Source organism: Humulus lupulus, chromosome 8 (genome assembly GCF_963169125.1).
Source record: "Humulus lupulus chromosome 8, drHumLupu1.1, whole genome shotgun sequence".
NCBI classification, from domain to species: Eukaryota; Viridiplantae; Streptophyta; class Magnoliopsida; order Rosales; family Cannabaceae; genus Humulus; species Humulus lupulus.
The window spans coordinates 27230171-27300815 of record NC_084800.1 but is presented as its reverse complement, the minus strand read 5'-3'; the positions used below and the strand labels follow the sequence as shown (position 1 = coordinate 27300815).

General features: G+C 37.6%; 5 protein-coding genes and 2 non-coding genes across 11 annotated transcripts; 4 read left to right on the top strand and 3 right to left on the bottom strand.

The window, feature by feature from the left end:
• Nucleotides 1-11780: 11780 nt before the first annotated feature.
• LOC133798861 (small nucleolar RNA R71) lies at nt 11781-11887 on the bottom strand. Its single transcript, XR_009876078.1, has one exon. It is a non-coding gene; the product is annotated as a small nucleolar RNA R71 (small nucleolar RNA).
• A 19062-nt stretch (nt 11888-30949) lies between these two features.
• On the top strand, nt 30950-33720 carry LOC133796512 (ATP-dependent Clp protease proteolytic subunit 2, mitochondrial). Its single transcript, XM_062234064.1, has 2 exons — nt 30950-31329; nt 32919-33720. The coding sequence occupies exons 1-2, from the start codon at nt 31029-31031 to the stop codon at nt 33362-33364; spliced, it is 747 nt and encodes a 248-aa protein (XP_062090048.1). The 5' UTR covers nt 30950-31028; the 3' UTR covers nt 33365-33720.
• An 864-nt stretch (nt 33721-34584) lies between these two features.
• LOC133796509 (ENHANCER OF AG-4 protein 2) lies at nt 34585-45175 on the top strand. Of its 3 annotated transcripts, none has more exons than XR_009875468.1 (13): nt 34585-35051; nt 35730-35806; nt 36441-38315; nt 38413-38923; nt 39473-39581; nt 39894-40006; nt 40076-40263; nt 40699-41374; nt 41452-41947; nt 42798-42893; nt 43027-43098; nt 43476-43678; nt 44871-45175. XR_009875468.1 is itself a non-coding variant. In XM_062234061.1 (12 exons), the coding sequence occupies exons 1-11, from the start codon at nt 34941-34943 to the stop codon at nt 43095-43097; spliced, it is 4323 nt and encodes a 1440-aa protein (XP_062090045.1). In that variant the 5' UTR covers nt 34585-34940; the 3' UTR covers nt 43098; nt 43476-43827. The 3 variants fall into 3 exon arrangements, 1 of the variants encoding a protein (XP_062090045.1); XR_009875467.1 differs by having other exon boundaries at nt 44817-45175; XM_062234061.1 differs by lacking the exon at nt 44871-45175 and having other exon boundaries at nt 43476-43827.
• Nucleotides 45176-46174: 999 nt separating this feature from the next.
• LOC133796510 (uncharacterized) lies at nt 46175-49564 on the bottom strand. 2 transcript variants are annotated; one of them, XM_062234062.1, is made up of 4 exons: nt 49199-49564; nt 48797-49096; nt 48247-48377; nt 46175-47375 (listed from the first exon to the last, which is right to left on the bottom strand). In XM_062234062.1, the coding sequence occupies exons 2-4, from the start codon at nt 49094-49096 to the stop codon at nt 46580-46582; spliced, it is 1227 nt and encodes a 408-aa protein (XP_062090046.1). In that variant the 5' UTR covers nt 49199-49564; the 3' UTR covers nt 46175-46579. The 2 variants fall into 2 exon arrangements, with proteins under 2 accessions (XP_062090046.1, XP_062090047.1); XM_062234063.1 differs by having other exon boundaries at nt 48797-49090; nt 49199-49563.
• Nucleotides 49565-51553: 1989 nt separating this feature from the next.
• On the bottom strand, nt 51554-55341 carry LOC133796508 (photosystem II stability/assembly factor HCF136, chloroplastic). 2 transcript variants are annotated; one of them, XM_062234060.1, is made up of 9 exons: nt 54939-55341; nt 54435-54670; nt 54049-54179; nt 53726-53858; nt 53158-53280; nt 52866-52940; nt 52646-52761; nt 51956-52040; nt 51554-51731 (listed from the first exon to the last, which is right to left on the bottom strand). In XM_062234060.1, exons 1-8 carry the CDS (start codon nt 55258-55260, stop codon nt 51974-51976), a joined length of 1203 nt encoding a protein of 400 aa, XP_062090044.1. In that variant the 5' UTR covers nt 55261-55341; the 3' UTR covers nt 51554-51731; nt 51956-51973. The 2 variants fall into 2 exon arrangements, with proteins under 2 accessions (XP_062090044.1, XP_062090043.1); XM_062234059.1 differs by having other exon boundaries at nt 51554-51720.
• A 94-nt stretch (nt 55342-55435) lies between these two features.
• Nucleotides 55436-55508, top strand: TRNAA-AGC (transfer RNA alanine (anticodon AGC)). The gene has a single exon. It is a non-coding gene; the product is annotated as a tRNA-Ala (tRNA).
• A 1220-nt stretch (nt 55509-56728) lies between these two features.
• Nucleotides 56729-59976, top strand: LOC133795185 (endoglucanase 13-like). The gene is made up of 5 exons (XM_062232642.1): nt 56729-56959; nt 57492-57914; nt 57999-58085; nt 58691-59128; nt 59658-59976. The coding sequence occupies exons 1-5, from the start codon at nt 56729-56731 to the stop codon at nt 59970-59972; spliced, it is 1494 nt and encodes a 497-aa protein (XP_062088626.1). The 3' UTR covers nt 59973-59976.
• The last annotated feature ends 10669 nt before the right edge of the window (nt 59977-70645 follow it).

Sequence of the window (70645 nt, the reverse complement as noted above, 5' to 3'; positions counted from 1 at the left end):
ATGACGGTTTTACCCTTGAAGGTCTTTAGAGGGATTTATTTGACCTAGGGGTATTTTAGTCTTTTCACCCCTAAGATAGTTATAAGCCATTAGAAGGCTGTGGAATTGTAAAAAACAGAGCATCATCATCCTTCTTTCTCTCCCTCACCCGTACACCATTTCTCCTCTTTCTTCCTTTGGATTTTTTGAAGCCAATTTGAGGTATTAAGCTAGGAAATCAAGGTTTGAGCTTAGGAATTTGATTCAGCCATTGAAGGGGATTTAAAATCAAGCTTGAGGTAAGGAATTCAGCCATGAAAGTCTTGTTATACCCTGTTTTTCTTTTGGTTTTCAGCCTATAGATTTTGATGTGTTAGTTGGGAATTAATGGGAGTTTTTGAGTAAGATTGATTGGCTTTTGAAGATGTTGTGATATGTATGAAGTATAGGGGTTGAATTAGATGTTTGGGTGATGTTTGGGATTGGTTTGGAGGGTTGGTTCCAAGGAATAACGCAGGGGAGGAACTTTGGTTTTGTTGAATCGTAGAAAAGAGCCGCGACACGGCTAGGGTGAGCTGCGGCCCACGTTGGGTGCTAGGGAGGAGCCGCCTCTGTCTAGGGGGCGAGCCGCGGCGCGGCTAGGGAGGGCCACGACCCTTAGTGGCATTTTGGCCAGAAATGAGATTTTGGCTTGGGGATTCAAGCCTTAGGCCTCGGGATCGATCCTACTACCCGGTTTAATAAGATTCGATGTCTCGGAGTCTAGGTTTTGGTTTGGAAACCTTTGTTTTCATTTTCATTGATGAATCCTATATTTTGATTATGACTAGGTGACTGTTAAAGGATCAAAGAATTGATCGTTCTCAAGGGTTGTTCTTTTACTAATTCTTGCTCGAATCCGAGGTAAGAAAACTGCACCCTGTTTGTATGTGACATGCATGGTCATTCTTGATGCATGTTGAATGTTTAAATGCAAGGTACGAGAAACATGTGATTAGGACATGCTTTGTATACTGAGTATGATATTTTTCAGAGCTTGAGCCTCTATGTTTATGCATGATCCTAGTTGTGCTAGTAATTATTGAGTAAGCATGCTGAATGCCCTGTATTCAGTTATTTGACATATGATATATGTTTGGTGGCATTGCTTACTTGTATATGGCACTGACTTATTAGTCAGAATCGGCAACGGTGTTAGATCCATCTGTGAAGCTGTGACTTACTAGTCAAGTTCACAACGGGTTGAACATTGGTCGCATTTCACTGACCTAAGAGTCAGAAATGGAATAGCATCTTGAACGCAGGGCCGATTGAAGATTAGATCTAATCGATATCAGCGCTGAATGACTCATTTGGGGTATTAATGTTGAACCGACCTGAAGGTTGATGAAAATTATAAGCGATTAGCTAGTCTAGGACTAGTTACTCAGAGCCAGGGCCTAAGGCCTAGGTGACTGCTTGTCACATGGCTAGGGAACAGTGTTCCATAGTTATGACTCTAGGGTCATGAGGAAGGTTATGTTGGTGACTAATCATCATGCACCTATCCTGCTTAAGCTAGTGAAATGATCACTTATTTATAAAGGGAGCAGAACCCACCTTAGTGACTTGCACCAGTGTTGTAATGCCCCAAATTTCCCAATGAGGTTTAGGACCTTGATTAGGAGGCCGGGAGGGCCATAATTGATTTATTATATTATTTAATGATTATATGCATGTTTCGGTGAATTATATTATTATATGATGGTGGATGCATGCATATGGGAGAATTTATTATTGTGAGGGTATTTTGGTAATTTGGCCACTGTGGGCGTGATTGTATATTTTGGGTGCATGATTGTGATTAATTAATATAGCCACATTATAAGGTGGATTGGTTCAAGCTATCGACATGAGACGATCATGAGATGTAAGTGTTCGGTCTAGTCATAACGAGTTTAAGTTCGGGCCTCGGGGTGAGTCTCAGGGTGAATTTTATGATTATAGCGTTACCGAGGATTTTAGGGTAACGAGATGTGATTTATTGGCATTTGAGAATGTTGAGAATAGCGGGAATTGGAGAGCGTTAATTATGATTAACGGTATAGGTTGAAAAGGACGATTTTACCCTTGGGAGTGCTTAGAAGCCTTTAAATGACCTAGGGGCATTTAGGTCATTTGGCTTGGATATACATGAGGTTTAGTAGGCTGTAGAAAACAGAGTTAAAACAGAGTCATCCTCATCCTCTCCTTCTCTCTCTCCCGTACAAAACTCTCCTCCATCTCTCTTCCAAATTTTGAGAGCCACTTTGGGGTTTTAAGCTAGGAAATCAAAGGTGGCAGCTAGGGGACTTGTTTCAACCATTAAAGGGGATTCAAAATAGGTTTCAAGGTGAGTTTTAGACTTTGGTTTCAGGTGTTGCTCTGTTTTCAAGTTTTGGTTTTCAACTTTTGATTCTTGTGAGAAGTTTGGATTCAAAGGGGTTTTGATGGATTATAAGATTGGGTTTTGATGAGGGGAGGTTATGGGTGTTGTCTAGGGGTTTAATTATATGCTAGGAAGAGGTTTTATGAAGGTTTGAAGGATTGGTTCTAACGGAAAACGCAGGGGCAAATTCTGAGTTCGCGTGCTGGTTTTTGCCTGGTCTGGGCTGGGCACCGCGGCGCAGCTGTGGTGCGCCGCGGCCCTTGGCGTCTGGCAGGGGGGGAGCCTTTCTGTTTGGAGGCACGCCGCGGCGCAGTAGGGGAGGGCCGCGGCCCTTAAGGCCATTTTGACCAAAAACATGTTTTTAAGCTTGGGGATTCAAGCCATAGGCCTCGGGGTTGTACCTAGTACCCGGTTAAGTGAGGATTGATCTCCCGGAGGCTAGATATTGATTTGGGAACTTATGTTGATCATTTTTATTGATTGTACCTTATATTTGGTTATGACTAGGTGACCGCTAAAGGACTAAAAGTTGATCGTTCTCAAGGGTCGCTCTTTTAAACGTCCTAGCTCGACTTTGAGGTAAGAAAACTGCACCCTGTGTATATGAGACATGCATGGCTATTATGATACATGTTGGTTGATTAATGGGTATGACATGCGTGGTTATTATTGATGCATGACGGCTAATTATTATGTCTGACATGCATGGCTACTCTTGATGCATGTTGGTTGACTATTAAATGTGACATGCATGGCGATTATTAGTGCATGTTGGATTGCTAGATATGTTGCATATGATGCATGAGAAACATGTGTTTGGGACATGCTTTATATACTGAGTATGATACTATTCGGAGCTTGAGCCTCTGTGTTTATGCATGGCCCTAATAGCACTACTACCTGTTTGGTAAGCATGCTAAATGCCTCGTTTATGGATAAGGAACATGTGATATATGATTGGTGGCATGTCTTACTTGTGAAAGACACTGACTAGTCAGGGACCGACTCTAGAGTCGAGAATTATGCATTGAATGGCTCTATGGCATTAATGCCAGACCGACCCTAAGGTCGAAGAATTTATAAGCGCTTGCCTGGTCTACGACCAGATGTTTAAGGCCAAGGTATATGACCCCGGTGACTGTTTGTCACACGGCCAAGGGACGTTGTCCATGGCACGACTCTAGGGTCGGGAGGAAGGTTATGTTGGTGACCATTCACCATGCACCTGTCCTAATCAACTTATGAAAGGATCACATATCAGTTAAGCCCTGGTGACCCTATCGTCACATGGCTAAAGGGAGCGATGCTCATTATTGTGACTTTTGGCTATTGTCACCTATCTGCCTGGACTGATAGTCCTGAATGGTTATTATGATCGTTGTTGATATTATATCATGTTTTATTGTGTTTTCTTGCTGGGCTTCGGCTCACGGGTGCTACGTGGTGCAGGTAAAGGCAAGAGGAAACTGGACCATCCTTGAGTTGGAGAGCTTAGGTGATGACGTGTACATATGCAGCTGCTCGTCCGCCACGGCCGAGGTTTAAAGTGGAACTAGGGTTGAACCCTGTTTTGCTACTTAGAATGGCCTGTTGTAAATATTTTTTGTAATAAACTCTGAAAATATATTTTTGGGATCCCAATGTATAAATTAAACGTTCTAGTGAAACGTTACATCTTAACCAAAATGTTTAAACCCTAAACCGCTAATCATACTTAGTTACACGTTTTGGCCAAATGACTTGATTAGCGAGTTTAGCACTGTTTACAAGGCACACCGTAACGGTCCCTGGAGTTTGGGGCGTTACAATTGTCACTCTTTTATTTAGGGCTATCAGCCCGGTATGGTTACAAGAACCACCATTATTAAATCACTTATCTGATTGAGATTAACTTGATAGTCATCCACTCAGGAGGGCAGGATTTCTTATCCTAGATACCCATCATTACGTGAATTTGTTTGCCTGCTTGACTAAGGCTATATCTGCTAAACGTGTGCCTTATGATTTGATGACATGTTATTACTGTTCATGAGCATATTGAGTTTTCTTGCTGGGCTTCGGCTCACGGGTGCTATGTGGTGCAGGTAAAGGAAAAAGAAAGTTGGACCATCCTTAAGTTGGAGAGCTTAGGTGACGATGTGTACATATGCAGCTGCTCGACCATCACGGCCGAGGTTTAAAGAGGAACTAGGGTTAGACCTTGTTTTGCCGCTTAGATCGGCTGGTTGTAAATATTTTCTTGTAATAGACCTTTAAAATTATGTTTTTGGGATCCCAATGTATATAATAGACGTTCTAATGAAACGTTATACCATAACCAAAAAATTTAATCCCTAAACTGCTAATCATACTTAGTTACACGATTTTGGCCAAATGACTCGATTAGCGAGTTTAGCACTGTTTACAAGGCACACCGTAACGGTCCCTGAAGTTTAGGGCGTTACATATAACTTGTTTAGATAACAAGTACCAATAATTTATTCCTTGGGCATATGATTGTTTAGATAACGAGCCATATAAATTTATATAACTTGTTTAGATAACTAAGCCCCATAAATTTATGGGCATATGATTGCTTAGCTAGCAAGCCCCAAGAAGTATGATGGCCATGATAATGCATGTTTTATAGTCATATGTTTTGTAGTCTTATGTTTATGTTTTATGATATATGTGCTAGTAGATTTTTCATTGCTGGGCATTAAGCTCATTCCTTTATTTTTATGTACGCAGGAAAATAGTTATGGCGGCGAAAGGATTCTTGGCAGCATGGTTTGTGTATTAAGGAGGAAGGGATTCGATGGACTGCATGAATGATTTGAGGATGACGTTATTTTTAGTCTCTTTAAATTATGTTTTATGTATTTTCCGCATTTAGCTTTGTAAACAATTTCCTTTAGTTTAAAGTTATGTTTTATTTTAAAACAATGAGATCTCATACCTCTCGCATTTATGTATTTCAATATTTACTTTGGAGTTTTAATAAAGTTGTGAATATTTCTTAGGTATGTTTTCTAAAAAATAGTAGCTAAGTCTAATAGTTTTAATGGTCCAAGGTCTTAGAATTAGTTGAGTCATTACAACTTTTCTTTCCCTTTATCTGCACCACATAGCACCCGTGAGCCAAGGCTCAGTGTGACGCCCCACGTCACTGTGGCTGCTTTCTGGAATGACGACTGGCCCTACAAACCAAGACAAGTCTTTCCAGCGTGCTTTGTCCTCACTCGCACACTTCCTGGGAAAACTTCCCAGGAGGTCACCCATCCCTAGATTACTCCAGGCCAAGCACACTTAACCATGGAGTTCTCAAGTGATGGGCTACCGAAAAGAAATGCACCTTCCTGATATAGGTAGTACCCATCAATCCATTTAAGCCCTCTTCAACTGTGTAGTCCCATACCTACACAGTCTTAGAATCTCTTCAACTGTGTAGTCCCATACCTACACAGTCTTAGAATCATTACACTTGACCTTCCCCAGGCGGTGTGGGATTGCACAGCTTACCTGGTCTTTCCCCTTACGGATCACGGGATTCTGTGTAACGACCCAAATTCACTAATAAGGCTTAAGGGCCTTGATTAGTGTGCCAGGAGGGCATGATGGGAATTATGTGTGATTATTATGACTTAAGCATGTTATATGATTACTTGAGTACTTGAGATGCATGACTATGTGTGTTAGTGTGCATATAGGCCCAGATTAGGTTAGAAGGGCATAATCGTAATTTTAGCCATTATGGGCATAACTGCTTTGATATATGTGATAATTGTTGAGACCACATTATTATGTGGATATATCTGTAATCTGTGACTCGAGACGATCCTAGTGAGCAAAGTAGCGTAAAAGTCATAGCGGGGATTTATACCCGGCTCGGGGTGAGCTCAGGGGTGTAAATGGGGATTTGGTGGATAAGCTGGAGATTATTATGATATTGAGGAAGGCTATTGGTGATTAGTAAGGTATTGGGAACTAAGCGGGAAATAATAGGGACACTCGAGGAAGTAGCGGGAATTGGGCAAAATGACTAAAATACCCTTAAGAGGACTAAAGGATTAGAGATAACTGTGAGGGCATAAAGGTCATTTGACTTTTAAGGAAGGGTATTACTGAGGTTTTAAGATAGTGGGATTTATAGAATATCAAAAGGGTCTGAAAAAGAAGGGAAAAGAAGGAGGGAAAACAGAGAGAGTTTCTTGAGTCGGTTTACACTTTCCTTCATCTATTTTTGGAGAATTTCTGGAGTAAAGCTTAGAGGAGAGCTGGGATAACTAAACCTCAAGGACTTTGATCTAAGGCTAAGGAATTGACAGAGGTTTAACAGGGTTTCACCAATACTTGAGGTAAGATTCTAGAGTTCATCCATTTCTGTTTCTGGTTTTTAAGTTGTGGTACTTGTGTTGAATTGAATGGAATTGAATGGAACTTTAGGGAATTCAGGCTTAGGGCTGAGGAGCAGCAAGCCAAGGGGAGCCTAGGGTTAGCTTGTGGGCGAAATTCTATCAAAGGTATGAATTCTAAACTCTAGTTCTGATGTTCAGCTGGTTTATGTTAGGTTCTGAAGTTTGGAGGTGGCTATGGTGAATTTTGAGTTTGTGATTGCATGTGCTTGGAGTTTGGAGGTTTAGGGTGCTTGGGATGAGTGGAGTGTGGTCATGAGGTTGTTTTTAGGTTTGGGTAAGAGTTGGAAGAGGTTTGGTTGAGTTTGGCTCGAGAAAATCGCACAAGGGAAATTTTGGTGTTGGGCTGCCTGTGACTAGCGCTACAGCGCTAGCCTTTGGGCGCTGTAGCGCTAGGCCCATATGCTGGAAGGGTTTTGGTTCTGTCTGTAGCGCTATAGCGCCCTCCCAAGAGCGCTGTAGCGCTACCCTGCCTTCTGAAGGGGATTTTGGGGTATTTAGCAAGGGTTTTTGACCTAAGGTTTGGGGTTTGGTTCCACCACCTTGTTTGGTGGAACTAGGACATCCCGGGGGCTCGGGATTAGCCCCGGGGCTAGGTTTTGAACTTGAGGATTGATGTTGACTTTGATCATGATTGTGTTTAGGTGAGCGCTAGGGCTCGAGTGGGATTGTGCTCAAGGTGTCGTGACATCGAAAACTAGTGAATTGAAAGGTAAGAACACTGCACCCGAATGTATGATTGTGATGGGACTAAGTGCTCCCGAGAATTGCTTTGTGTCATCGTTGGTATTATGCCAAGGGACACGTATAAGCGGTCTAAGAGTACCGTTCATGAATTTAGCGCATGGGACGCGATTTGGCCACTGGGAGCCAGAAATGAAAGGATAACAGAGGGAGCAGCTTGTGAGCGCTAGCCCTGGTTATCCTCTATGCATTGTGTTATATGAGCTGATATGCTTTGTAAATGAAATACTTGATTATTGATATGCTTTGTATATGAAATACTTGACTGTAGCTATGCTTGAAGTTTATGAGATGTCATAAGTGAGATTGACCTGACAGCTAAATGTGCTTGCTTTATTATTGATGTATGTTCTTGCTGGGCCTTGGCTCACGGGTGCTACGTGGTGCAGGTAAAGGCAAGGGCAAGTTGGACCAGGCCTGAGATGGAGAGCTCTGAGGTGAAATGTACATAGCCAGCCGTTCGATCACCATGATCGAGGAGTGTGTCAGGACAGAGATCACCTAACTGCTCATTTTTCCTTAGTATGGCTGTTAATGTATTTAGACTTTGTAACTTTTGTAAATGGCTTTTAAACTGTCATTTTTGGGATCCCATATACATAAACAATGTTTAGCAACGAAAATGTATCTTTTGAGACCAAAACATTTTTAACCCTAGTTCCTCTACTATTTCAATAACACGTTTTTACTTTAATGACTTGATTAGCGAGTCTGGCACTTTATAAACACACAGAGTAGCGGTCCTGGCTATCCAGGGCGTTACATTCTGACTGTCACAATAATTGATTTATTATGCTATTTAATGATAATATGCATGTTTAGGTGGATTAAATATGCATGTGAACCCATTTGTGATTAATTTGGTGATTTTCATATTTTGGCCATTTCGGGCATTTTTGGCATATATGTGAAATGGGTGTGGTGCTTTGTTATTATTTGGTTATGCCAGTGTTACCCAGCACAAGACGATCCTAGGAGGTAAGCTAGTGGGAAAGTCACAACGGGATTTAAGCTTGACTTGGTGTAAGTCAAGGGGTATTTAGAGCATTACCGGGTTATTGGGTAATGGGAATTAATATTTGGTGATAAATTGGGAGTTAGTAAGCTAGTAAGAAAACTGCACCCCATTTGTGACATGCATGGTTATGTTTGATGCATGTTGGATGTTGAAATGTAAACATTGATAGCATAATGAATGCTTGGCAATCTTGCCCATTTGCATATGATTATTATTGAGGCATGCTTGTTGGTTAAATGTGATGCATGTGATGCATGAGAAACATGTGATTAGGGCATGCCATGAATGATGAATATGAGATTGGTCAGAGCTTGAGTCTCTGTGTTTGTGCATGATTATAATTATGCTAGCAACTGTTTAGTAAGCATGCTGAGTGCCCTATTCTTGGATAATTGGCATATGATACATATTGATAGCATTGCTTACTTGTGCATGGCACTGACTTATTAGTCAGGTTTGGCAAAGGTGCTAGTATCAACTGTGAAGCTGTGACTTATTAGTCAGGTTCGGCAGTGGTACTGGGCACTGGCCACATTGTGTTGTCTCACTAGTCATGACAACCCTAGTGAGTAGTGCAAGCTATGTCGATTGGACCTAATCGACCCTCTGCATTGAATGACTCCAAAAGCATTAATGCAGGACCGACCTCAAGTTCGATGAATATAAACAAGCATTTATCTAGCCAAAGGCTAGTCATGTAGAGCTGATTAGTGCTCAAAAATATCATTTTATTAGTCTTAAAAGTGTAAAATTAATTAAGTTTTAATTAATATTTTCATGGATTTATTGTCATATATTTTATATTTGAAAATATTAATTTTAATTTGATTTGTGTTTAATTTTCAGAAAATAAAATGATTTTTGACACAAAGAAAAAGAAAGGAGAAAGAAAGAATTAAAATTGAAGAAATCAAGAAGAAAATGGCATTTTTGAAGATGATTTGGCCCAAAGCTAGGCCCAAAATGGAGCCAGCCGCCAGCCAACTGCCAAGCCGCCAGCCAGCCGCCAAGCCTCCAGCCAGCCGCCAAGCCGCCAGACAGCCGCCACTGCACGCTGACACGTTCTGACGCCGACAGCCTGCCACGCTGACATCTGTCCCCCTCTGCGTCAGCCATGTTTCCCACGCTCCCCCACGCGCCTGCCGCGTCTGACGCCACTGCCCCCTGACGCGTTCTGCCACTCGTCAGCTTCTGTCCCCACGTGGGCGACCACGACTGCCACGACCTGACCACGCCAGCCGCGCCATCCAATCTGAAGCTGCCAGCTGTCCCTTGCGTCAGTCCTTGTCCCCTACGGCTCAACACATTTTCCCCACTTTCACCAGTTTTTTTATGCCACTTTCCCACCATTTTTTACACGGTTTTGCACGTTTTTAGGTCCTATTTACACTATAAATAGAGTACCAAATGGGGTAAAAATATATCAAATTGTGCAAGGGAATAGTAGAGAGTATTGGAGAGAAAAACACTTACTTTTCCTATTTTTCTTTTACATTTTCTTGAGTGAAAACAATGCCTATTTTAGGCTAAATTTTCTTGTGGAAAGGCTAGAGTGGAGTTCATGTTTAATATTATATTTTTTTTAATATATTGATTCTTTATTTTGTTCTTCATTTCTATATATTTGTTACAATTAAATTTATTTTTTTCTAATTTTTGTTCTAAATTTATTATTATCTTTTACATAAGTCTAGTCATGCTCTTCTTATGTAATTTAGGTTTTTAATTTAATTTAGAATATTTGTTATATTATATGCTTTTTACTGCATTCTGCCATTGGTATTTTGTCGCTCTAAAGTATATAATATGATAGGTTTTAAAATTAGAAGTTAGTATAATTTAATTAAAGAACATATTTTAAGGTGAGCTTTAATATATATATTTTCCAACTATAATTAATGGTGTAGAATTATAGTTGAGTATAATGAATCAATTTTATTAAAATATATATATGTTTGCATGAATGAAACTTATGCCTTCCATACTTTCTTTCTGATTCTAATCCCTCGATTTTATTCATTTAATGTTTATATTCTTTTTCAAATTCACATTTTTCCAAAGTTTATTATTTTTAATTTACTAATCTTTCTTTTAATTTTGTACTTTACCTCTCTGTGGATACGACATAGCCCGATTACTACTGCGACCGCTTAGGAAATATTGGGCGATATCAATTTTTGGCGCCGTTGCCGGGGAGGTAATTCTACAATTAAAGGTTTGCCTAGTAAATTATTTTTTTTTCTTTCAATAAAAAAAAAAAAAAAAAAGTAGTGTAATTTTTAATTTCTCTTTTATTTTATTTTTCCTTAGTAGTTTTATTTATTTATTTATTTTATTTATTCATTTTTTTTTTTTGAATTTTAAGTTTAGAATTTTTATTTTAGATTTAGTTTTTTTCCGAAAAAAAAAAGAGCATAAAATTTAAAAAAAAAATCAAAAAAATCAAAAAAATCAAAAAATCAAACAAAGTATTGAGAACATTTGTGTAATCGTGGAAATTAGTAAAAACCAAACTTGTTCTGTCTTAGAAAAATTGGTTCTTAAATAAGGTCTGTGTTAGTGTTACCCTCCAATCTTTTCTAAGAACCTCGGGGAGTTCTAGAAAAGCTCTTGGGCCTAAAGTGGTACCTTGGCAGCCTTTCCAATTGGCCTGGGAACATTTTGGTGTATACTTATTACATTATTACACGTTTGCGCTTATAATACTTACAAAAAAATATTTATGCCACGAAACAGAGACGCACTAGGGAGATTTGTGAGACAACAAGTAGAAACTTTAGAAAACTCTCCTAGTTCGTCGTTTTCTTCCATTCGTTCAAACACTCCTGATTCACCGAGACTTCCTGAACCACCCACGATGGCTCATCAAGATGAAGTCCAACCAAGAACGCTACAGGAATATTTACATCCTACGCGTACAGCCACACCTTCGTGCATAATGTATCCCAACAATATGCCAAATTTCGATTTCAAACCCGGCATGATTAACCTCTTACCAACCTTCCATGGGTTGGAAAATGAGAGTCCGTACGTGCATATACGGGAATTCGAAGAGGTGGTGGCTACATTCAACAACCGAGCTGATGTCACCAACATTGTGAGATTGAAATTCTTTCCTTTCTCACTCAAAGACAAAGCAAAAAGCTGGTTGTATTCCTTAAGGCCTAGATCTATCGGAACATGGGACGAAATGACAAAAGCATTCTTTGCCAAATATTTCCCGCCCCATAAGACTAGTAGCCTTAAGAGACAAATCTCTACCTTCATCCAGAAAGACCATGAAACTTTCCATCAGGTCTGGGAAAGGTTTAGAGATTTGATAAATCAATGCCCACATCATGGATACGAAAGTTGGCATCTGATCAGCTATTTCTATGACGGTCTCACAACCGGACAAAGACAATTCGTACAAATGATGTGCAATGGCGAATTCCTTCAAAAAGATCCCGATGAAGCTTTCGAGTACCTCGACGATCTTGCTGAAAAGTCCTACACATGGAATGGACCGAGTCCTATGGACAAGCCACGATCAACTGGAATCTACCAATTGAAGGAAGAGGATAACGTCAAAAGCCAAATTGAATCATTGAGACAACAATTCGAGGCTTTCAAATCTCAAGAAGGTAGAGGAATCCACATGGCTGCAAAGGTAGAGACACGAGATCCATGCTTCATCTGTGGAGGAACGGAACATCAACCGCAAGAGTGCCCAACTCTTAGTGAGTTAAGAGGAGGAAAAGAGGAACAATGCAATGCCTTAGGGGATTACAAGAAACCTTATAACCCTTTCTCAAACACTTACAATCCTGGTTGGCGCAACCATCCAAATTTCAGCTGGAAGGATTCGAACCAAGCATCTGGGAGCCAATGGAGGCCTGAGCAGCAACAACCACCAAAATCATACAACGCTCCTCAAAATATCATGCAGTAAAGTAATTCTCTTGAGAGTACTTTGCAAATGCTTGCACAAACTCAAATAGCCTCAACTCAAGAGCTCAAAGCTTGTTTCACACAAATGGTAGAGGAAATGAAAGACATGAAAGTCCAAATGACAAAGCTAAACACTACTTTGGCTATTCAAGAGCATGGGAAACTTCCCGCTCAACCTCTAATCCATCAAAAAGGGCAACACATGGCACAAACCTCCTCCTCTGCAGATACAAATTTCAAAGAGGTTAATGCCATCACTACTCGAAGTGGTCAAAGTACGGTTTCACCGTTAACAAAGACAACGAGTACGTCAATGCCCGCTCCAGATAATGATGTGCCAATAAACATTCCAGTAAAGGCACCCTTTCCTCAAGCTTTGAAATCCACTGGAAAGGTACTGGAAAATCATGGTGAAATCCTAGACCTTTTAACACAAGTGAAGATCAACTTGCCATTGTTGCATGTGATCAAACAAGTGCCGGCTTATGCCAAGGTTATCAAGGATTTATGCACCGTTAAAAGAAAGCATCATGTCAAGAAAACTGCATTCTTGGCAGAACAAGCTAGCGCGGTAATTGACTGCAAAACACCGCCTAAGTACAAAGATCCTGGTTGTCCCACCATCTCATGTCAAATAGGGGAACAGGAATTTGGTCAAGCCCTTCTAGACTTAGGAGCAAGTGTAAATCTCATGCCATATTCAATATACTTGCAATTAGGTCTAGGAGAACTCAAGCCCACATCTGTGGTGTTACAACTGGCCGATCGATCAGTTAAGAAACCTTGGGGAATAGTAGAAGACGTTCTGATTCAAATTGAAAAATTCTATTACCCTGTTGACTTTCTCATCTTGGACACTCAATCTGAAGTAAGTATAGAGTCCAAAATTCCCATCATTCTCGGTAGACCTTTCCTCGCAACAGCAAATGCACTCATTAACTGTAGGAATGGTCTCATGAAAATCTCTTTCGGGAACATGACTCTAGAAGTGAATGTTTTCCACATCGGAAAACAACCACCTGACAACGATGAGTGTTTCCAATCCTATCTGATCGATACACTTATTTCGGAAGAGGTCGAATCGAAATACACGTCTAATCATTTTAATCACCTCTTCCAAATTTCAGAAAGTTCTGAGCCTGATGAGTTGACAATCAACCCTGAAATCGTCAAACACTCACAGGCTAAAAGAACCATGTTTTGGAATCCAATCTTTGAGGAACTCCCTCAAGATCGAGAAACACCAAAACCATCTATTGAACAAGCTCCTCAACCAAAGTTGGCCCAACTTCCTGAAGGTCTTAAGCATGTTTTCTTGGGAGCTGACAACACTTTTCCTGTCATAATATCCTCCAAGATCACTGCCACACAAGAGCTCCAACTCATCAATGTGTTGCAAGAACAAAGAGAAGCATTAGGATGGACGATAGCTGACATCAAAGGTATTAGTCCATTAATTTGCTCCCATCACATTCAATTGGAAGACGGGGCTATACCACGTCGTGACCCTCAAAGAAGATTGAACCCAACGATGAAGGAAGTAGTAAAGACTGAAGTCTTGAAACTTCTTGATTCTGGCATAATCTATCCTGTTGCTGATAGTAAATGGGTCAGCCCAACTCAGGTTGTTCCCAAGAAATCTGGGGTAACAGTGGTACCAAATGAAAAAGGGGAACTTGTTCCTACCAAGGTCACAACTGGGTGGCGCATGTGCATTGATTATAGAAAATTAAATGCAGCCACCCGCAAAGACCATTTTCCACTTCCATTCATCGATCAAATATTGGAACGTGTGGCAGGTCATCCTTTCTATAGCTTTCTCGATGGTTATTCAGGGTATTACCAAATCGAGATTGCCTTAGAAGATCAGGATAAGACCACATTCACTTGTCCTTTTGGTACTTTTGCCTTCCGGCGTATGCCATTTGGCCTGTGCAATGCTCCAGCCACTTTCCAGCGATGCATGATGAGCATATTTAGTGATATGATCGAGAAATGTATGGAAGTATTCATGGATGATTTGACAGTATTTGGAGATTCCTTTGAATCAAGCCTTCTCAATTTGGAGTCTGTGCTTAAACGTTGCAAAGAGAAAGGCTTTGTACTCAACTGGGAAAAGTGTCATTTCATGGTGCCATCAGGCATAGTCTTGGGGCATGTCGTGTCGGAACGAGGAATTGAGGTTGATCAATCAAAGATTGAACTCATATCAAAGTTGCCCACCCCCAAGACTGTTAAAGACATTTGGTCTTTTCTTGGGCATGCAGGATTCTATAGGAGGTTCATACAAAACTTTTCGACAATTGCTCGCCCTTTGTCAAACCTCCTAGCAAAAGATGTTGTGTTCAGTTGGACACCTGAGTGTGAGGAATCTTTCCGAACACTCGTTGCAAAACTCACTTCCGCCCCTATCATTCAGCCACCAGATTGGAACTTACCGTTCGAAATCATGTGTGATGCTAGCAATTATGCTATAGGGGCTGTCTTAGGTCAAAGAAGGGAAGGGAAGCCCTTCGTTGTCTATTACGCAAGTAGAACTCTTAACAGTGCTCAAATGAACTATTCTACCACTGAAAAAGAGTTACTTGCTGTAGTATTCGCACTTGACAAGTTTCGTTCCTACCTGATTGGTTCACCTATCACAGTCTTCACGGACCATTCCGCCTTAAAATACCTCCTTTCCAAAAAGGATGCTAAGGCGCGTTTAATTAGGTGGATCCTTCTGTTACAGGAATTTGATCTGACCATAAAAGACAAGAAAGGAGTTGAAAACGTGGTAGCGGACCACTTATCTCGTCTTGAATTTTCTGATTCCGCTGATGGCCCAGCCATTCAAGATGACTTCCCTGATGAACATCTCTTCGCAGTCACTAAGTTGCCATGGTACGCTCATATCGTCAATTACTTAGTGACTGGCGAACTTCCAACTGCATGGAGTACACAAGATAAACGTAAATTTTTGGTTGAGGTTCGTAACTTCTATTGGGACGACCCATATCTTTTCAAGTATTGCCCCGACCAAATTATGAGACGTTGCATTCCAGATGATGAAATTTTTAGTGTCCTGAACTTTTGTCATAATGAAGCTTGTGGTGGTCATTTTTCTATGAAAAAAACTGCCGCAAAAATCTTACAGTGTGGTCTTTATTGGCCCACTTTGTTCAAAGACACTAACAATTTCTGTCGATCATGTGAAAGGTGTCAGAAATTAGGTGCCCTGTCCCGACGACATATGATGCCATTAAACCCAATTCTTGTAATAGAAATATTCGATTGTTGGGGAATAGACTTTATGGGACCATTTCCACCTTCTTCTGGCTACCTTTACATTCTCCTCGCCATAGACTATGTCTCAAAATGGGTGGAAGCTGTGCCTTGTCGAAATAATGATAACACAACTGTTGTGAAATTCTTAAAAGAAAATGTGTTATCTAGGTTTGGCACACCACGCGCTATCATAAGTGATCAAGGCACCCATTTTTGCAACTATTCTTTTGAGACCTTAATGCAAAAATATGGTGTAATTCATAAGGTTGCATTGCCTTATCACCCACAGACAAATGGCCAAGCTGAGTTAGCCAATCGAGAAATTAAGCAAATTTTAGAAAAGACGGTTAATCCTGACCGCAAAGATTGGTCCTCACGACTTCTCGATGCTCTCTGGGCATACCGTACTGCTTACAAAACTCAACTTGGTATGTCTCCTTATAGGCTAGTCTATGGTAAAGCCTGCCACCTTCCTGTTGAGCTGGAACACAAAGCTTATTGGGCAGTTAAAAGCCTAAATTTTGATCTCAAGGCGGCAGGACTCAATCGTAAGCTTCAATTGTCAGAAATTGAAGAGTTAAGGAACGATGCTTATGACAACTCTAGGATCTACAAGGCTAAAATGAAAGCGGTTCATGACAAGCAGATCCTAAGAAAAGAATTTGAGCCAAACCAACGAGTGCATCTTTATGCTCTCGTCTGCATATCCACCCTGGCAAGCTGAGATCAAGGTGGACTGGCCCATATGTTGTAAAAACCGTCTTTCCCAACGGTGCTGTTGAGGTCATAGACCCAACTGATGGGAGAGAATTCAAAGTAAATGGCCAGCGACTGAAACACTACATAGAAAGGGTGACCCAGCCTGAAGAAGTCACTCTCGTGGAACCAGTTTACCAAGTCTGAGTAGTGTTCCAAATTGTTTGTAAATAGGTTTGTTTTCTGTTTATTTCCCTTTTGTCATTTTATTTTATTTGTTATCATTTTGTGTTTTCAGTTTTTCATGTTTTAGAGAATCAATATTCGCTCTACCACTCGACGCTCGCTATCCAGGTGTTCTCTTTCCCTGCTCTTTTACATTTATTATCTTTTGAGACATTGAGGACACTGTCAGATTTTGGTTGGGGGTGGTGAGCATATTCATGCACGTTCATGTTGATTTTTGTCATATTAATATTTTCACGGTCAAATTTTTAAAAAAATTACTTATTTATTTTTGCAAAATGTTACTTTTGAGTCAATTTTTGTTATCTATATTACTAAGAGTTTCTCTAGAGTTACCTAATGCACATGCCAATTGTTGTGGTAAGATGGTTGTTAGTACATATTTGCTTAGAAATTTGCCATGTTTAAGTAATTCATTCTTTTGTGTGAGAAGTGAGACTTGAGAAAACAACTTTTAAATTTTTATTGATTCTTAGAAATGGTTATAATTATTTGGACAAGGTATTGTGGTATGAATGGATGATGTTTTAGGGATAATATTTTCTATAGACAAATCTTATTAGAGAGCCTTTTATTATGTTGTTCATGAAAAAAAAAAAATAGAAAAAAAAAAGAAAAAAAGAAAAAGAAGAAAAAAAAATAAAAATAAAAATAAAAAAAAAGGAGAAAGACACAAGAACAATATTTCTATCATTTTCAATTATGTTGTCTCTTGTGTCCAAAAAAAAATAAAAATAAATAAAAATGTGTTTATTAATTTCATGGTTTATTTTATGGCTCTTAGAATAAATGTAAAGATTGTCTATTTAACTTAAAATCCCGAAAAAAACTGGTTTTGTGGTACTCTTTATGGTGGTTGTCCAAATAGTTTATATCCTATCTTCATTTCAATAATTATTTAAGAGTTTGTCCTAAATATATATCCATTTGATGAGTGCTTACTTCTTTTCCAACTCCATGAGTGAAACCCTTAAAACTTTAAATATTTTCAATTACATGAGAGGTTAATGGAGTTGAGACTTTTACTTGGCATAATTTCGAAGGCTTTATGTGCTATGATTTGCGGTAAGAAGGTTTAAGTTTGGTGCACACACTCACAACTCTAGATTTATTCGAAGTAATTTTGATAACTCTTGTTGACTTGTTACTAACATTTTGTGTTAATACTTAAGTTCTTTTTATAATTTTTGACCGGAAATATATCATGTTGACATTTCTTATTTTATTTCGCTTAAATTGCTAGAGACTAGCAATAAGCTGGTTGGGGGTTGTGATTAGTGCTCAAAAATATCATTTTATTAGTCTTAAAAGTGTAAAATTAATTAAGTTTTAATTAATATTTTCATGGATTTATTGTCATATATTTTATATTTGAAAATATTAATTTTAATTTGATTTGTGTTTAATTTTCAGAAAATAAAATGATTTTTGACACAAAGAAAAAGAAAGGAGAAAGAAAGAATTAAAATTGAAGAAATCAAGAAGAAAATGGCATTTTTGAAGATGATTTGGCCCAAAGCTAGGCCCAAAATGGAGCCAGCCGCCAGCCAACTGCCAAGCCGCCAGCCAGCCGCCAAGCCTCCAGCCAGCCGCCAAGCCGCCAGACAGCCGCCACTGCACGCTGACACGTTCTGACGCCGACAGCCTGCCACGCTGACATCTGTCCCCCTCTGCGTCAGCCATGTTTCCCATGCTCCCCCACGCGCCTGCCGCGTCTGACGCCACTGCCCCCTGACGCGTTCTGCCACTCGTCAGCTTCTGTCCCCACGTGGGCGACCACGACTGCCACGACCTGACCACGCCAGCCGCGCCATCCAATCTGAAGCTGCCAGCTGTCCCTTGCGTCAGTCCTTGTCCCCTACGGCTCAACACATTTTCCCCACTTTCACCAGTTTTTTTATGCCACTTTCCCACCATTTTTTACACGGTTTTGCACGTTTTTAGGTCCTATTTACACTATAAATAGAGTACCAAATGGGGTAAAAATATATCAGATTGTGCAAGGGAATAGTAGAGAGTATTGGAGAGAAAAACACTTACTTTTCCTATTTTTCTTTTACATTTTCTTGAGTGAAAACAATGCCTATTTTAGGCTAAATTTTCTTGTGGAAAGGCTAGAGTGGAGTTCATGTTTAATATTATATTTTTTTTAATATATTGATTCTTTATTTTGTTCTTCATTTCTATATATTTGTTACAATTAAATTTATTTTTTTCTAATTTTTGTTCTAAATTTATTATTATCTTTTACATAAGTCTAGTCATGCTCTTCTTATGTAATTTAGGTTTTTAATTTAATTTAGAATATTTGTTATATTATATGCTTTTTACTGCATTCTGCCATTGGTATTTTGTCGCTCTAAAGTATATAATATGATAGGTTTTAAAATTAGAAGTTAGTATAATTTAATTAAAGAACATATTTTAAGGTGAGCTTTAATATATATATTTTCCAACTATAATTAATGGTGTAGAATTATAGTTGAGTATAATGAATCAATTTTATTAAAATATATATATGTTTGCATGAATGAAACTTATGCCTTCCATACTTTCTTTCTGATTCTAATCCCTCGATTTTATTCATTTAATGTTTATATTCTTTTTCAAATTCACATTTTTCCAAAGTTTATTATTTTTAATTTGCTAATCTTTCTTTTAATTTTGTACTTTACCTCTCTGTGGATACGACATAGCCCGATTACTACTGCGACCGCTTAGGAAATATTGGGCGATATCAAGAGCCATTGCAGGAAATGGGCACTGGGCCCCTAGTGACTTGGTTGTCAGTCACTCAGTATGGTTTACCAGGACCTCAAAGTGATATTCACTCATCTGATCAGAGCTACGGGCTTTGCATGATCATTTTGATCATCATATGCATGGCTTGGGCACTGAGGCCCCAGTGACTTGCTTGTTGGTCACCCAGTATGGTTTACCAGGACCTGTTGAAGGTTAGAGGCTTACCCAACAGCCAGCCTTCCATTTGAATTAGTAACGTGCTTGTCAGTCACTCAGTATGGTTTACCAGAACCTATTGAAGGTTAGAGGCTTACCCAACAGCCACCCTTCCACTTGAGTTAGTGATTCGCTTGTCGGTCACTCAGCATGGTTTATCAGAACCTTTAGTGTTACGACACTCATCTGATTAGGATTGACTTGATAGTCCTCCAATTAGAAGGCCAGGTTTTCTTTTCCTGGATACCCCAGCATATGTTTGAATTCATTTGCATGCTGAATAGACCTATGATTGCTAAGCATGCCAGATATGATTTGAAATCATGATATAACTGTTTATGAGCATGTGAGTTTTCTTGCTGGGCTTCGGCTCACGGGTGCTTTGTGGTGCAGGTAAAGGAAAAAGGAAGCTGAACCATCCTTGAGTTGGAGAGCTTAGGTGATGACGTGTACATATGCAGCTGCTCAACCAATACTTGGGCGAGGTTTGAAAGTGGAACTAGGGTTGAACCCTGTTTTGCCGCTTAGAATGGCCTGTTGTAAATATTCTTTTGTAGTAGACTCTAAAATTATATTTTTGGGATCCCAATGTATACAGTAAACGTTCTAGTGAAACGTTACACCTCAATCGAAGTTTTTAATCCTTAAACCGCTAATCACACTTAGTTACACGTTTATGGCCAAATGGCTCGATTAGCGAGTTTAGCACTGTTTACAATGTGCACTGTAGCGGTCCTTGGAGTTGGGGCGTTACACTCAGCAAGAAAATTTATTATTGCATGTATACAAGTATTAGTAAATGATCATGAAATCATTCTAGGGCTCGCAGCTAGAGAAGGATCGGGTATGCATGCCAAGCGATCAAGGGATTAAGGTGAAGATTCTAGAAGAAGCGCACAATACCCCGTACTCAGTTCACTCAGGGTCGACCAAGATGGCACACGATATCAAGGCAATGTATTGGTGGCCAGGGATGAAGAAGGACATAGCAGAATTTGTGTCTAAGTGTCTAGTATGCCAGCAAGTGAAAGCAGAACATCAGCGCCCTGCAGGCTTATTGCAACCACTTAGCATTCCAAAATGGAAATGGGATGATATAGCCATAGATTTCGTGATGGGTTTACCATGAACAAGTAAGCAGCATGATTCAGCTTGGATAGTAATAGATAGATTAACCAAGTCAGTTCATTTCCTGTCAGTTAAGACTTCGTACACAGTAGATCAATACGGAGACATTTAAGTCCAAGAAATAGTACGACTGCATAGAGTCTCTAAGACAATAGTATTCGATAGAGGATCGGTGTTTACATCGAGATCTTGGAGTGAGTATTTGCCGCTGATAGAATTCTCCTACAACAATAGTTACCAGTCAACGATCAGGATGACACCTTATGAGTTACTTTATGGAAGAAGGTGTCGATCGCCGTTGCATTATGACGAGGTAGGAGAAAGGCAACTACTTGGAACTGAAGCTGTTAGAGGAGCTCAGGATGTAGTGGCCCTGATTATAAAGTGTATGCTCGCTGCTCAAAGCTGTTAGAAAAGTTATGCGGATGCCAAGCGACGTGATGTGGAATTCAAATTCGGAGATCAAATTTTCTTAAGAATATCTCCTATGAAAGGTGTGAAGCGATTTGGGAAGAAAGGCAAACTTAGTCCCTGATTTATAGGTCCTTTTGAGATATTGGAAAAAGTGGGAGCAGTTGCGTATAGAATAGCCCTACCGCCAGCCCTAGCAGATAGTCACAACGTGTTCCACATCTTAATGCTACGCAAGTATGTGTCAGACCCATCTCACGTCCTCAAGTACGATACGATAACACTCCAGAAAGACTTGAGTTACGAGGAACGACCAGTTAGCATCCTGGATAGAGGGATGAAGCAGTTACGGTCCAAGATTATTCCAATAGTCAAAGTCCTATGGAGTAATAGTTCTAAACATGAGGCAACGTGGGAGTTGGAGGAGGACATGCAAGCTCGGTATCCGGAATTATTTGGTAAGTAAATTTCGAGGCGAAATTCTGTTTAGTAAGGAAGAATTGTAGAGTCCAAGAACTTTACTTAGCTAGTTAGATAGTAGTAGTAATAGTAATAGCTAGTAGTAGTTATAGTATGTTTATTACTGTGGATTTTGGTTCAAGCCGGGAATTAGTTGGAAACTCCTAGCAATAGTTATGGATTTTATAAGTTTAACCTATAGTTTAAGAATATTAATTATAACATAAGGTTTTATTAATATTTCTGGTTATTAATATGATAATTATTATAACTTAAGGTTTAGATAGAGCTAATAAGAATATGACACTTGTCATGAGCATGGTTATTCCTAAGGTTTAGATAGAGCCAATAGGAATATGACACTTGTCATATGTATGATTATTAAGGAATTATTATTTTAATGATAAAATAAGGGAAATATAAGACTTAGTCTTCACCAGAATTTGTTAGGAGCATGACATTTGTCACAATTTTATTTATTTGTGATTTAGATAATTAAATAGATTTTTCGTAACTTTAGGGTACTGTAACTTCCAACCTATTTTTGACCTAGTTATGTTATGAATTTCGAAAAATAGTATTTCTAGAAAGTTGTAGATAATTTAATTAACTTTCTAACGGTATAAAGAGAGTCCAAATCAGAGTTTTACAACTCCAGATATATTGATTTTACTGCAGGGGAGTTTAGAGTTACGAGATTTAGGGAGTTAGAAGTTAGGATTCTATTTGTTTTTATTATTTTAAAAATCAAGCTTTGAATCCTTAAATCCCTCTGAAAAATTTGACCAATTCCTAAGCCTTTGGCTAAAGGATATTCAAATATTTTCAATTATATTTATTATTTTTATTCAAAGCCAAAAAGAAGATTTTTATTCCTAGAACTCTATAAATAGGACCCAGCACCAAGCCTTTTTATTCATTCTTCAAGCATTGATCAGAGCCTTCCATGTGCTAGTGAGACTATAGAGTGATAAACACTTGGATTGGGGTTATAAGTTTAATCATTATAAGCTTAATAAACACTTGGGAAGTAAGGTTATAGTGTATTTCAGTTTCGAGGTATAGTTCGGTCATAGAAGCATTCAAGGTATTCCTAATTCTAGTTCCTTTCTGTATTGATTCTTATAGTTCTTCTCTACTCAAATCCTAACTCAGTCTATTCTATTCTTGGTTAGGCATCTAAGTTCTTCGAACTTAAGGTTTTCCTTGGTAAGTATCGTTTCGATGGTGTAGTTTATTCTTTCCATCTCTTTTCTTTAGTATACTCACCTCTATATTATGGTTTTTAGGAGTGTTCCAAAATCCCGACTTTGTTCTCATCATCCCGGTATTTTGGTAAGGAAAATAGGATAGATCTTGTATGTTTGTATGATATGTTATGTTTATGTTATGATAAGTTGATGTTATTAGGGGTGTTCATAAAACCGCCCACACCGCACAAACCGCACCACACCGTACCGCAATTTGCGGTTTAGAATCCTTCGTGGTGCGGTTGCGGTTTGTATTTTTACCAAACAGCGCGGTGCGGTGCGGTTTGCGGTTTTAAATTTTATAAATGCGGTTCAAACCACACCGCACCGCATCATTATATATATTAACTTTTTTATATTTTTTTTTTTCAATTTTACTACATTTAAAGTTAATGCATAAATATTTATATAGTATAATATAATATACACAATATCTAGAAAGAAACATAATATTTTATAAGATGTTAACACATATTCCATTTCAATCTAAAGATATTCCTCCTTAATTAAAATAATATTTATTTTTATATTACATTTTTTATTTGTTATTAGTTTGTTATATTTTTATTGTTTTGCTTAAAGTTTATTAGACTGTTGTACATTTAATTATTTTGTTAAACACTTTATGGTTATGAGATTTATTATGAATATTTCTTAATTATAATATTTAATTGTTAAATTATTTGGCGATAGGTATAAACCGCCAAAACTGCACCGCACCACACCGCATTTTTGCAGTGCGGTTTATGCGATGCGGGTTGCGGTTTGGAAAATTGTTCAAACCGCATAAGCGGTGCGGTCCAAAAAATTAGAGAAAAACCGCACCAACCGCTCCACGAACACCCCTAGATGTTATGATATGTTTATGCTATAAGATGTATATGTATAATATGTTTTGTAGTCCTTAGGCATATGACTTGTTTAAATAACAAGCCCCAAGATTATGTTTTTAGTCGCTCGGGCATATGACTTGCTTAGATAGCAAGCCCCAAGATTAGTTTATCATTTTCATGGTTTAGAGTTATGGTTTACCCTACCTCAGATATTAGACAGGGGACCTAGATGGGTTATCATATACTACTATGTGATCTAACCTACCTCGGATATTAGACAGGGGACCTAGATGGTTTATCGCATGCCATGTTAATGAGTTAATGGCCATTAATATTGTAGTCCTATATGGTATATGTTTATGATGAAGTTTTATGCTTATGATATATGATGTATGTTTTTAGTAGGTTTTCCTTTCTGGGCATTAGGCTCATTCCTTTATTTTTAGAGTGATGCAGGAAAATGAATATGGAAGGCGGAAGGATTCTTGGTAGCTTGGCTTGCGTGCTGAGGATGGATGGAATGTGTGGACTGCGTGTCGATCGAGGATGAAGTTATTTATTTTTAGTCTTTTAAATCATGTTTTTTCCGCATTTAGTTTTGTAAATAATTTTCTTTAGTTTAAAATTATGTTTTATGTTTTAAACAATGGGTACCCATGCCATATTTTCTATTATTATGTATTTGATACAATATTTCAAGATTTAATAAAGTTAGTTATATTATTTCTTATGTATCTTTCCCAAAATAGTAGTTATGTATAGTAGATCTAATGGTCCAAGATCGTAGAAATAGTTGGGTCATTACATAAAATGAGTAATAAAAGATTCCTAGACCAAGTCCTAGTGTAATGCCCCAAATTTCCTAATAAGGTTTAGGACCTTGATTAGGAGGCCGGGAGGGCCATAATTGATATAATACGTTATAAAATGAATATATGCATGTTAATGTGAATTATATTATTATATGATGGTGAATGCATGCATATGGGCTTATATGTTAATGATAAGGGCATTTTGGTAATTTGGCCTGTTGAGGGCATATTTGTAAATTGGGTGCATATTGTAATATGTGAATGAGATCTCATTATTATGGAGATATATTCGAGCTATGCGGCATGAGACGGTCATATATAATGTGTTAGCAGTTTTATCATAACGGGGTCAATTTTGGGGTAATAGAAATGTTATTTGGTGATAGATTGGGAATATTTGAGATCAGGGTGAAATTCTGGAAGTTTTGACTATAGTGTCCCCGGGGGTGTTTTCGGGACCCCGAGCACAAGGTTTTAATTAAGGTTACTTAAGCTTGAAGTAGGTTGACAGATAAGAACATATGTTAGAAACTTCTCGTTCTCTCTTAAAACAGTCTGTTTTACCGTTTGAGCCTTTTTGAGGAAATATTGAGTTCTAGGAGTCGGAATCAATCGAGGGTCGAGGCATAGCGATCCTAGGAAAGATTAAAAGCTTCTTAACCGAAGGATTTGACGAGAAACAACCCAATCGAAGGTAATCTAAGTTTGAAGTTTTAAGTTTTTAAAGTTTTAAAGCTTAGAATTGGACTTTGTTAATTGTTGAGTTTTTGGTCGGTTTGAGCTTTGGGTTTTGAGGGTTTTGGAGTATTAGGAAGCTTGGGAACTTTGATTTGATGATTGGGGAATGTTTGGGTATGTTTTTGAAAGATTTGGAGTGTTTAAAACGCGTTTGGAAATGGCCCAGGGTTGGGGGCCGCGGCCCTGTTCTTGTGCGCCGCGGCCCTAGTTCGAAGAAGCAGGTGTCAGGAAGTGAGCCTTGCTGGGCGCCGTGGCCCTAGATGGAGGGCGCCGCGGCCCTTTCCTCAGAGAACCCTGGGGGCCGTGGCCCAAGGTGCTAGGGCCGCAGCCCTTGCCCTGTTTTCGCCCCGTTTGCTCGTTTTGACCCCAGGAACTTAGTTATGGGCCTCGGGAGTGTCCCTACTACTTGGATTAGTTTGGATTGATCTCTTGGGGGCTAGATATTGGTGTGGAACCTTTGATTATCATGTTATTAATGGTGTTCCATATATGGTTATGATTAGGTGACCGCTAAGGACTTAAAGGTTGATCGTTCTTATATTGGTACTAGCTCGAATCTGAGGTAAGAAAACTGCACCCTGTGTATATGTGACATGCATGGCTATTATGGATGCATGTTGATTGATTATTGAGCATGACATGCATGGCTATTATGATGCATGTTGATTGGCTATTGAGTATGACATGCATGGCTATGAATGATGCATGTTGGATGTTTAAATGTAAACATTGTTAGCATAATGAATGCTTGGCAAACCTTGCCATTTGCATATGACTGTTGTTGAGGCATGCTAGACAATTAAGTGTGATGCATGTAATGCACGTGAAACATGTGATAGGGTATGCCATGAACGATGAATATGAGATTGGTCAGAGCTTGAGTCTCTGAGTTTATGCATGATCATGACTGTGCTAGAAACTGTTTAGTAAGCATGCTGAATGCCCTATTCTTGGATAATTGGCATATGATACATATTGATAGCATTGCTTACTTGTGTATGGACTGAATACAAAATCGACAAAAGTGTTAGTATCAGCTGTGAGGCTGTGACTTATTTGTCAGGCTCGGCAGTGTTACTGGACACAGGTCAGGAAGCGCTGACTTACTTGTCAGAACGGCCTTAGCGTGAATCACGCAAGCCAACAGAGATTAGATCTAATCGATTACTAGCATTGAATGACTCAAGGAGCATTAATGCCTGACCGACCCTGAGGGTCGATGAATAAACAGAGCTTGAAGGCCAGTGGCTTACCTATCAGCCACTCTCTTGCTAGAAAACAGAGCCTGAAGGCCAGTGGCTTACCTATCAGCCACTCTCTTGCTAGAAAACAGAGCTTGGAGGCTAGTGGCTTACTTAACAGCCACTCTCCCGCTAAAAGACAGAGCTTGGAGGCTGGTGGCTTACTTAACAGTCACTCTCCCGCTACAAAACAGAGCTTGGAGGCTGGTGGCTTACTTAACAGCCACTCTCCCGCTAGAATCATGTGATGTGCACCCATTAGTTTGAAATCTTTATATTCAGTGTGATTATAATGATAATCATTTGATAATGTTTATGAAAAGTGTTATGTTTTCTTGCTGGGCTTCGGCTCACGGGTGCTATGTGGTGCAGGTAAAGGCAAGAGGAAGCTGGACCACCCTTGAGTTGGAGAGCTTAGGTGATGACGTGTACATATGCGGCTGCTCGACCGCCACGGTCGAAGTTTAAAGTGGAACTAGGGTTGAACCCTGTTTTGCCGCTTAGAACGGCCTGTTGTAAATATTTTCTGTAATAAACTCTGAATTGTATTTTCGGGATCCCAATGTATATATTAAACGTTCTAGTAAAACGTTATATCTTAACCAAAATGTTTAATCCCTAAACCGCTAATCATACTTAGATCACGATTTTGGCCAAATGTCTCGATTAGCGAGTTTAGCACTATTTACAAGGCACACCGTAACGATCCCAGGAGTTGGGGCATTACACCTAGCCCCCGGGACCTCGAACTCTACCAAACTGGGTTAAAGATTCGATCCCGAGCCTTAATGTTTGAAACTCGCTCTAAAAACCAACATTGGCTCAACAAAAACAGGCGGGCCGCGACCTGCCCCCAAGGGCCACGACACGCCTCCCAGACACACAACCCCCTATCTGGGTGGTAGGGGCGGGCCGCGACTTGCCCTTGAGTAGATAGAGCCCAAACAAGGCTTTAGGGTTCGCTCAGGTTGCGGCGCCCAATAACTCAGCCGCGACTTGACCCTGCGAACCCAACTCCCCTGCATTTTCCTCATTTCAAACTTAGCATAAAACACAACCAAACAATCCCAATATCAATACCAAAACCCAACACAACATAACCACCAATCTAGCAATAAAAGCCAAGATTTATAACACTTAAAACACCACCAAATACTAAATTCATGATCAAACTTCCCCCGATTTCTCGAGACGTTACTTAGGGAGTCGAGCTCGTCCTTGGAGATGAACTTTACATGTTAGAGCTTACCACAGATTCTTTAGGACCATTTTGCTCTGATACCATTTCAACCTGTTTTTTCATGTTCAAACTGATTCTTGGAGTCCCTTAAACTTGTTTGTCACCAACCACGCACACCATACACTCTTAAACACCTTTAAATCCGAAATTATCCAAGAATATGCATTTTCTTGGATAAAAATGGTGAATCACAATCCGGGACCTTATATTTGTTTTTCCCACACTCAAAAAGTTTATTTCCTGCCATAGAATGATTCTAGAATGTCCAAAACTGCCCAGATTTTCCCAAGTGCAATAACTCAAAAACTTCTTCTATTTAAAAAAAAAAACGATAGTTACTTTCTCTCTCTTCGACCCTTTGCTTCCATCTCTATTTCCACGATTTCTTTCCTTCATATTATCATGGTAAACACATTTTAAAAAGGTTTAGAAAATAGGTTAGCGTTTGAAGTGGTAAAATCCTATTTTCAAGGAATTCTTTATATTTTTTTTAAAAAATAATAAACCAAGGTTCCAAAACTGATATCATCAGTTAAATTTAAAAAATTTGACAAATTTTATGAATATTTAATCATGTTAAATTAGAAGAAATAAAGTCTCTAAAATGCCCCTTGAACCAATCCCAAACTTGAGGGAATTATGGTCTTTTCGCAAATTCAGTTAGTTAATATTATGGCAAACCAAAAATTACACATAATATGATAAAATAATTTCAAGCATATTATTATTGCTATTATGCTCATAATAATAATAATTTTTAATTAAATAAATAACAACTTAACCTGAGCTGTTATTTATTCACTTTACATTATTCTCATGTTGTGATTCCACAAAAACTCAAACATGAGAAACTATGGATTTTATTTCCATTGGAAATCATACATATCCAATATTCTATCAAAGGAAAATAAAAAAATGACAAAGATGCACACAGTGGAAAAATTATGAAATTGCCCTTTCGAGAAAACAAATATTACAATTCCTGGAAGGGCAATTTCGTAATTTTTCCATTGTGTGCATCTTTGCATTTTTTTCTTGAGAACTCCATATGCCAACAAGATGCATCTTATTTTCGGTAGCCCATCACTTGAGAATCCAAAGTTAAGTGTGCTTGACCTGGAGTAGTCTCATGATGGGTGACCTCTTGGGAAGTTTTCCTAGGAAGCGTGTGAGTGAGAAAAAAACATGCTGAAAAGACTGGTGTTGGTTTGTAGGGCTAGTTGTCATTCCAGGAAGCAATCATAGTGATGTGTGGCGTTACATAAATAACATTAAAAACATAGGAAAACTCAAAGTTCAAGCTTAGAACCCTAACCTCAAACACTGAAGTATCCCTAAGCTTCTCCCAAATAAGAACCTAACTCAGAAAAGTTCAATTCTCCTAAACCTCAAGCTTCAAAAATCAACCCAAGGTAGAGAGAGGAAGTGATCGAGAGAGAAGAAGAAGGTGCCTTGTTTCTATTTTGCTTGGTTCATTCTACAGCCTTCCTTGGCTTAGTCAAGTCTATCAATAACCTAAAATGACTAAAATGCCCCTAGGGCCAATCTAATCCCTCAAAGCCACCCAAGGGCAAATTTGTCATTACCACCTATCCCGTTAATCATAATTAATGTCTCACCATTCCCGTTACTCCCAATATCCTCAAATAATTATCAAATCATTTCCCATTACCCGCTCATTCCCGGTAATGTAATAAGCACCAATTTACCCCTAGGCTCACCCCGAGCCCAGTAATTAACCCCGTTATGACTAAATCACTAACTTACTTCATAGGATCATCTCACGCTGAATATCTCAAATATATCCACATAATAATGTGGTCTCACCCATATATCACATACATGCACATAAATATACAAATACGCCATCAACGAGTCAAAATTGTGAAAATGCCATTCTTATAAGAAATGGCCCACATATATGCAAATTCAATCATATGATAATACAACACACATAATCATGCATATAATCACATAATAATGCATTAAATCAATTATTGCCCTTATCGCCTCCTAATTCAGACACTAAGCCATATTAAAGAATTTGAAACATTACACCAAGCACGCATAAATTTCCAATTGCAACCTGCTTTGCTATTACAACCCTCACATTTCAACATCAAAATTTAGCTTAGATAATTTCACAATTATAGTTTCATTCTTTGTACAAATATTTATCCATGAAACTATTGTTTTCAACCCATTAGTTCTTAAAAACTAAAAAAATGATTAAACTGACTAAGATCATAAAACCATAAAAATTAGTTACAATAGTTAATAATAAATTAACATCACCCTCAATTTTTTCACATTTATAAGTTCAAAAATATAAAAAATAACTCTTTATTTAAGAGTTATCATATACTATATTTTTAATTTGTTGAACATTTTTTTTTAAAAAAAATTTAAAATTAGTTTGGGTAACTTTTTTTTTCTAGATTTTTGTAACTCAATTTTTATATAGAGTAAAATTGATTTGATCATTAAAATATGTTATGACCCGAATAAATCCCGTAACAACATTCCTAGTAGGAGTGAGCATCGGTCGGTTTGGGCGGTTTTTTCACAAAAAAAAATCAAGAATTCGGTTTTCAGTTCGGATTGGTGCAATCCGAAAACCGACCGAACCAAACCAGTTTAAAAAAAAAACCGACCGTTTTGGACCGCGGTTTGGTCGGTTAAACCGACCAAACCGAATTGATTATTTATTTTTTTTTAAAGTTTTAGTTAAAAAATTAAAAAATTTGGATTGTTAGATTCCATTTTTGTATGTTTTTAAAACATAAATATATAGAACATAATTACATTTATAAGTGCCTTAAGTTTTTTTTTTATTAAAAAATTTAATTTTTAATAATTAATAATTATATAATATTATATTATTTTTTTATTGTGTTCGGTCGGTTTCGATTTTTTTGGTCGGTTCACCCAAAATTTCCAAACCGACCGAACAGTGGCGGTTTGCACCGTCGGCGGTTTTTTCGGTTTTCGGTTTAAACGGTTTTGATTTTTTCAGTGTTCGGTAGATCGGTGTACACGGTTTTTTCAATTTTTCGGATTTTATGCTCAGCCCTAATTCCTAGTAAGAAATATGTAGTTAAACTCTGTCTCGAAAATAAAATATAAAAAATAGAAAGGCCTACCTTAGAGATTAGAGTTGCCCAATATATTTTATTAAATAATTTATTTTCATAAACCCTATAAATCCTCCGATTCTTTTGGTTGTAGTGGTTTTCTTTCCCTCTTCAAAATCGTCTTGGTATTCTTCGTCTTCGTAATGAGGAGCTTGATTTCGAGTGCTAAATTGGTGAGTGGTGGGCGGTCCGTGTGGTCTCGGCCATGTGGGAGCCGCCGCGGCTACAGTTTGATTCCAATGGTGATTGAGCACTCCTCTCGAGGCGAACGAGCCTACGACATCTTCTCCCGCCTTCTCAAGGAGCGCATTATCTGCATCAACGGGCCCATAACTGACGACACTTCCCATGTCGTCGTTGCCCAGCTCCTCTTTCTCGAGTCCGAGAATCCCTCCAAGCCAATCAACATGTACCTCAACTCCCCCGGTGGCCATGTTTCTGCAGGTTTTCTCCTTATTCTTTCTCTCTCTCTCTCTCTCTCTTTTCTTTTCATTTTCCTATTTTACCCAAATTGTCTAGATTTTCACTGTATGATCTATTATTATACCTAGGGTACTTGTTGATTGGGGGTAAATCTTTGACCAATTTTATTTATTGGGTACATGACCATTTCCTATCTGGACATGTTTACTAATTGGTATTGGAAGAGTTGTATATGGAAAATGGCAGGAGAGGAATGGGGTTTTCACTAATTATGTTATAGATTCACCGGAATTTGTCATAAATGTGCAAATAACTACATGACTAGAAGGGACACGCTTATATTATTTTCATGGTCTCTAAACTCTATGATGTTAATTCTTTAATTTTTAAGCAGTGTACAACTTTTTTATTCTTGTTTGTTGACGATGAGTGTGAGTAGTCTGGTTTATTGTGGCTAAACTCTTTACAATTCCTCAATTTAGAACCCGCTTTGATGTGAATATCATCTGGCTCTTGTTACTAGAAGTAGGGTGCTTACTTGATAATGATCTTAGTCCCTTGGATTATGTTTACCAACATTATCGAGTTCTTTTGCTTTATTTCTCCGCACAGGTCTTTTCAACCTTTGACTTTTTTTCTATGCATTTGCACTGAAATTTCATTTTTTGGGGGTTGAAATAATGAACTTGAATCCTAGTCTTACATAATTAACTCCTATTTTACAAAACGGATTTGAAAAGCTCAGCATTGTTGCTTACAACAGTTACGTTGGTTCTTGGGATGTTTAAGGGATTCAATAAATAAGGAGATCATTGGATCTTTTGAGTTTGTTCTTCGTCTTGCTCTATTTTGGGGTGGAAAGTTTCGGTCTTTAAGGAATAAAGTTTTGGCACTGTTTAATTCCACCAAAGGTTAAGATTTTCGACTGGCTTTTGATTTTGGGGAATCTAAATATCTATGATGTTTTGTGAAAGGTAAACCTTGTTTTAGATACTTCTCCAAACTAGTGCGTAATGTGTAGAATGAGGTTTGAATCTTTGTATCATTTTTTCCTGCATTGTTCTATAGAAGTACAGCATTGGTCCAGTTGTCTGAGTTTGACTTGCTTGGGTTTGGCCTTGTCAGTGCAAGATTTTGCTACAATTTGATGTTGGTTTGCATAATAGAAGAAGTTGAAAGAAAAGCCACTAGGTTTGGTCTAGTGGTGAGGGGGGTTGGGAATTGGGGTGAGATCCAGGTTTGAACCTGGGATCTGTTGGTATTGAGGCTCTTAGTCTCAATTAGGCACCAAGTGTGCCAATGATAAAAAAAAAAGAATAGAAGAAGTTGAAAGAAGAACTGTGGAATGTGGCAATCATGGGGATATGGTAGCCTTTGTGGTTGAAAAGGAATGGTAGTTTTTTAAGATTTAGAGGAGACTTTAGAGTCTTGATGCTAGAGTCAAGGAATGGGTTGCTCTATGGGTGTTTAATACTAGGACACCTTATAGTGTATCAGCTGTCACCTCAAGCTTGAAGAAAATCTGAACTAGTCTGATAACAAAAAATAAAAGTTTGGTTGAAGCACCATTATGGTATTATTACATTTCTTTGATTCATTTGTTGTTACAGGTCTTGCAATATATGATACAATGCAGTACATTCGGTCACCGATCAACACCATTTGTTTAGGTCAAGCTGCATCAATGGGTTCTCTTCTTTTAGCTGCTGGTGCCAAGGGTCAAAGGCGGTCCCTCCCTAATGCAACAATCATGGTTCATCAGCCTTCTGGTGGGTATAGTGGGCAGGCAAAAGATATGACGATTCATACGAAGCAGATTGTTCGGGTCTGGGATTCGCTCAACGAGTTGTATTCAAAACACACGGGCCAGCCAATTGATGTAATTCAAAAGAACATGGACAGAGATTACTTTATGACTCCAGAAGAGGCAAAGGAGTTTGGTATAATTGATGAAGTCATTGATCAAAGACCACTTGCTCTTGTATCTGATGCTGTTAACAATGAAGGACAAGATAAAGAAGATAAAGATAAAGATAAAGTCCCCAATAAGGATTAGAGGGTAAGATCTCAGTGTGGCACATCGCTTCTTTCAAGTTTTATATTGACACTGCTGGATTTTTACTCTATCTTCCTAAGTGATTTTTATTTATTTTTCTTACTACACAAGTTTTTAGCAATAGATTCTATCGTTCTTCACTATTATTATTTGATCTTGGTTTGAGTGAGTTCATTTTCATGGAACTCTCATGTTGCTCCTTTAACACCATTTCAACTCTCCTCGGACCAATATTTACAGCAAATTGAGGTTGTAAACTGGTTTATGGACTATGCTTTATATCTGTAACTGTATCTTTAGATGTCATTGATGAGTTAATGAAAGAAACTGAAAGCAATGGGCGATTAGATTAGAAATATGATCTTGATCAAGTATGAAAAGTAGTAGAATATGTCTAGCCATTTTTGTTTGTTTGTTTTGGTTTGGTAATGAGAAAAAGAATAAGGTATTTATGGAAGCAATCCATATGGTATATGGATGCCACTTGGAACAGACTCCAATCCTAGTACTCTCCCAATGAATGTACCTCTGTAATTAAGCTTGTTGAGCCATTAGGCATGATGTTTCCTCAATAATGGATCAAATAATTTGATTCTATTGTGTATATACATATATATATTTATAGAACATTACTATGAGGCAATAAATATAGATTGGTCTCATGATAATAAATTATTTTTATGTACAATTTTATTATTGTGGGGCCTATGGCCTCATGCTCTTTTAACAATAGTGTCATAATTGAAAACATTAGAGTAGCTATGATCACTTGACATCACTTTTGTTAAATAATTGGCTTGAATTATACCAAGGGAAACGTTAAAAAACAAAAATATATTGGTAAAGAATTAAGTTAAGATCCCAACTAAGTTGAAATTAATCAAAAATTGTTATTAATATAATTTTCTCTCAAGTAAATAGAATTGAGAATGAGTACTAAAAAAATTCACTTACATTTATCTAAGTTCGAAAATGCAATCATTTAATTTTTTTTTTTTATTATTTGAGTTTTTGGAAAGGGGGATTTTTTATTATTTTTTTGGATCATAGACGAATACCTTGTTAAGAAATTAAGAAAAAAAAGCGAAAACCAACGTTGCTAAAACGAAAAGTAAGAAAACTAAATAAATAAGCCAAAAATCCTAAAATTCCTAATATGTCCTCTTCTCATACTTGCCCAAGGCCAACCCTCCCTCCCTCTCTCTCTAAGCCCAATTTTGTTTTCTCACAAAATCTCCTCTCTCTCTCTCTCTCTCTCTTCGACCGCCTCATTCTCTCTCTCTCTCTCTCTCTCCTATTTCGCACACTGTATCGATTCCGTAATTGTGATTTGGGAATGCTGTTAACCGCGCCTTTTCTCTCTCATTCGCCGATGACCTAGCATCTCCGGTGCCGGACACCTTCGCCGGCCTTCCGCTGCCGGTTTAAGATTCATTTCTTAAAATTAAAAAAAAATCAAGACTCTGGGATTCAGGGATTTCTCTAGGGTTTTGTGGCTGCTTCTTTCGATTCGATTGAGGCCATAGAAGTTCGTCAAATTCTAGGGTATTGTTTCTTCGGTTGAGGCGTCGACGCCATGGCTCCGGGGCGTAGACGCGGACCGAACAAGGCCAAGGCTAAGGGCCAGTTGAGTCTCGGTGATCTTGTTCTCGCCAAGGTCAAGGGCTTTCCCTTCTGGCCTGCCAAGGTGTGCCTTTTTTTTATATATATAATTTCTCTACTATTTCTTTTATTTCTTACTTACATTTCATATGCTTCTGTGAATTTATAATTATATTTGATGGAAGTGATTGTTTTAGGGCATCATAGCCCATTCTTTCCTATGTTCAGTACTTTAGAGTTTATTTATTCAATTTTGTTTCTTAGAAAGAAAAAAAAAGATGGGTTTTCTTCAGTTTTATTTGGCTGCTTATGTCGCTCTCTTTTAATTTTTTTCATTGGATTAAATGGGGAGTATTAGGTATATGGTGTTGGAAATCTCATGTATTTGTGGCCTTAGGTTTCGGTGTTGAGTGTTATTGGGCACTCGCTGTTTACTAGTTCTGAATCTATGATATTTTTCGATTATCTTTATATCTATTTTGTTTGTTTGTTCATTTACTTTCTGTTGCAATTAGGGTTCTTTCCACCGTGGGTTGCTTTTCAAATATATATATTTTCTGTTAATAGAACCTTTTCGATTTGAAGGTGCATTAATGTTGAACTAATATTGGATGCTTTTTGATAATTTTTTTTTTGGGTAAAGTTTATTTTTGTATCTGATCCACCGTATTCTATCGGGCTGTGATGTTGAGTGGATCAATTCTGTTGAGTTCGTATTGCCTCATATCGTTTTGAGGTAGACATATTGGGTTTTGGATTTCAGATTAGCAGGCCTGAAGATTGGAAGAAACCTCCTGACCCCAAGAAATACTTTGTTCAATTTTTTGGAACGGAGGAAATGTAAGTGGTTTACCAGTTTTCATTTATTATCTCATTAGTTAATGTGTAATGAAACAATAACTGTGTTATCTATGTATCTAGTACACTTACTCTTAAACAGCTAGTAAAACAATATCTGTGGTAGTGGTATAGATGATAAGAAAAAGTAAATTTTGTGCTTAATTTATTCTTTGAAATTTGGCAATGTTTTTGTGTAAATGCTTTTATTTTATACTCAAGTTCTTTTTGTGTTCTGGGAATTCATATATGTTTGATTGTTTGTTTATTTATGGGCAGCAAGCTTCTTGTACTCCCATTCCTCTTGTACTACTTTTCATATTAATAATACAAGCACTGATGTTTTGATAAAAAAAAAACGAAATTTATGGGAGCAATTCTTCCTTCATATTATGGTGTAAATCTCTTGTTTCTTCCTTTTATTTTAAGGTTGGATTTAGTGCATGAGTTCTCTAACAATGATTTTTGTGCACATATTTTAGTTTTAGTACTAGTTCGTTCTTAGTTGGTTGAATTAATTAGTTACGTTGGATCCTTCCCCTTTTCTTGTGCTTTGTTGCCATTGCCTTTCATTCTTTTATCTGTTGCTTACTCAGAATGCCACAGTATCTTACTTTCGTACTTGTTTCCTCTTCAGAGCATTTGTTGCCCCTGCGGATATTCAAGCATTTACTAGCGAAGCAAAGAATAAGTTATCAGCTCGTTGCCAAGGTAAAGCAAAGCACTTTGCCCAAGCTGTGAAGGAAATATGTGAGGAATTTGATGAGTTGCAGAAAAAAAAATCAAGCAGTTCGAGGGATGATACTGAAAGAGTGGAACTTGGAAGCGAGGCTCGATCAGTCAATGGGGTTGATGATAATGACGTAGAGGGTGACTTAAAGGATGGGACTGGTATCACGGGTTCTGATGGAGAAGCAGTGAATGAGGAAGTAGATGATTCTTGCTCTAAGTTGGAGCGATGTTCACAGAGACGAGGTGAAAAGGACTGCGAGGATGTGCAGCCCTCTGCTGGTGGTAATACAAGTGATATCTTGTCACCAGTCAAATCTTCTGAGATAAAAGGTAAAATAATTGATGTTGTAGAGCCGAAGAAGGAGATAGTTTTGAAAGCTGATCCAGATAGTTCACCTCACCTGGAGGGAGCAGTTTCTGGTTCTGGACAGAAACCATTATCAAATGGTCACAAGTTGAAGAAAATGACATCTGGATCAAAGAGGAGTGAAAGTGGTGGTGTTGAAGTACATAAAAATAAAAATGCTTCTGGTGCCAGCAGAAAGGAACTTCCTTCTGAAGATAAAGCAGATTCTGATAACTGTGGTGGAAAAAAGGCAAAAGTATTCACTAAATCAAAAAGTCATTTGAAGGTTCCAAACAATGTGCGCCACCCTGGTGGGGACTCTGAGGAACAGTTAGAGGACAAACTTCATGGAAGAACTAAAAAGGGCCATCTTAGTGTGGGAACAAATGAAGTTTTGCATCCTGCTAAAAAGTCGAGGCATTTGGATTCAAGAGATGATTCATCAATAGGAACATTTTCTAAAACCAAAAAATCTTTTTCTCCTGGTCCCATTGTCATGGACAGTAAGACAGTTATAAAATCAGATTCAAAGAAATCAAATTCATTAGTGAAAGCAGAAAATCACGTTACATTGAAATCTCAAAATGTGCCTGGCGATGAAACTGTGTTGCCTCTGACAAAGCGTCGTCGCCGAGCATTGGAGGCTATGTCTGAATCTGATACTAAGATGGAAAAAGATGTTGCAGTTAAGAATGATATGTCAAGTTCTACTAATGTTAAAGCTGTGGTAACTCAGTCACAGAAAAAGAGGAGGGCTGTTTGCCTTTATGATGATGAAGAAGACGAGCCCAAAACTCCTGTTCACGGAGGATCTGCTGCAAATGTTAAAGCACCGGCAAATGTTTCAAATGATATCAAGAGTTCTGATGCAAATATTGAGAAATGTGAAAAAACTGTAGACCATGGTAAGGATTCTACTGAACATTTGGAAAGTCATACAAAAGAGTCCTCTAAATTGAATGGATCTTCGCCGCCTGAGAAATCTCAAGCTGATGTTAAGGAGCATGCTAGCCATCAAAGTAATGAAAATGGGTCTGAAGGCCATCCTCGTAGTGATGAAAAGGGGATTGAAAAAGAAGAGAAATCAGAATCTGAACAATTGTCATCCAAGGAGGTAAAACCAATTTTGATATCTCCTATAAAATCTCCACATGTGCCTTCTGCTATCAAATCAGGAGATGAACATATTAAAGCTACAAAACCCAAGGCTAAAGTCTCTAGTGCTGGAAGTGCGAAAAAGGTGTCTAGCAAGGGCCCTGTTTCAGTTAATAACATTTCTCAAAATCAAGTTACAATTCAAAGAAATAAGCCTGCTTCCTCGACAGAAAGGTCTAAACCTACTTCCTCTACAGAAAGGTCTAAACCTACTCAGAAACCACATTCTTGGATCAGTGATGTTGCTGTGAGAGAAAAATCGACAGAGCCTGGTGAAAGGTGTGCATGCTTGTACCTCTTTCATTTTCTGCATTTTTTTTCCTCTGGTTTTATTTTATTTTAATTTTTTTTCATTATTTTTTGGTGCCAATATCAGAGTGGAAGCTGGTAGAGAAGATCGAAGTAGTTTGATGATTGATTCTAGGACACCAGACTCAGAAATGTCTATGAAGCATCTTATTGCAGTTGCACAAGCAAAGAGGAAGCAAGCCCACTTGCAAAGCTTTTCTTTTAGCATTTCCACTTCTGCTTTTTCCACTGGTGATTTTCAGGGAAGGAGCCCAAGTCCTACTGCTGCTCAACATTTTTTGTCAGAAAGTGGCAATTCTACGATGGTTGATATCCAAGGATCTGCTACTTTAGGTTCTCCATCAACTAATGTTCACGAGTTTGCTTCGCAAAGTCAGCATGATGTTGAAGAACTTGAGGAGAGAAGAGCTAGTTCTGGAAATAGGGTTGCTGGAAACTCACTTAGTGGTGGCACTGAGGCAGCTGTTGCTCGTGACGCTTTTGAAGGAATGATAGAGACTTTGTCTAGGACGAAAGAAAGTATTGGACGCGCAACTCGTCTTGCCATTGATTGTGCGAAGTATGGTATTGCTAATGAGGTAGGCTTCATATCATATACTCTCTTTTGATCAGTTTGGCATCTTTGAATTGGATCATACAGAAACATTTTATAGATTTGGAATTATCATGTATGGAAATGGTTCTCTATATTCCATGTAGGTAATACAAGGGGGTGGATGGCGCTTTAGCCTGACTTTGATAAATATATATTTTGCATTTAGCTAATATCTTCTGTTTGTTTCCTTATATTCTCCTGTGCTTATTCGTATATATGTTTTAGCGGGATTTGTTGATACAAGTGATAACTTTTTAGGTTGTTGAGATGCTATAATCTGGGTTACAATTCACCAAATACATATTTCTTTTGATTACTTAGCAAAAGAAAAGGAAAGGAGATATTATCTTTGCCTTTGATAGGTTTTTGGCCTTTTTGAGTTCTGGTGTTTTGTATTGTCTTTGTTTTTGTAATTTGTATCAGAAATTTGGGTGAGATATTTGACGGAAAATCACGTGGAAGTGATTGTAATTTCTAACTCAAAATAATACTTTTAACTCTAATTAAGATGTTTTTTTCCGATTATTTGTAGGTTGTGGAACTACTTATTCGAAAATTGGAAACTGAGCCCAGTTATCATCGCAAAGTAGACTTGTTTTTCCTTGTGGATTCCATAACCCAATGCTCTCACAATCAAAAAGGTATATAATTACTATTTTATTTTATACGACAAACTACATTACTTCCTCGTGTACATTTGGAGGCTTGCACACTTTTTTTTGTCTTTTCTTGTTTCTTTGATTAGAGTGTTCTCCCGTGTGTTTGTCACAAGGTGATAGGGCTTGAATGTTTGGTTCTATAATATTGTGCTTGTGCTGCTTTGCACATATTTTTCATTTAATTTAAATTTTAAGAAATAGTGCACCTTTATATTTTTTCACTAGGCGATTCAGGCTTGAAGATATGTTTCTAAAACATCCTTTTAGTATTGCTAATTATTAAATATTGTTTAGGTATTGCTGGAGCTTCCTATATTCCCACAGTTCAAGCAGCATTGCCTCGTTTGCTAGGTGCTGCTGCTCCAGCTGGTACTGGTGCTCGTGAAAATCGTCGCCAGTGCCTTAAGGTAATTGTCCTTATATTTAAATCTTTGGTGGGCAGTTGTAAATATACATTAAGTAATTTTGTCAACCAGGTTTTACGGCTGTGGCTTGAGCGGAAAATTTTTTCTGAGTCACTTCTTCGGCGTTACATGGATGACATTGGAGTTCCAAATGAAGATACAACTGTTGGATTTACTCTAAGACGGCCATCTCGTGCCGAGCGTGCTGTTGATGATCCAATTAGAGAAATGGAAGGCATGCTTGTTGATGAGTATGGCAGGTCTGAAATTAATTTTTCTTATGGTTTTGTATTATTTTTATGTATGTTGATGTCTTTTGTCCTAGAAGGGTTACTGAAAAATTCTCTGTATAATGTTATTTCCCTTGATCTGTGTAGTTCATTTATTATTCCTTGATAATATATTGTTGACGTTAGGTTATGATAAGATACAAAGGTTAGAGTCGTGGTTTTATTTATGTGAAGAAAACTTATGTGGGCTATTTTTATTTAGCTAGTTTCCGAAAATTTCCTTGAAAAAGATAGGAGATTCATTTGTTCTATTGTAAATTAACAAGTAGCATTAAAAGTTATAATTCACTAATATCATTACTTTATTTTGAACATACTCTGTGTCATTATATTTTTAGGATGTTCATTGATGTAATTTGACACCCATTTATTTTTGACTCAGCTTTTATTTTGCATTTGTTTCAGTAATGCCACATTTCAGTTGCCTGGGTTTTTATCATGTCATGTATTTGAAGACGAAGAAGAGGAAGAGGATCATCCAGGTACTTATAAGGAAAATGGTCATCCATCACAGCAGGAACCCATCCGTGTTTCTGGAGAGATGGAAACATGTGCTGTTACTCCAAATGACAGGCGCCATTGCATATTGGAGGATGTTGATGGTGAACTTGAAATGGAAGATGTCTCTGGACCCCCAAAGGATGAAAAGCCATCACTGGTTTGTAGTTCTTTTGAAACAGATGCATTGCCGGTTTGTACTTCTTTTGAAGCAGACACGCAACAGCTTATGTTCGACAGAGTTGCAGAATCTGCTCCAAGCATTTCTGCTGAGTTGCCTCCTCTCCCAGAGGGTTCTCCACCACTTCCTCTTGATTCTCCTCCTTCACCTCCACCTCTGCCTCCATCACCACCACCACCTCCACCCCCATCATCTCCATCTCCACCGCCGCCACCACCACCACCTCTACCTTCAGAACCACCTCCTCCTCCTTTGCCACCTTCTTGTCCCCCACCATTAATGGTTTCTCAGCCTTCGCTAGGATTACCACAACAGATGCTGCCATCTCAATCGTCAGTACATTCTTCACCACAGGTGCCATTTCAACCTCCTGTGCCTCATGAATTCAGTAGTGCAACTAGTGTAAGGCTTCTGGTCCATTGTCTTTTCTTCTGTAATAGCATTTGGCTACTTCCATTGTGACAAAGCTTTTTATGCAGGGCAACCAACTTATTCCAAGGGCTGGCAACACTCCTCATGGTGGTCCTGTTGATGCTTCTGTTAAAGGTGAAATGTTCACACAGCAGCCACATTGCTATGTTCCTACAGGAGTCTGTGGTCCACGAGATCCGTCTGGATTTAATTCTTCAAGGCAACTGGAACATGGACATAATGACATGTATTTAAACCCACAAGTTTCTCAACCAAACCAACAATTTCCGCAAAGTAATACCCCTTACATACAAAGACCTTTGCATCCTGTGCCACCTCAAAATCCTTCGGGGCATTTTTCTTATTCAAAACCCACAATTCAGCAGCATCCTCAGCACCCCTACCACCATCCTTACCCTTTGCCATCCCATCCTGATGGTCGAAGGCAGTTTGTTGCTGATGAACAATGGAGGATGCCTTCTGGTGAGTTTAAGTCAGATAGTCAGCGTGGTGTATGGGTTAATGGAGGGATGACACATTCAGGACCACCCTTTGGCCAGGAAGGTATGGACTTCCAATCTTGTGGCAAGCTTGATATGTATATTAAAGAAATTCATTGATATTAGTTGAGAAAATTTATGTTTAGATGCCTGTCTATTTTCATTCATTACTTTGGCTGGTATTGGAAAAGTAGATATTAAATATGATGACACTTATTTTAATAACTGGATCACAATTGTGTTAAGTAAATGTGGATTGCGTATAATTTATACATGTATTACCTGGTGGTGCGAAGGCAATTGATATTCTTCTATTGGTATATAGTGCATGTTTGCGTGGGGAAAAGTTAGAAGTACGTAAACTTGCCTAGTGTATAACTTTTTTGAATTGAAACTAAACTTTTATTAATGACGGGAAAAACCAAAGTTACAAGAGTAATTAAAGAAAGAGGAAAATCCTTAAATTCAATTGCCATTGAAGCCCAATGAGAAGTTGGAATTTTTTTTTCGTCACAAAGATGTCACATCCAGCCTTCTCTTATAATATGAGTTTTTCTTTTCAACCAAATGGTCCATTAATTCTGCTTCATTCCTTGCTCCTTTCATGAAAAACCCAAGTAAACTCTGCTTCATTCAACATGTTACATCAGAAATAAATGATTTGTGCATGTACTTTTACCTTAATGAATAAAGTTGTGGTTTTGTTTCAAGGAATTAAAAGAAAAAAGAAATAAATGATTTATTAATTTTCGTTTTAGTGATGTGGTCTTATTTTTTTCTTTGTATTTTTGGTGCTTAATTTAATATATAAATTCTGTAATGGTGCCTACATTATTATGAAATCTGGACCTTCTTTATTATATTTTCAACACGTAGGTATTTGTACAAATGTTTTGACAGGTGTCACATTGCAGGTTATTATCGACCACCCTTTGAAAGGCCACCCACAAATAATTTGAGTTTTCAACATCCTGCTCCCAGTACTGTACAACCTGGTGCTCCAATTTCAGGTGACTTTGATGTTATGGTGTTGAATTAACTGCTATGTTTATGTTGATAGGGTGATCTAATTAAACTGCTATCACAGAGATAATGAAAATGAAGTTGTATATTAATTTCACATTTATGTTATTTGTTTTGCAGGTCACAGCGTCTCCCAGATGTTGCCTAGTAGACCAGATATGTCGGCTCTTAATTGTTGGAGGCCAGCTTAAGGTGGTGAACCTTTAACATTTTCTTGTAAATCCTTTTGTGAATATATTAGTCACTTGTACAAGTAAATAAGTGTTTGAACTTCAACAATCATGTGACATTTACACAACCTGAGATGGTTTCTTTTGTTTAATCATCTTTATTTGTTTAGACTTGGAAGTTTTCTAATGGGTCTAACTTTAGGTTTTAAGATAATTCTACTTTTTTGTTGATTCATACGACAAAATACTATTGACCAGACATTTACTGTCATGGCATGTAAATTCTTGTAGTTGTCTATTTAAAAGGGAGTTACACAGCACGCATTTAGTTAACCCATATGATGCTTTTCTCATATCTCTTTGGCGATAATTTTGGCATTTCTTCTCCAATTGTTTCAGTGCTGTTGATTAAAGAACAAAGGATAAAGCGGTTTTCACATTATGTTTGGCGTCGAGGTAACTTGTGTACAAAGTCCAACCACAATTTGAAGGCAGCATCGAGAAGTGGAGGCCCTTGGCAGGATTGTGTATATTGTAATTTTTCCTGACAAATGTATCCCGAGAACATTTGCTTCCAAGTGTAGGCTCATGTTTCTGACTTGGTTAGTACACCTGTTTCTTTATTAATGTAATTCCTACTTTCAAATTGAGTAGGAATTAATTTCAGGCAATTGATATGAGCTTTGTCAAATTTAGCTGCTATTTATCAAGTCTAATCAATAATTTTTCAAATGCATACTTGATTTCTTTATCTCTTGCGGTTATAGATTGAGAAATGAGTGTACTACTGAGCCTTTAACCTTTAATTAAACATATTGTTAGCCTACTCAGATGAGACTCCAAACTTAATTGGTTATAGATTGAGGAACTAATAGTAATTGGATGCAGGACAGAGATTTGTGTGTTCTTGTTTCTAAGGCCACTCACAAGTAATTTGTTTATGTTGGCTTGTATTAGCAAAAAATGGTTATTAGGTGGTGAGAGCTTGTCAATTTCTGCTGCCAAAACCTTTTCTTTAATCTTAATTTAACTTTATTTTAATCTAACATTTGATTGTAGCTATATCCACACGCACACACAAAAAGAAAGGAGTGATGATGTTGGAATGTTTTCTTGGTTAATTGATGTGGTCTGTTTTTAGTTTAACTTGGATAGTCCCATATTTAGATTAAGCTAACATTAATTTTCGGTATGAGCACTATAATTGACAGGTCATTTTATCTTTCTGAAAACATTCTTGATCACTGCAGATTATCTCAATTGAACTTACTTGTATGTAGATATATTCCTGTCAGACCAATTTGAACCAAGTTCCTGCAATAATAAACCTGTGTGAAAATTACAAAGTAGTTAGTTGCCAAAAATAATCAGAAGACTTTTCTTTAGCTCTATATAAGTTTGTTTCTATATAAGTTTGTTCAAATTAAAGGAACTTGAGATTCCGAGAGTTGTAGTGAACTCTCTTTTGCTTTTTAACCTAAGATTTGTATCCTTTGCTTTTGAATATTTTTGGTGGTGGGAGTTATTTCCTTGACCGCGAAAGTGTTGGAAATTTTGGTTGTTGATTCAAATTGTGGTGCTGATCTCTGCCAATGTGGCTGAGGTACCATTTGAAATTTGGCTGCAAGTGGCAATGGATTTTTGAACGAGATTTGATAGAATTTGTAGTTTAAAATGTGATGATTGCAATCTTACTTAGTAGTGGTACTTATACTTGTTGAACATGCTTTGTTTTTTTAGGCCGAAGGAGCGTTAGTTTCAGAAAATAAGAGAACTTCACTGGTGTTGTTGCAGGTTTTGGCATAAAGGATTTAACCAATTTTGATGTTATTGTTGTGGTACACTTACAAAGTTAGGGTTCTACTTAGCAGATAAGACTGCTTCATAAATTTGAGGTAAATATTTTAATTTTTACATGATCTCCATCGAGGACAAAGGTCATTATTTTTTGTTAGTCAGTTGAGTACAGTTTTAATGCAACTTTATATGTTTCCTTGTAAAGTTATGTCAAAATTTAGTTTTTAGTGGCTTTTCATCATCTATACAACATTATTATGTATTCATGATTTATAATGCATTCAGGATTTTCTCTCAAATAATTTGGGTTTGTTGAATCGGCTGTTCTGCGCTGAATCATATTTGACTAATTTTCTCTTTTTAGTATATTATCTCTAATGGACTAATTTTCTCTTCTTTTTTTTGTAAATTTCATGTTTGATGATTTGCATTAGCAGCAATTTACTTTTCTTTTTTCGTTCAAATAATTTAACAGGATTAATTTAAATGAGAATTGAATCCCAGTGTAAATTTCAGTTTTTTACCCCCCTTTTTACAGCCCAAAAGTGCTCCCACCCATGGCCAAAAATTAGAATAGAACCACCAAAAAGTCTTGCTTTTCTTGAATTTTTGTTTCACTTTTTTTCACTAACGCTTTGATTCCATTTTCTATCCTCTATTTTCCACTTACATATATTTATATATGAGTTGGAAGAACATGCAATCCCTCGTTTTGGAGACAAGTTAAAAAAAAGTGGGACCATGCAACTTCACCTCAAATCCTCAGCCAGGTTGATGATATGCAGTGTCCTCAGTCCACTATGCCATTTATGGTATTACTATATTATGATTGGTTTCGGTCTGTCACTAAAACGGGTAAAATCTCTTTTCAACTTCACCACAAAGAAATAAATCCACCTGCAAATTCATGTAAACAAACAAGTACTTTGTTGGCCCTCCTTTTTGAGGATACTTGAGACACCACTTTTCTTTTGTTGTTTTGTTTGAGTACTTCTAAATGTTCTTTTATGGAAAGTTCAATGTCATATTTACCACTTTTGGGTCTAGGCACTGAAATTGTTTTGATTTAATTTGACTAGTCATATTCTCCAAATTTTAGTTGGACCGTCTGGTTTTTGATTTGGACAATGCTAAACCACAAGAAAACAGAAGTACGAATCAGAACCATATAGTGACATTGTTAAGATGTTTGCATTTTCTTTTACACAAATTTTAAGCTGCCAAGCATTAAAATTAAGAAATTTATCAGATCATTACCCAAATGTTGGGGACGAATTGCCCAAATATCATGCTACAGCCTATTATACCAAGATAATTTAAATTATATTCATTGCGAAAATTGAGAATAGTGATCAGCTACATGTAAGAAAATAAATTATAGAATACATACATAATTTTTTCTGACACGAAAATCTATTGACATTCTTAAGTGTATCCAATCTTGTGGGAAAAATTTAGTTTGAAATGGATGCTGCCAACAAACTGTGATCAAACGCACAATGCTTTTGTACTTCACCTCTTCTTGGCTTGGCCTCTCTCTCTCTCTACTTTGTAAGTACAAGAAAAATCCAATCACAAATAATTTGAGAATGATTTATTTGATATATCCCTATTTTTTGGGGGGTGCCCACTTTCACTTCTTTTTCTATTTACTCATCTTGTTCTTGAAAAATCCTGAAAAAAAATGGTAAAACAAATTTATAAAATTAATCAAGTGCAGCTTTGCTTCTTCGACCGGTAATTGGCTTAGGCAACCCATCAAATATTGGTTTTGCAATGGACGCAGTTGAAAAGCCTTGAATATCAGATTTCAGGCTCCATTTCGACGTAGATGGTCGGACTGATGCAGACCCATTACTGTCTGGATCCTGCAAACTTGGTGTACTCGATGACTTCCTTACTCCGGTGAACCCGTCAGTCAAGAGGGAATCTCCCAGACCGACCGGTATAGGATTTACTCCACCAGTTTCATCTGTTGCCATTGTTCGACCAGCTGCTTTGGGTCTAAGTGCTAAATGCTTTCCTCTTGTTGCTGAAAATCCACCGACGCTGCCACTGTTATCTTCCAACATCATTTCAGGGGTGCGGGAGAAGTCAGCTTCGGATTTCTGACGCCTTCTAATGAGCTTGTCACAACTCCATCTCTCAGATTCACCTTCTTTAGTGTCTGAAACAGATGTACCATCAGCTGTTTCACCGTTATCATCTAAATATCCACTGACCAGGCTTTTTGACTTCCTATGGTGGTGGCTCAAAGATGGGTCTGACACTCTTGGAAACGGTTCATCCTCTAAATAATTTGAAACTCCTTTTCTATAGACTGCCATTTCAATGGAATCGGAGCTAGAGTTTCTATTTTTTTCTTTCAGCCCATAGTAACCTTGCAAAGAGCTCATGGCTGGTGAGACGTGCAGCTGAGGAGACATAAGTTTAAGGGATTGGAATGAATCAAACAAATCACGGTGCATCCGCTTTGGTGGGCTTCGGTCTGAATTGCTCTGTCTATGAAAGTATACAGTTCCTTAAGCAATGGCGAATAAAAAGTGGAAGACAAATCGTCCAACATGATTACTGAAGAAACTAAAATAATTACCAGTAATTGGAAAAACAAACTCAACTTTACCACAATTGTATGAGATATTATATCATTAACTAAAAGTAATACAGAACGTAGAATTATGTGTGAAGCGTGTTAATTTAAAATCAATACATCCCAAAATTGGAGTTTAACTAAAAAATATTCAAATTGCATGAACACTCCATCAGAAGAGGACATTGCATAACATGCAAGAAAAAAAAAATTATATATCAGCAAGTGTGGCAAGTTCAATACCTTAAGTTAATATTTTACTGCTATTGGATAGAATTGGAACTATGCAACAAAACAACATTTTGACTTACTGATTATGATCCCAGTACAGAATTTTAAAGGCAAAAGCATGCCTAATTGCATTGTGCTGCTCGACATTGGGATATCTATATCAAACTTAGTTCCCTCTATGCTCTAAAATAAAACCAGAAATAACCTAAAATTTAATGCAACTTCCTAACAACAGAAAAATAAACTTAGAGCCAGTGCAGCTTCCTAAATACGGAAAAATAAACTTAGAGCCAAGCATGGCAATAAAAATGGAACAACATATTACTGCTACCTCATCCTAGCATGATATCACTATACCACTTCAATTCAATATACATATTCGAGAGAATGACGTCGCAAGTCAGTCTGAAAAAGATGCATACATTTTACAGTTGCATGTAAATTAACACACAGATCATACAAGGATCCTAACTCCTGACCGTTCGAGAAAATGGTATTGTATTTTGTTTAGAGCAGATTTAGTCAAAAAGCAGAGTACAGAGGTATAGTTACCCTGGTGTGTTGGAACCGTTTGATAAACAAGGGGATGGAGGGTGCCTCCCAGGTAGTGGAATCTGAATAGATTTGAGAGCAAACATTTGAAGATCCGTCACGAGTCCGTTCATCTTTTTTATGTCCGAAACCTGTAAAAAAACACCAAAATGATATATAAGAAGGCCCTTGTTTCCATGTGAGGACACTAATGCATAGGAAGTAGAACAGAAAGGGGTATTGAGTATTGACAACCTTAACCATTTATACTCATTGCCCAAAACGTCTTTAATAACTCTGGGAATCAACATTGAATGAAAAAATATATTAAAAAACTCCAAACAAAATCCCTATAATCGACCAAGGCAATGAACCATTAAGCCAAAGCACACTATAAACGGAAAACCCAGAAATTAAATAGCCTGAAAAACCAAGAATTCATTTTTTCTATATATAAATGCACAATCGAATCAAATCACATCGTAACAATCGAGATCAAACGAATTCAAATCTATACATAGATACAATTTTATGTGAATAATAAAAACCAAAATCTGATATGAATATATACCTCAACGCCATATTTGATGGCAACACCAGCGAGAGTGTCCAATTTGGAAACTGGGTGTTCGATGTAGCCAAGAGGGGGTTGAGACGAAGAAGAGGAGGAAGAGGAAGGAGAAGGCGTTGAATTTGCCGTCGTCGTCGGATGATGATAACCATTGGTCTCAGGCGGCTGATTTAGGTGATGTTGATCGATATCGCAATAAAACTCACTACTGTAACTCCCAATCCCAAACCCATTCCCGTTCCCGTTCCCGTTCCCATTCCCATTCCCATTCCGATACCGCTTCTCCCTTTCCATCTGCATCTTCACCAATAAATAAACGTTCCCCAGTAAAAAAATCTATCAGAAAATTCAAAAAAAAAAAAATTCAAAAAATTAGGGGAATCGAGTGTGTGGGAAAAAAACCTAGATCTAGTAATATGAGGCCAAGATTCGATAACAGGTTTCACTACTTTCTCTCTATCTGAATCGACTTTCCCTCCAGATTTTCCGGGAAAGATTGATGAAACATGCCTCGCCTTGCTTTGCTTTCTCTCGCTCGGTCTCTCTCTCCTCTTTCTCTCTCTACAATGGACTTTGAAGCAAAATTATAATTATTTACAAAATTAATGAATAAATAAATAAATAAATATGTGGGAGTTTAGCCTTTTTTTCTGCACATAAAACGAAACTGAAAGATTCCTCAAATGACCATTTTACCCCCGAACTCAACTACTGTCGGTCGCACCCCAACATGGCTTTCCCACCAGTCACCACCATTTCAAGCTCCGCCCACCATTATTGTTGACGAGCTTCGAATCAGAGCTCGGAATCCATACATATCATTTCCAATTCTTGCAATCTTAAGAAATCGATGGGTTTTGGAATTAAAAAATATCCAAAATATTCTACAAGCAGACAAAATAGGGAACCAAAAATTCATGTAAAGGACAGAATGAGGGGTAAAATGGTCATTTTTTAACGTTTTCAAAATGATTAGGTCGATAAATCATAAAGAAGGTTTTATTATTATTATTTTCTCTTTTATTTAAGAATCAAGATTTTTATTTTATTTTCATTTAATGATAACCTTAGTTGATGCCATTTGCATATTTTTTTAATTCCTTTTAAAATACGTTTTGGCTAAGGAGATAATGATAAGAACCACCAATATATTTAGTTACTTTCATCAGAAAAAAGTGCCTGATAGATAAATTAGGCAAATTTTCATTTTTAAGCCCTTTATTATAATAAATTGTTTTTTTTATTAACATTTCAGTGTAGTATACACAGTATTCAAAAATAATTTTTAGAAAAGTATTGAAGAAAGATGAACCTTGAATTCAGCGATCATTTATGCAAACAGATTTGACCACTGTAGAGGTGTAGAATAATGGAATGTTATTATGGTATTAGAAAATATTCAATTTCGTTATCATCTACCTAATTTCTCTAATAATACATTGACTTTTGTGGGCTACAATATTGAAGAAGCTGTTTTACTTTTTCTAGTTTCACTGCCTCTATTTTTCCTACAATCGAACATTTTTAAAAGTAAAAATAAAATAGTTCCCTTATATTGGTTACTCAATTTGGGTTTAATTTGTTTGGCCAAATAGTATTATTTTTAGTTCTCATTTTGATATTTTTACAAAATAATTTTTCAAACACTTCTAACATCCATTGATACCTTGTCAAAAAATTTCGATACCCCTCTTAAGAGGATACTCAACATTCTATTAGGAAAATTATTTTGCAAAAAACTATTAAAAAAGAACAATTTTACAAAGTGATTTATCAAATTTTCGCCAATTTTTTTTAATCTTCTTAAATGGTAGTCATGCGGTTTGCTATAGCTCAATCCAAGTCCTACTAGCACAGTTAACTACTTAATTTGATGTTGAATTATTTCCCCTTTGAATTAATTTTTAATAAGTTATTTTCCACACTTCTTTACTCGAGACAGACTAGACTAGTAGTGTTTATACATAAAGTAATGCATTGAATGGTTATTCAATGTAAATGTATCACTTTTTTTTAGTTGAGAGGGAGCAATTATAACAGATGCGTCACATAACGGATGTGGAGACTTGTTGCATCAATTAAATTAATTTACATGAAATCAATTTAATTTTGAGAACTTTTATAATCTATATTATATATCTATATATATATATATTGTGATTTCAAACTTGAATGAGACCAGTTTAGATTAGGTTGTGTGTGACTGTGTGTACCATATTTCCTCAAACGGGTTGTCATCTAGTAATGGAGATAGAGATAGTTCGTGGCTCGCATACTCACACACGGTTTGCTTTCTCACTCACCAAGTTTGGTGGTCAAATTGACAGATCAAACAACTTTTTCAAATCAAATCAACTTTAATAAAATAATTGACATTTTTCTGTTCGGCTAAAAATCATTGAAGAATCTTTAACTACACTATTACAGTGTTTTTTTATTCAAATAAAATAAGAAGAGATAACAGAAACGGGTGAAGAACTATTTGACTCCCATTGTAATTTGCAAGAACACATGGGAAAAAAAGAGAGAGGCACAACAAGGGTCTGAATTCTTACTTAAAATAATACAAGTTAGTAGGAGTGGACCTAAAAAGTAGTGAAATAAAGGGGTGAATTAATTAAACCAGTTAAAGTCAATTATGTGACAATGGCATTTAGACATATCTGAGACCAAATTGAATAGTGGGTTTGGTAATTATCAGTCCCATATATATTATATTTTTAGTTGTAATACTACTAATAATCAATAAAGGGTAGCTATGAAGTGGCAAAAACAACACTTGTGGTGAAGTAGCAGTGATATTCTTTACAGTGAAATTACAATATTATTAAACGTTGAGATTTTGCCTCATATTTTGATACAACACATCACATATCATATTTGGTAAAATTCAACCATACAAAATTGCAAGCATTACTCCAAACCTGCACAGATTCTGTAAATGTTAATATTATAAATCAGTCTGCCTTTTCAACCAATCAATCTGGCATTTTAAGTTTTGGTATTTATTTCACTAACTGAAAAACACAATAAAGTGAAGACAGTACTGTTGGTTGTGCATAACTTATAGGCAGACAGCAAATGAACTCTATAATTTAAGGTGACACAACACTAGATATGATGAAAAAAGAGCCGAAAGGAGACTTAATAAATCATTACCGTGTGTTAATTACAACTCTATCCCAGATACCGTAGCAACACTCCATCATTACCCAGCACAAATCCTTTCTTTTCATCCAGAAACCTGTAAACGAAAAATCATGGACATTAATGACTTTCTTAATGGAAGTAGAGTAGACCATTCATAAACAAGTCCTAACTTTTTAGTGTCCAACCATAGTTGCTTCAAAATTTTATTTACCTTTTTTCACTTCGTTACTTGCTATAACTTCTAGGTTGGTGATTATTTTATTAGATTCTGAATCTTTCTTTTTTCCACATTCCTTCTATTGGCAGCTAAGCTAGTGTTTTTATATTAAAAAAGAGGAGCAGACTCCAAGAACGGTAAAAATTCTTTGTCGTTTTTATGATATATACAGTATATAAATGTGGAGGAGGTTCTTTACGCCAAGACCTTTGCGTACCAATCTGGCTGACATTTGATGAATTATTTGTTTATATAAAAACAATGCAACAACACCTTTCACACCTAGAATACGATACCCAACTTAAAAGGCAATAACCCAACACCGACACCTCAAAAGACAGTCCTTTTAGCGGTGTTGATGGGGAATTTAAGGTCTACCACACACGACGATGTCTATTAACTATGAAAACGTGGGTCAAATGTTTCCTCCTAAACTACACAAAAGAGAAAAAAACAAACAAAAGAAGGCTCCGTAAGCTTACTTTACTGAGTATAGATTCGCAGCAATGTTGTCAGCTGCTTTGTCGCGTATCCATGTCTTGCCACCATTGGTGGTTCTCAATAGTACCCCACTTCCCCCTGCTGCCCAAGCTTCCTCCTGTGTTGTATAATAATCAGTTTTCTTATCTTCTAATATTCCAGGGCAGGATATAATTATGTTTGGCAAATCATTCCAGGTGAGTTTGTGATAAAATTATTTACCTGTGAACGGTAGCCAACATCCAGAATGCCAAAACCACGGCTTTGCACAGGTACTTCTTCAAAATCCTCGGATAACTGCAAAGTTGAGTATCTCTTCCATCAATGAGAACATATTTTTATATTTTCCTCAAAAAAACCATTTCATTTTTCAAACATGAAACAGAAAACTTAAGATTCCATTTTTAAGTACTCATTTCCTCCAAAAATATTCGAGAATAAATTTATTAAACAGCTTTAAGTTACATATTGAAACCTATGAACCTTGGAAAATAGATATCTTTGCATTACTTACCCCTGTACCTTTGCTGAGAAATAGTCCACCACCACGAACAAGAAGCCAAAGACCACCATCAGCTCTCCAACCCATGTTTTGAATTCTTCTTGCAATTGATCTGTTATGTGGCTGCCAGAATGGCTGAAAGTAGTAATGCAATAAGGTCACAAACCCACACTTCATGACAAAGGAATTCCCACGTGAAAATCAAAATTACTAATCATGGTATTGGTCACTATACTATGACCAAGCTTATTCTAGTGCAAAGGTTGGACAAAATATAGTAATTTTTTTTGTTGTACTAGCTTAGATTAGAGAGTTCCTTCCAAGATCACGGTCTTCTTGGACTTATGCAACAAAATATAATTACTAAACCAGAAGATGATGTTTCAGTTGATTTCACAAAAAAAACAAATTATAATCTTGGTGTTTACAATGTAACAGAGTATTTACTATATGTATAAATAGAGAATAAAAGAACTACATATATGAACCTGATATGATATGATAGCACAGTATGACATAATAAAAGGAAAAAGAAAAAAGAAAAAAAACAAAGGACTACCATCAAGAAGAAAAATCTCACCTGCCCAGGTTCCCAAGTCAAGTAGAAGTTACCACGGCTTGACACAGCAACATACCTTCCGTCAGGTGAGCGGTTAACAGTGTTAAAAGTTCCTGTGTAATAACTTGCCCCACTAATGCCACTAGAAACTGTTCTGCAAGTGCAATAAGGCTAAAATGAGTATCTTACCTTTTGTAACAAACAATCTTTTGCTAAAGTCTAAGTGGGATCTTGACTCTAAGACTACGGAACAGTGAATTCCACCATTTAAGCTAACCAATCCAAATAACAGATTCCTCAAACAGCTTATGAACTTAGAGAGGGACATATTAGCACAAACACACCTATTTAAAGTAGCAGAAACTGTCTCCTGAACGGCAGCCTTCCAATTGTAGCCCTTATTTGATGTAACATATATTGCACCTTGGTCAGTCACCATCTCTGCACTATTTTCATCCGTTGCCTTTATGTACACCTGGAATGAACAAAACCATTACCAACTTTGTACAAATACAGATTTACACAAGAGTCCAAGTGTTCAGACTAAACAGAGTATTTTTTCACCATAACATAGATTTTGTTTGCTAAATATTAAGTCATTTCAAGCAATTAGAGAAGCACCATTCAGTTGCAAATAACATCCCAACCAGTGTCATAACTGAAAGGGAATTTTGGCAAAATCTGTACATCCATATAATCATATAGGCAAGAATCAATCACACAAGATTACCATATCTCCAGGTAATTGAGCGCTAAGTGGTATTCTTTCCCAGGTGTCTCCAGCATCAGAAGTATGCAACAGTATTGCAGGCTTCCCAACAATCCATCCCTCCTTCCCTTTAAAGCTAATACAATTAAATCTATAATTGAAATCTTCATCTTCAGCTGAGGCAATTGAGCGTGGAGCCCAAGTATTTCCACCATCTTTCGTCTCCAAAATCGTTTGCCTAGTCCCCAGAAGGAAACCTACCATGACAACGAACAAGAACAATTCAAATTAAGCATTACAACTGGACCAGCCCTAGCTAGTAGCTAGTAGAAGCATATATAGCTTGAATTTACCCAAATTTTTTAAAGACTATAGTTTCTGCGTTTTTGTTGAATATTCCGATGAAAATGTAGAATTACTACAAAGCGTAAAAAAAAAAAAAGAAGTCATCGGAGAGTAAAGTACGCTGCACTTTCCCAGAAACCAAACAGCAAGAAACAGAGTAAAAGTTTTGGGAGAACTGACCGTGGTTCATGTCATCGGGTACAAAAGCGATATCGAGAAGAACGACGCCGGGGTCAATTGGAAGGAAAACTCTTTCCCATTCGGAAAGCGATTCTTCAGCCTTAGCCGGTTGTACAGATCCAAGAAATGGCGCCGCCAAGGACAGAGAAACCGCAGCGGTCTCGGCGATGAATTGTCTGCGATACAGCGAAGCCGAAGAAGAAGACGAAGCTTTAGGAATAAAACTAGAAGGAGGTTGAGAAGATCGAAAATGGCGGGGAGTAATGGAGAAGAGAGAGGTTAAGGAAGGCTTGGAAGAGTGAGTGAGTTGCAGAGTGGCCATTGAAGCTCACTGAAATTGAAACTGAAACTAATGGTTTCTCTCTCTGCCTTATCTCTCTCTTATCCAAACAGATTACTTTCTCTCTCCTCCTAACGGCTTCGCGGGTGATTTTGAAGATTCTTATTCATTTGTTCAAATCTATAATAATATACAATAACTCCTATTACAACATCTTGGGGATGTAGCTCAGATGGTAGAGCGCTCGCTTAGCATGCGAGAGGTACGGGGATCGATACCCCGCATCTCCATTTTTTTTGCTTCTTTTTTTTATATTATTATTATTTCAAATTAAATATTTTTCATAATACTATTTCCATTTTATCAAAAAATGAGATAGAAGATTAAGAAAAACATATAAGTTTATCTTTTCTAGAAAGAGATTTCTTAGTTTTCATCTCCATTTTGCTTTATTTATTTTTTTCTTTTCAGGAAACAATTTAGACTTTGTTTGGATTTTGTATTTTATGAAGAAAAAAATTTGTGAGGAAAAAAAAATTGAGGAAAATATTTTTTTTAGAATATATTTATAATTATTCTAACTTTATAAAATTATATGTTATATTTTTACTGAAAAGAATTCTTAATTTTTTTGTTTAATAAAAAAAAACTTTTGAAGTTTGGTGTTTGAAGGCATAGTTATGTTTGGATTATGGAGAAGCATATTTATAATTATTCTAAATTTTATATACATTTAACTATCTTTTCTAATCCCTGAGAAAAAAAAAACAATCTTTTCTAATCCCTGAGAAAAAAAAACTATCTTATCTAAAGCGAGATTTCTTTATTTTTTTAAATTATATAAGATATTTTTTTAAGTAATTTTTTTTACCATATTTATAATTATTCTAAAAAATTTATAAAATTATACCTTTTATATTTTCTAAAAATTGATTTCTTAGTTTTTTTTTTTTGTGTAAATTTTTTTTTTTTGGTAATCTGTTAAGTTAAGGTCAGGAAAAAAAACAAGGAAAGTTATAATGTTGTGCACATGTGAAGCAAATTAGCAAGACTTTTTAGAGGAGGGTAGGTAGGTAGATAGAGTTGACGATTTATTAGTTAATTAAAAAAAAAGAACCAGATTTCACTCTCTAAATGAAGAGATTTCATCGTAATTAATGAGTGCATTTATTTTTTTATCTACAATTAGTCTTTTCTTCTTTAAACGTACGCTTATACACATTAATTATGAGAATAAACATAAAGAGAAAGTCAAATGTTTCTACATTGTGTAAATTAAGGAGTGATAATCCAAAGTTGAAAAGGAAACCAATCAATCAATGGATTCCACTTTATAAGAATTTATAGGAGTAAATAAATGACAACATTTTAATTAGATAGTGGTGAAAGTAAAACCAGAATTCTAGCTAGCTATATATATACTATGTAGTACTCACGCACCAACACAATCTCTCATATATATATATATATACACATAAAATTTGAGCATATATATTTGTAAGTGATGAAAATGATGATGATGTGTTTTAATAATAAGAATAGGAGTAGTGTGGTATTAATTGGGTTGGTGGTTATGGTGTTGAATAGCTTGGTTTTTGAAGGGATAGAGTGTTTGGACTATGGAGAAGCACTGACCAAGTCACTGTTGTTCTATGAAGGCCAACGCTCTGGAAGGCTTCCTCCCAACCAGAGAGTTCAATGGCGCGGTGATTCCGCTCTTCAAGATGGTTCTGCTAATCAAGTACGTAATCTATATATATTTACCAGTAATACTAGACACACTTTTTTTTATACACTCACAAAAACTTAGTTTAGACTACGTGAGTTTTTCGACAATTTTGTCTTAAAAAATATTTGTCAAAATCATCACTTATTTTGTTTTGAGAAATTTTTTTGTTATATTGGATTTAGTTTTGTGCATTACATTATTTAGATTTAATGAACTTTGGTTGGTTTTGTTTTTATATTTTTATAATAATTTCTAATAATTATTAACAAACGTCTAATCAATTCAATATTTGATGACCCTATATATTTTTTATAATATGATATATATATATAATGCATGGATACTATGTGAATTGTTTTGAATGCTTAACAAGCCTTACACATTGGTATGGACAATTGTTTGTAATTAAACATGCGTGAATCAATAATTTTGTTTGTTTGGGGAAAATGATGGTTATACATATATATATACATAAGTTTGTACGTAAAAATCCAAACAAAATTTATTAGAGCTGACTTTTGATTTGTAATATGTTTTCGATCAGAGCATACAAAACCTTGTTGGAGGTTACTACGACGCTGGAGACAATCTGAAACTAGGGTTTCCAATGGCGTTTACAATAACAATGCTGTCATGGAGCACAATAGAGTACTCAAAGCAGCTCAAGGCAAAGAATGAGTTTAACAACGCAGTGAACGCCATCAAATGGGGGACCGATTACTTGATGAAAGCTCATCCAACGGCTGACGTTCTTTATGGAGAAGTGGGTGAGTCTGATTCGGACCATCAGTGCTGGCAGAGACCCGAAGACATGACCACTCTAAGGACCATTTACATGATCGACGACCACCATCCTGGCTCTGATCTTGCTGCCGAAACTGCCGCTGCTTTCGCTGCGGCTTCCATTGTTTTTAGGTCTATTCACATGATCGGATATTCTTTCCAACTTCTAAACCATGCAAAACAGGTACATTTACATACATACATACATTCATACTTATAATTATATTGTTAATATATGCTTTAATTAATTTGATTTCTTTTTCACCAGCTCTTCGCGTTTGGTCAAAAGTCTCCTGGTATTTATCAAACCAGTATACCTGACGCAGGAAAAGTCTATGCCAGTAGTGGATATCAGGTAATAATAATATACATCATATGATCGCCATTAAAATGTTGGTATAAAAATATTTACTGCTGAGGAAGCTCTCAAATTTATCAAAAAAAAAAACAATAAAAATATCAATTTCGAATAGTATTTTGTAAAAACATTTAACATGTGTAAATTTATAAGAATTTTAATGGTTTTTTTTTTTTATATAAAAAATAATAAGTTACTTTGAATAAAAAATATGATATTTTGCAAACAATTATATATATAAAAATTTATTCATGTAGGGTATTATATTTGATCTTACTTGTAGGGGCATTTATAAGAATTTTGAGGGTTTTTTTTTTACAATAAAAAATAATTGTAACGTATCAATTTTTTAGAAATTAAGAATAATTGAGTGCCAAAATTATGGTTCTAACGCTTAAATTGTTAATTGTGTTTTTTTAGGTGGTATCAGATTGTTTAAATGTTTGATACCTACACAGTGACAGTGATATAAAAAATTAGGTTATTTTAATTTCTCAAGCTCGAAAAACAGAATCAGCGCAAAAATAATGACAAGCTCCCTAGCTATATATATATATACATTAATATAATTATATTCTGTTTAATTTGTGTGAGTACTTTAGGATGAGATGTTATGGGCAGCTGCATGGCTTTATCGAGCTACGTCGAAGCAAGAATACCTTGACTACCTTTCAAGCTCATCAGACAGCGGTGGCGTTAGAACCACCTTCTCCTGGGACGACAAATACGTGGGCGCACAGGTTCTGGTTGCAAAGCTTCTAATGGACGGCAAAGCGGGCTCAGCCGCCGCCGCACTGGGGCGGTACAAGCAACAGGCGGAGGAGTTCATATGCTCCTGCGTTGGCAAAGGAAGCAACAACTTCAAGAGGACTCCCGGTGGTTTTCTTTGGTTTCTGCCATGGAATAACGCTCAGTACGTAGCCACTGCAACTTTCGTCACCTCTGTTTACTCCAACTATCTCACTGCCACCGGCGCCACCCTTCAGTGCTCCGGTGGCTCCGTTACCCCCTCCGATCTCACCAGCACTGTCCAATCACAGGTAATTCATTTTATAATGTATATTAATGTTCTCTTGTCTTTTTCCTATTAATTGAATTTTCTTTATCAACACACTTTATATCTTTTTATGGGATTTTCCAAATATAACTAAAATTTGAAAAATATAACTTTGTTTTTTTTTACATTTAATGTTTTTTTCTTTCTTTCCAAGTTTAGAATATATGTCATTAATGTCATATACTTATAGGAATAACAATATTAACTTTTTGGTATTCCGATAGATTTATCTTCTTTTTTTCCCTAAAAAAATGTACTTTAAATGTGCTCATGTGATTATTTAGTTTTTTAATTTTGTTTTGTAAATTTAATGATTCGTTAATATTATATTGTTTATATACACTATAATACCTAATCTAGTGAAAGAATACCTTTTAATAAAATTATACAAAATAATTAAGTTAACAAACAGTAATTTAATATGACTTAGTATACTATTATATTGTAAAATTATTACTTGACACCAAATGATAATAATAATATTGTTTCATTTGTTTTTTATATATATATAGGTGGATTATTTATTGGGTTCAAACCCATTAAAAATGAGTTACATGGTTGGATTTGGGTCAAACTATCCACAGCAAATTCACCACAGAGCAGCATCTATAGTATCAATCAAGAAGGATCAGACACCAGTGAGCTGCAAAGGTGGGTTCGACGAGTGGTTCAATAAAAACGCACCAAACCCAAATGTGTTGGACGGTGCAATAGTCAGCCCTGACGAGAACGATGCCTATTCCGACTCCCGCTCTAACTTCCAACATGCAGAGCCAACAACAGTCACTAATGCGCCTCTCGTTGGAGTTTTTGCTCACTTAGCTTAACTAATTAATTACTTTGACACTAATTAATAATGTTTCATACATCTGATCAGTGTCTGTGTGTTTAGTTTTCGAGTGTGATGAGTGCATTTGTGTGTTTTGGAAGTGGAATTTCGTGAACAATGAATTCCTCTGTATTAGACCAAAATGTTATTCTGATCACTTTGTACTTTTCGAGTACTAGCTACTCATTTGTTTTCTTTCTCTTTGATTAATAAAGATAATTTCTGGCTGATATATACATCATGATGAGGACAATCCAAGTGACTATAATAAGGTGTTTGGTGAATAAAATGAGGGAAATACTTAATTTGTTTCTCACAAGGTATATATAGACGGGCAATTATTATAATCACTACCAAAGGGAAATTTCATATTTTATACATGCTAATATGTACAATTACAAAAAAATTTTAGCATTATTAACTTTTTCAAATTGATGCTAAACTTTTCCCTCATACCCAAAATACCCTGCTTATTTTTCCACACCCAAAAAATTCAACCTCAGCCTTCTCTCTCTATCCACTCGGTTTCTCTCTCCCAGTCTCACAAAAATCCCCCAAAAACCATCGAACCCTCCGTCGAGCCGTCGAGCCCCCATCTCCGTCGAGCCGTCGAGCCCACATCTCTGTCGAGTTTTCGAGCCCCCACCTTCTCCGTTGAACCCCCACCTTCTCCCATTTCTCCATTCGATCTCGAGACCCACAGCAAACTCCCATTTTTCTGTCAAACCCGAGACTCATGGAGCATATTTCCTTCAAAGTTTCAAAAACAAAGGTAAAATCTTGAACCCAAGTCCATATTTGCTTTATATTGTTGTTGAATCTGTGATTTGTGGAATGGGTTGTCCGATTTTGTGGGAATTTTTTTCTAGGTTTGAACCAGTGGCTCGATAGGTTCGATTATGGTTCGATGGTAGGCTCGATAGGGTAGTTGAACAGTCAATGGTGGATCGATAGGAGCTCGATTGATCTATGACAATAAATGAAAGTAACTCGATAGGCTCGATTATGGTTCGATAGTAGGCTCGATAGGGCAGTTTGAACGGTTCAATGCTGGATTGATAGGAGCTCGATGGATATGTGGTATTATATTACAAGGGCTCGATAGGTTCGATAATAGACCAGACTGTAGCTCGATGGTTATTTATGTAGACAGATTTTGCTTAGCTCGATAGGCTCGACACTGGCTCGATAGGCTCGATAGATTTAGGTTGTTGAAATTGCTCGATGGAACTCGATAGTTTCTCGATAGGGTATGTTGCAGCTCAATTATAGCTTGATAGAGCTCGATGACAACTTATTTCAATGTTTTTTATGAAATTTTTTTTATTCTGTTTTCTTACCAATTTTTTGTCATGTGTTGTTACAGATGCCTAAGTTGCTTGTTCCGTTCAGTGATCACTTTTCTGGTCGAGTGACTTATCGGGGTAGTAGTACTTTAAATCACATTAAGACCAGGTTTTTGGAGCTCGGGCTGCTTGAAAGGGCTAAGGAATCCCCTTTCAAGCAGTTCTTTTTGGCTTCGGAGTTTAATTTCTCCGGAGTCTTGGTGCATCAACTGTTGCTGAGGAAAATCGCCAGCAACAACGAAGATGAGGTGCATTTTTTCTTGGGGTCGAAGTCTTATAGATTCGGCATGGGAGAGTTTGCCCTGGTGACGGGGTTGGATTTTAGTACCTTCCCGTCACCAGAAGAGTTGGAAGGGCATAATCTCAACGACCGGTTGATAAAGGAGTATTTCAACGATGCTGAGAAAGTAAAGCTGTCACAGGTGGACCATGCTTTCAAGACTTGTACGGTTGTGGAAAATGTGTACAAGCTTGGTCTATGTCTGTTTGTTGAGGGGGTTCTGAATGCCATTGAGGGCAAGTTGCACATTTGGCGAGATATCCTAAAAATTGTTGAGAATGTAGAGTACTTCTTCAGCTATCCATGGGGGAAGTACTCTTATAGGAGGCTATTGCATTTTTGTAAGAAGGACATGGTGAAGCAAAAGGCCAACTATGATGCCAAGAAGGATGCCAAGGTGCAGCAAGAGTCCAAGTACAGTATGTATGGTTATGCCCCGGCCTTAGAGTACTGGGCATATGAGGCTATCCAACAGCTTGCGGTGGAGCTTGTTGTGAGCTCGGGAAACATGTTCCCAAGGATGCTTAGTTGGTCGCATCGGAGGAACAAGGATTTCACCAAGTCCGTCATCGCACCGATATTATTGAAGAAGAATGTGTAAGTTATGTTTTTTTTTTTATCTATATGCTTATCTTTTATCATTATTTGAGTTAGCCAAATGTTTTATGTTGTTTGCAGTTAATTTTTCTTCCGATGTTGAAGCCTCGACCAGCAGAAAAAGACTAGTACTTGTCTTTGACTGAGGGAGATCTTCTCCTTTATCCTGGGCTTGGCCAGGATCCCTCGGAGACTGATGAGGATGAGGATGCGACTTTTGAGAAAATCGCAGAGATAGTTTCTCAGGCAGCCGAGGCAGCCAAGATATTTGTTGATGCTGCCCCGGGGGAGGAGGTTGCAGGTCCCACCCCTCCTATTGCCCCAGCCTTAGCCCCAGCCTCAACCTTTGCCCCAACATTAGCCCCAGCCTCAGCGTCAGCCCCAACACCAACCCCAACACCAGCTCAGCCTCAGCCTCAGCCCCTGAGCTCGCCGACTTGATTGAGCGGTTGGACAGAGTCGAGGGTCGACAGGAGACCCTCCTGAAGAACCAGTCAGTGATCTTGGATGTAGTCAATCAGATCCTAACTTTTATTAAGGAGAAACCGAGGGGCTCCAATGAAGATTCAGACTCAGAGTCATTGGATATTCCGCTAGACTATGTTGATGATCCAACGACGCCTCCTACTATCATTGTGACACCTGATGCTGAGACTCCGGGAGTCGTTATTGTCAACCCTGAGGTGTTGCTGGGGTTCAGTTTCAGAGGGCTAGACGCCATAAACGCAAGCCAGATTGGTTTGAGGACTATACCGATCCCACGAGGAAAAGACCTCGCACTGATGCAGCTGCACCAGCAGAGGAGGCTACACATGTGCTGGACCCTCTCAAGAAGCCAGATCTCAAACAGTATAGGACAATGTGCAAGTGGCTACTTGGAGACATGCCCAACAAGACCCCGCGGGATGTAAAGACTAGGAGTCACGGTCCATCGTGGTTTCTGACGTTGAAGACACCCCAGTCGTGGCTCAATGATAGGGTAAGCCATTTATACCTAATTATGGAATGTTTTCAATTTTACATGTTTTGTTTTTACTGACTCGATATGAGCTCGATGATAGCTCGATATGAGTTCGATAGGAGTTTACAGGATCGATGTGAGCTCGATGGAGTTCGATATAAGTTCGATAGGGATGTTAAAATAGGGTTGTTCTTTACTGTTTCAGACTGGCTCGATGTGAGCTCGATAGTAGTTCGATAGGGATGTAGGGGTTGTTCTTTACTGTTTCAGATTGGCTCGATGTGAGCTCGATGGAGCTCGATAGGGATGTTAAAAAGGGTTGTTCTTTACTGTTTCAGACTGGCTCGATGTGAGCTCGATGGAGCTCGATAGTAGTTCGATAGGGATGTAGGGGTTGTTCTTTACTGTTTCAGATTGGCTCGATGTGAGCTCTATGGAGCTCGATAGGAGTTCGATAGGGATGTTAAAAAGGGTTGTTCTTTACTGTTTCAGATTGGCTCGATGTGAGCTCTATGGAGCTCGATAGTTGTTCGATAAGGATGTACGGGTTGTTCTTTACTATTTCATATTGGCTCGATGTGAGCTCGATGGAGCTCGATAGAAGTTCGATAGGGATGTTAAAAAGGGTTGTTCTTTACTGTTTCAGACTGGCTCGATGTGAGCTCGATAGTAGTTCAATAGGGACGTAGGGGTTGTTCTTTACTGTTTCAGATTGGCTCGATGTGAGCTCGATGGAGCTCGATAGTAGTTTGATAGGGATGTAGGGGTTGTTCTTTACTGTTTCAGATTGGCTCGATGTGAGCTTGATGGAGCTCGATAGGAGTTCGATAGAGATGTTAAAATAGGGTTGTTCTTTACTGTTTCAGATTGGCTCGATGTGAGCTCGATAGTAGCTCGATATGAGCTCGATGGAGCTCGACAGCAGCAATTTATGATGGTCTTTGCTAATTTTTTTATCGTACTCTCTTTGCAGCATATTGATGCGGCAAAACACATGCTTCGTATGCGTCGCAAGTATTTTCCCAATATATATCGACAGAATGCAGTTGTGATGAACAGTTATTTCTCACAAGTGATACCTGCCCGATATGATCAGTACAATAAAACAGCCGACAAAACAAAGTATTCTTGGGATGATGACATTATGTCCATGTTGACCGGCATCGAGCAGTAGTTTCTGGCATCTTGGGGAGGAGTTGAGGATGTATATTGGTGCCAGAACTATGGACAACAACATTGGTTTGCCATTGAGGCTTCCATTTCTAGTTGGACTCTGACTGTTTACGATTCAGACAACTCGGTGATTAGTGACGCAAAGCTTGAGGATATTATGAGTCCATGGTGCTTTATGATTCCTTCTCTGTTAATGCAGAGTAAGCTGTTTACTAATAGCTTGATGTTGAAGATTCCATCAGCAGGAAAGAGGCCGCATCAGTTCACATGGCGTCGCAAACAGAAACATGAGCTCCCTCAGTCAAAGAGAAGGTAACAAACATCATCTTCATACTAATTTTGTTTCTAACTAAATTTATAGTAATGTGCACATAATATTTACTTTTTTTTTTACAGTGGGGATTGTGGTGTGTATGCTGTCAAGTATATTGAGCATCTAATGGTCGGTCTTCCATTGGAAACTATATGCGATGAAAATATGGAGGTGTTCAGGAACAAGTGGACCACAGACTTGTGGTATCAAAATTTGTTACCTTGATGATTATATATATACAGGGTCTTTACATGTACAGTTTCTTGTTCACATTTTTTTATAACTTTCATGGGCTGTTATCGAGCTAATATCAATGTAATGCCCCAAATTCTCCGTTGTGTTTAACGGCGTGAACAGTAGGCCGGGAGGGCCATACTTGCTTAATTATGCTATTAATTGATTAAATGCATGTATATGATGTGAAATGCATGCATGTGAGTCCATATTTTTATCCACAGGGGTGTGATGGTAATTTGGCCCGATGAGGGTAAATTGATTATTTGTTCGCATGTTGGTGATATAATTTGAGACCACATTATAATGTGGGTTTGTTCGAGCTATTTGGCATGAGACGATCAAGGAATGTTAAATATCGGTTTGGTCATAACGGGCTTAAGCTCGGGGCTCGGGGTGAGTCTCGGGGTGCTTTTAATGATTAGAGTGTTACCGGGGATTAAAGGGTAACGGGATGTGAAATACTGGTGTTTGAGAATATTGAGATTAGCGGGAATTGGGAAGCGTTAATTATCATTAACGGTGTAGGTGGAAAATGTCAAATTTACCCTTGAGTTGGCTTTAGAAACTTTTAAAGACCTAGGGGTATAATGGTCTTTTGGTTTGGATATATATGAAGCTTATATGACTGTAAAAATAGAACCCAAAACAGAGTTCCCTTCTTCTCCTTCCCGTACCTTCTCTTTCCTTCATTTTCCTTGTTTCTTCTTTGGAGTTTTTGAGCTCAAGGTGTGGAATCAAGCTAGGGAATTTGGAGGTTGAGGTTGTAGACATAGCTCAGCCATTGAAGAGGGTTGGTTTCGAATTTGAGGTGAGTTTTATCCATTGTTTTACTGGTTTTGCTCTGTTTTCGTTTTAGGATTTCAGTTCTTGATTTTGGTGTGGAAAGTTGGAATCAAGGGGAGTTCTTGTGGTGTTTTACTTGGGTTATGATGGGGGAGAGTTATGGGTGATGTTTGGAGGTTTAAATGGGTGTTTGGAAGAGGTTTGGGTGGTGTTTAAATTGGGTTTGAAGGGTTGGTTCCAAGAGAAATCGTAGGGGAAGAAAAACAAGGGTTTTGGCTGAACTGGGTGTTGCGCCGCGGCATGGTCAGGGTGAGCCGCGACCCTTGGGGGCTGCTGGGTTTAGGCGCCTCTATTTGAGGGGCGGGCCGCGGCATGGCCAAGGAGGGCCGCAGCCCTTAAGGCATTTTTTGGCCAGAATTAGCTTTTTAGCATGGGGATTCAAGCCTAAGGCCTCGGGAATGAACCTACTACCCAGTTGAGTAGTGTTTGAGGTCCCGGAGGTTAGGTTTTGGTTTGGGAACCTTTTATTATTCATTTTATTGATGGAATTCCATAATTTGGTTATGACCAGGTAACCGCTAAGGGACCAAAAGGTCGATCGTTCTCAGGGTCACTCTTTTATTTGTTCTTGCTCGAACCGGAGGTAAGAAAACTGCACCCCAAGTGTGACATGCATGGATATTTGTAAGGCATGTTGATTGTGTAATATGGACATGGATTGAACATGGAATGCTTAGCATACGTTGTTCGCTTGTGCATAGCACTGACTAATTAGTCAGGTTTGGCAAATATGCTAGTATCAACTGTGAAGCTGTGACTGATTAGTCAGATTCGGCAGTGGTACTGGGCACTGGTCACGTTGCACTGACTTGTCAGTCAGAATTGGCGAAGGTGTTAGTGTCAGCTGTGAAGCTGTGACTTATTAGTCAAGTTCGGCGGTGATACTGGACACTGGTCACTTAGCGCTGACTTATTAGTCAAGGATGGACTTAGCGTGGTTCACGCAAGCCAACAGAGATTAGATCTAATCGACTATTAGCATTGAATGACTCAAGGAGCATTAATGCCTGACCGACCCTGAGGGTCGATGAACAAACAGAGCTTGGAGGCTGGTGGCTTACCTAGCAGCCACTCTCCCGCTAGAGAAGAGAGCCTGGAGGCTAGTGGCTTACCTAGCAGCCACTCTCCCGCTAAAATCATGTGATGTTCATTTGCTTGTTGAAAGCTTTATGTTCAGTATGATTATAATGATAATCATTTGATAATGTTTATGAGAAGTGTTGTGTTTTCTTGCTGGGCTTTAGCTCATGGGTGCTATATGGTGCAGGTAAAGGGAAAGAAAAACTCACCTAGCCTTGAGTGGAGAGCTGATGTGGTGGTGTGTACATATGCGGCCGCTTGACCACCACGGTCAAAGTGTTCTCAGAGGAACTAGGGGGTTTACCCTACTTTTGCCGCTTAGATCGGCGGGATTGTAAATTTAAAACTGTAATGACCATTTTGTACTGAGAACCACTTGTAAATATTTTGTTTAGCTCTGCAGAGCAGTTTGTAATAAAATCTCCATTTCCTTTTTATTGGTTTTATACATTAACCTGTTAATTACACTTAGAGCACGTTTTTGACCAAAGGACTCAGGTAACGAGTCAAATTTCCGGTCCACCGTTCACCGTAACTGTTCTGGGGTAGCCAGGGCGTTACAATCAAGCTATATCGAACTGTTATTCAATATATGAGAAATTTGTTACCTTCATGATAATCTTGTATACGGGGTCTTTACATGTACAGTTTCGAACTGTTATCATTTTTTTATAACTTTCATGGGCTGTTATAGAGCTAATATCAAGCAATATCATTTTCATATCGAACCATTAATATAACTTTTAAGAAAAATCAAATAAAAAGAGTTTATTAATACAACAAGTTCAAATGGGAAAAAATAGTTTAAAGCCTAGCTTTGCATGTAGCCCTGTTGTGGCCAAGACCACCACACATGCTACACTTGCGCTCTTTGCGAATGATTTCTCAATTCGATGGAGTGCGGTTTGTCTTTCTTCTTCCCACCTTATTCTTCTTCGGTCGACCAACTGGTTGTTTTTCAACGGGAACCCCAACTTGCATTTTCTCTATGTTCTCGGGAACTTCCCAATCATCCTCGTTGCCAGTTGGGTAAATTTTTTCTTTGTAAGACTCCCTCCACATCTCAGTAGTGTAATATGGTGAACACAGTGAGTAAATGTTGACACTGCGCAACATGGCCGCAGCCACACCATGAACACAAGGGTAACCCATTACTTGAAACTGACCACAAGAGCATGATTTGGTCATCAAATTCACCTCACCATCACCTTCTGGGTCTACCACATGAAATTCAAACTGTCCAAGAGGATGAACTGTCAAGTACCTTGCATCATCCGCAATGCCTGAGACATCTTTCTCATATATTGTTGCTAATTTGGATGTGCACTTCTCTAACTCCTCACGACGCGCGGCAAACCATGACTGAATTGTGAAACGAATGAATTCCACAAAAGTAGTGACTGGGAAGGTTCTTGCGTCTCTGGTTTTGTTGTTGAAACTTTCAGCGTAGTTGCTTGTCATTACATTGTATCGATTCCCAGGAAAGTACGCACGAGTCCACTTATCGAAGCCAATACCCTCGAGTTATTGAGCTATGACAGGATCCATTTGCTTTATATTGTTGAAGAACCTGTGAAATTTTGAATTCCGAAATGCATATGCTGTTATATTATTTTATAATATAATGTAATATTATATTATTTTATAATATAATGTTTTAGATTAAATAAATGTGACATGGAGTGTCACATATTGTAACATATAATAGAGAGTTACATTATTTGGATATATGTGAAATATCCAAACATGTAACATATTTGGTGTTACAAATTCATCACAAATTTGTAACTCCTAAATATCACCCATTATTGTGTAGATTTGTTGTTACACAATATTGAGATGAATTTCTTAAAGCCATATGAGAAATGGCTGATAGAGATGTGATTTTAACTCTCATATTGTGTATGGAAGTTACAAAATCAAGTGGGAATAAATTGGAACGTTTTGGAAAAAACTTAAAAATTGGTTGCTGAAACTGACCAAGGGCCGCGGCGCTTGAAACAAGCGCCGCGGCGCTAGTGGCTGACAGATTCATACTAAGTCGGTTTTTATCCAATTTTGAACGTTTCCAACAGCCAAGTAACTCCCAAATCTCTATTTTAATTCCATAAAACACCCAATTTATCATTGGTAACAGCCATGGGGGTTGGTGGAATTTGAAATTCAAAGGGTGTCTCTAAACTCTATAAATAGGAGCCTAATGCTCACTTGTAAGACACACCATTTCTATCCACTAGAGCACTTGGCTAGAAACACCTTGATGCTTGATTATTCCAGAAAGCATTTCCAAAATCTGAGAGAGATCCCTTAGTGCTTGAGTTAGGGGGAAATAAGCTTTTGGACAAAGGTTTTAAACCTTGTTCAAGTTGGTGATCCCCAATCCTCTTCACTTAGGTTGTGTAAGTGAGAGTTTGTTTGTGGTTTATGTTCTTCCTTTTATTCCATTGTTCTTCTTCTTATTCTCTTGTTTTATTTACTTGTATATTTTGTTTAAGAGTTGTAATCTCTTCATTTGGTCCAAACACTTTATTTTACTTGTAACTTTTGTTTTGAGTTGTACTTTACTATTCTCTTCTTCTTCATCGTCTTCTTCATTTCCTTTGTTTTATTTGTATTTTCAGTTATAGAGTTGTAACACTTTATTTAATCAATCTTGTCCATTGTAATATTTTGCATAGAGTTGTAACATTATCTTACCATTTCCATTGAGGCAATATTATTTTTCCTAACATATGCCGCATTCCACATCTCCTTGTGACAATGATCGGTCTTGAACTTAGCAATTACATTCATACTTATGTGATGGTAGCATGCGCCGTGGTAGGCATCAGGGAAGACTAACTCAAGAGCATGAATAATGCTAGCATGCCTGTCTGATACAAAAGACAGATTATCAACAACTCCAATGGCTTCCTTCAATTTCATCATGAAATACTTCCAAGAAGCATGATTCTCACTGTCAACAATCGCGAATGCAATTGGATAAATGTGGTTATTCGCATCCAATGCGACAGCACACAACATGTGGCCACCGTACCTTGACTTCAAGAAAGTGCCGTCCACACATATAACAGGACGACATGATGTAAATCCCATTCTACAAACTCCGAGTGAGAAGAAACAGTAAAGAAAGCGACCGTCATCTGTGACAAAATCAGTAATTGTACCTGGATTCTTTTGCTGCAGCATGTACAGGTAAGAAGGTAACTTGGAGTATGATTCTTCAGGTGTCCCCCTGACATAACCGAGTGCCTTCTCTCTGCATCTCCAAGCCTTCATATAACTCATATCAATCCCAAAATTATTCTTCATATCCTCCTTTATGCTGTTTGGTGGATAGCTAGTGCCATCAGTAACATATTTGTTCTTGATAAGGTGCCCAATGACAGAAGGTGCTGCTTGACGGTGGTCTTTTTGTCGCAATTCTAGTGAGCAAGTATGTACACTATTATAAACAGTGATCTCAAACATCTCCGATCGCGCTACTTTTTTCCCTCTTATTCTCCAACCACAATCAGGATCCTTGCAGGTGATATACAACACATCAGTACCAGACTTCTTAACCATAAACTCAAAATTATTCTTCATTGCAAAGAGAGCCGCTTTGGTTTTCAATTCCATCTTGTTCTCAAATGTCTTCCCAAGATGTAATTCCCCCAACGCTACACCGGATGAGGGTGATTCAGAATGACTACAAGCTATGATATCTTCTTTTGTAAACATGGGAGCACTCTATTTTCTGTGATCTTCTGTTGAACATATTGAAATGTTCCCTGTATAGTTATATTCTGTTCCACCAGGACGACTAGAGCTGGTGCCAGGTGTTCGACGTCCTTGACTT

What these genes read in the sequence shown, in the direction of transcription:
- LOC133796512 (XM_062234064.1), top strand. Translation starts at nt 31,029, where the DNA reads ATGAGGAGCTTGATTTCGAGTGCTAAATTGGTGAGTGGTGGGCGGTCC. An exon ending in CGGTGGCCATGTTTCTGCAG is followed by an intron (nt 31,330 to 32,918) that starts GTTTTCTCCTTA and finishes TTGTTGTTACAG; the next exon opens with GTCTTGCAATATATGATACA.
- LOC133796508 (XM_062234060.1), bottom strand. Translation starts at nt 55,260, where the DNA reads ATGGCCACTCTGCAACTCACTCACTCTTCCAAGCCTTCCTTAACCTCT. An exon ending in GTTTCTGCTACTTTAAATAG is followed by an intron (nt 53,859 to 54,048) that starts GTGTGTTTGTGC and finishes TTGCACTTGCAG; the next exon opens with AACAGTTTCTAGTGGCATTA. An exon ending in TGACTTGGGAACCTGGGCAG is followed by an intron (nt 53,281 to 53,725) that starts GTGAGATTTTTC and finishes TACTACTTTCAG; the next exon opens with CCATTCTGGCAGCCACATAA.
- LOC133796510 (XM_062234062.1), bottom strand. Translation starts at nt 49,096, where the DNA reads ATGCAGATGGAAAGGGAGAAGCGGTATCGGAATGGGAATGGGAATGGG. An exon ending in CCATCAAATATGGCGTTGAG is followed by an intron (nt 48,378 to 48,796) that starts GTATATATTCAT and finishes GTTTTTTTACAG; the next exon opens with GTTTCGGACATAAAAAAGAT. An exon ending in AACGGTTCCAACACACCAGG is followed by an intron (nt 47,376 to 48,246) that starts GTAACTATACCT and finishes ATACTTTCATAG; the next exon opens with ACAGAGCAATTCAGACCGAA.
- LOC133796509 (XM_062234061.1), top strand. Translation starts at nt 34,941, where the DNA reads ATGGCTCCGGGGCGTAGACGCGGACCGAACAAGGCCAAGGCTAAGGGC. An exon ending in TCGACAGAGCCTGGTGAAAG is followed by an intron (nt 38,316 to 38,412) that starts GTGTGCATGCTT and finishes TGCCAATATCAG; the next exon opens with AGTGGAAGCTGGTAGAGAAG. An exon ending in AATTCAGTAGTGCAACTAGT is followed by an intron (nt 41,375 to 41,451) that starts GTAAGGCTTCTG and finishes CTTTTTATGCAG; the next exon opens with GGCAACCAACTTATTCCAAG.
- LOC133795185 (XM_062232642.1), top strand. Translation starts at nt 56,729, where the DNA reads ATGATGATGATGTGTTTTAATAATAAGAATAGGAGTAGTGTGGTATTA. An exon ending in TTCTAAACCATGCAAAACAG is followed by an intron (nt 57,915 to 57,998) that starts GTACATTTACAT and finishes CTTTTTCACCAG; the next exon opens with CTCTTCGCGTTTGGTCAAAA. An exon ending in ATGCCAGTAGTGGATATCAG is followed by an intron (nt 58,086 to 58,690) that starts GTAATAATAATA and finishes TGAGTACTTTAG; the next exon opens with GATGAGATGTTATGGGCAGC.